At 37.6% G+C, this 72,089-nt stretch overlaps 3 protein-coding genes across 3 annotated transcripts; 2 read left to right on the top strand and 1 right to left on the bottom strand.

The window, feature by feature from the left end:
• Window positions 1–17,734: 17,734 nt before the first annotated feature.
• On the top strand, window positions 17,735–29,758 carry LOC103936578 (MADS-box protein AGL24). The gene is given in 9 exon segments (XM_048583138.1): window positions 17,735–17,919; window positions 18,226–18,418; window positions 27,254–27,332; window positions 27,955–28,016; window positions 28,116–28,215; window positions 29,221–29,262; window positions 29,434–29,475; window positions 29,601–29,634; window positions 29,637–29,758. Coding segments are annotated over 8 exon segments (654 nt in total). The 5' UTR covers window positions 17,735–17,919; window positions 18,226–18,245.
• A 20,634-nt stretch (window positions 29,759–50,392) lies between these two features.
• On the top strand, window positions 50,393–51,609 carry LOC103936581. Its single transcript, XM_009346427.3, has one exon. The coding sequence runs from the start codon at window positions 50,408–50,410 to the stop codon at window positions 51,353–51,355; it is 948 nt and encodes a 315-aa protein (XP_009344702.2). The 5' UTR covers window positions 50,393–50,407; the 3' UTR covers window positions 51,356–51,609.
• A 14,177-nt stretch (window positions 51,610–65,786) lies between these two features.
• Window positions 65,787–66,524, bottom strand: LOC103936589. Its single transcript, XM_009346431.2, has one exon. It carries the CDS (start codon window positions 66,522–66,524, stop codon window positions 65,787–65,789), a length of 738 nt encoding a protein of 245 aa, XP_009344706.2.
• Window positions 66,525–72,089: the final 5,565 nt, after the last annotated feature.

The following is a 72,089-nucleotide window of genomic DNA, read 5'->3' as shown; positions in this document are numbered from 1 at the left end:
GTATCTAAAGCTTTATATTAAATGCAGGCCTACTAATTCGGATTGTAGTTTAGTTTTGTGTTGGGTTCTACGTAATTGGAAGTAACCAATTATGTTTACGACGATCTAGAAATCGATCATTGGTTCAATTTGAGTTGGGCTGGGGATGACAACCCGAAGTTATGAAGCTTTCTAATTAGGTTTCATTGACCCTCAAGATTACAGCTTACTAACAACTTGGTCGAAAATTATTTTGATCTTCCTTTAATTTAACGACTCCAAACATATGGGAACATAATGCAAAATTCGGTATCTACAGGCTTAAATAATCATTTGTCCCCTAAAACAAACCTTGAGCTTCATTGTGCACCTAAAAAGTTGGTATTTAACCTCGAAAACTAACATTTGTGTTTCATTTTGCCTTTTACAATATATAGGTACATATGCGTCATTCTATAAGGAATATAATTATAAAAAATAGAAACTAAATTCCCATGATTACAAATCCTAATCCTACCTATTATAGGACTACAAGAATATTTACAATTAAGACTCAAATCAACTCCCCCTCAAGTTGGTGCATAGACATCATACATGCCCAACTTGATAATTGAATCTTGGAAAACTTTACTAGATACTGCATGAGTAAGAACATCAGCCAACTGCTCTTTTGTACTCACAAATGGTATAGACATAATGTCCTGTCAAGATTTTCCTTGACAAAATGTCGATCAACCTCTACATGCTTTGTTCAATAATGTTGCACTGGATCAGCAGCTATCCCCTCACAAATTTATTGTCACATTATACCTCCATAACCTTCTTTGGTTCAAAACCAAGACATCTCAAAAGTTTACGTAACCAAAGAAGTTCACATATTTTGTCTGTCATACCCTTATACTTAGCTTATGCAGATGACATTGACATAAATTTCTGCTTGTTACTAGCCACGTAACTAAATTACCTCCAACAAAAGTAAAATACTCAGATGTAGACCGTTTGTCAGTAACATTGCTAGCCCAATATGGATATGTAAACCCCTCAACTTTTAGATGCCCATGTTTTCCATAAAGTATTCTTTTACCAGGTGCACACTTCAGATATGTCAAAATTCGCATTATCGTCGCCATGTGATCTTCATTGGGTGAGTGCATAAACTAACTTACAACATTCACAGCATATGCAATGTTAGGGCGAATATGAGGTAAATAAAGTAATCTCCCTGCAAGTCTTTGATGTCTACCTCTATCAATAGGAACCTGATATAGATAAATACCCAAGTTATGCTTTTCTACCATAGGAGTATCCATAGGTTTACACCTCAACATATTAGTCTTTTTAAGCAAATCCAACACATATTTTCACTGCAATAAGAAAATACCTTTAGCTGAACGGGCGACCTCAACTCCAATGAAGTACTTCAATTCTCCCAAATCTTTCATCTCAAATCCAGGTGCAAGATTTAATTGTAACTTTTAAATTTCTTTTGAATCATCTGCTGTAATAATCATATCATCCACATAAATAATTAAAGCAATCAATTTGCCATGACTACACTTCAGAAACAGAGTGTGATCTGAATGACTCTGGTGATACCTATATTTCTTCATTGCTTGAGTAAAAATATCAAACCAAGCACAGGGTGATTGCTTGAGCCCATAAAGAGATTTACGCAACCTGCACACTCCTGCATTACCACTCGCACCATATCTTGGTGGAAATACCATATACATTTCCTATTCCAAGTTCCCATGAAGGAATGCATTATTCATATCAAACTATTTAAGAGGCCAATCTATATTTGCAGCTAAGGAAATCAAAACACGTATTGTATTCATCTTTGATAGGGTGAAAATGTTTCTTGGTAATCTGCACCATACGTCTGAGTTTACCCTTTAGCCGCTAATCTTGCTTTGTACCTTGAAGGAAGATTTGTGAAAAACATGTTCATTTAAGCAACATCAATATCATGCAATTAACAATTAAAGGCGGAATCATGCTTGTATGCACTTAAAACAAAACATTTACCCATGAAATTCAAAGCCTAGTAGATAGGTGAACCAAGACTCAACTCAAAACAAAGTGAGTTGAGAAATCAATACCTTTGTAGATTCCTCTTTGCATAAGCAAAGGCTAATCACCCAAAGAGAGGGCCTTCATTCCTTGCATCTTAGATCCATGGATTTGGATGGATGAAAAGGTTTCTCCAAGTTCCCAAAATTGAGAACCTCTAATGATTCATCACCAAGGCATAATGAAGAAGAAATGAGTGACCTTGGAGGAGTTTGATTGCTAGATGATCCCTCCAAGGTGGCCTAAATTTTAGAGAGAAAGGAGAGCTTGTGTTCTCATCCTTTCCCCAAAAATTACCATATGTAAATTTTAGGCTATAAAGTCCTTTATATAGTCCCTTCAAATAAGTGACCTAATGGACCAAAAGCCCTATTCTTCTAACATGGCAAGCCTATAGGGTTTATTGGGATTTCAAGCTCTTTGTTTATTCAAGTTGTCATACAACTTGAGTTAATGGGCTTGACATTCAAATCCCATTGGGCCTTGCGGCCCAAAACTAACCCGAGGTCTTTAACGAACTTATTCGTTTGATTAATTAACATATTAATTAATCCTAGCCTTAGATAAATAATTAAACCATTTAATTATTCTTACTCATCTCCGTTGTTTCTTCAAACTCTACCTTACTCGGTGAACAATCCATTAGGTTCCTTTTAGTGAGGCAGTGGGCGATTAAAACTCTTTCTAATCGATTGTGAATTGAAACTTACTTTCAATTCTCCCGTTAGTGATAATACACTTTTAGGGCTTCCACAAACCATGGTTGACGCCTAGCAACATGTCATGGTTACCCAAGCTAATCAGAAGAGGTGGAGAACCTATTCAGTTTTAGGATTACAAATGCAATACGGTCTTTCTCTAATACAATACTCTTGACCACATTGTTTGGTTTGATAGTTTATTCATGTCTACTATCCAATGTGAGTCTTGTGCTTATATGATTACCTTGAATGTGATTTGGAACACATTCCTAAATCTCATTCATACTTTGGCCAAAGATTCTTAATCATATCATAGAGTATTCTCCCTCAAACAGTTTGAAGGTTAGAGATCCCTTGTTGCGCATTCACTTGCCTCCATGGCTAAGTGGCTTAACCCCAACGATGCCATGGACACCCTCCTGATGGAGTGACTTTGACATAATCAAAGATTAAGGACCTAACCACAGGACAACTGTGATGCCTCAGGTCAAAAGACTAATTTGCATTATCTAACCATGAGTTCTCATGTGACATGAATATGAGAACTCTTCGTTGATCGTGTTCAGTGAACTCATTCTCTATTGAGCACCTACGTACTTGTCTTGATGTCACACACACCAATGACTCGAGACTAGTCACTCTCCCTGAGAGAAGACATAGCACGTACTGATCTTAACGGACTGTCAATGCCCAATTGACAATCCTATGATCAGGAACGTTTAGGATGTGTCAACGAAAGAATGGTCTCATGAATCTAACTTCTTTAGATCGCATTCTTCCAATCACATATTCCTTGGACTTATCGTTTAAGCATATAACATTTATATGAGACGACTCAAACAATAATCTTTGCCCTTTACATTTAAACTACATTAGTTTGAAATGTCCGTAAAGTATCATCATATGATTTGTTTTAGGGCACATTTCCAACAATCTCCCACTTGCACTAGAGCCAATCAGCTTGTTCATCAGTGATGATACCTCTTCTGTAATTCATTTCATAAATGGCTGAGTAGTAGGCCTAGACAATGGATATCTATATGTTATCCATAGAAGCAACCTTGAGAATAACGACGTCACCATTATACATGATTCTCAATCATGTGGTTCAGTCTCTCATTTGAGTTCGGACCTTGATGAGACCTTGATTCCCTGGCTTGAGCTATCGCCCCATTAGTGTCATACACTTTCTGGTTGGAACCGAATGAAGAGTTCATGAATGAACTTTCCCATCCAAACAACAATGTTGTAAGCTTCTATATGGCAATATATTTTGCATACATGATGGAACACATTAAAGTCATTTACTTTTAACGTTTCCACCCAAATATCTCTTTAGTCGTAATAAAGAGATATCTCATTATCACTTCATTCATAATGAAGAGATATTCTATGATGGATTAGATTCATAATCTAATACATTTACGCTTCCATTGCGTTACTCTAATTCTTCCTCATTCTTGAGGAATCCATCCTTAGTATTTCTTAAATACCTAAGGATTCACTTGACAGTTGCCATGGTTCTGATCCTGGGCTTGCACTGATATCATCTTGTACCGTTCTAGGTACAACTTATATCAATGTTTTCATACAATATGAAATACATAAATCACCTTTCTGCGTATGCATAAAGGATTCTATTTACGCATTATTTCTTTGGGAGTCAAAGGGTACATTCCCTTTGAGAAGAACAACTTCCTAGTCTCACTAGAATTGTCATTCTAATTGAATTTTATCATCATATGAGAAACTTCCTAGCATCTCTTGTCTATTTTAGGGATTGATATAATCCAATTATATCTTGAAATCTATCATTATAGATTTCCATCCCATGTATATAGACTATGTCTCCCATATACATTCTATCATTATAGAATGTTTAAAGTCATAACTTTAACGATGAAGAATTCCTTTCATTTTCAAAATTAATATATATCATGTATATATATTCAAATTTAGGAATATGATCAACTCCCACTAATCTTTTGTAAACCTAGTAAACAAAAGATTCATTTACATCTTTATGAGAAATCAAACAATTGATCTTTTCTCATAAGACGCTTATAGCTCCCACTAGCTTGCTAAGATCCATGATGGATGGATCTCTACAACTAACCTGTCTTGTGATTTATAGTTTTAGACATATATTATCAAGACTATCTTAATAATGGTTTCGGAAACCCATATTATGTCCAAACCATTCAATTGAGACGGTTTATAAATCCTTCTGGACTACCTTGGAGCTTGTGGTATAAGAACTAGGTTGTCTTAGAAGTATATATCATATATATATGGGTAATTGATAATGTCCAACGAACTAAATCTTATTCATGTTCATTCTTCTCCTAATGGAGAAATTCATTATCTTACGATGCTACTTTCCTTGATATTTTTCAAGGAAATTAATCTAAAGTGTTACTTTTTCCTTGGATCAAATCTAAGGAGGTAAATACTTTAGACGTCTTACTCAGCTACTTACATTTCTTGAATTCTTTGAAACCTTTTGCAAAGTATTCGGACTTGTGTTTATTCAAAATAAACTATAGTCCAACCGAGAGTGATCTTCAGTGAATGTCATACAACATGAGTAGTATTATGTTGTGGACAAGTGCCACTAACATCTAAGTGAATTAACCTCAACAACTTTGTGATTCTTTCTTCTTTCCAAAAGAATAAAGATTCGAACATTTCGCCTCTATACAATTTTAACAAGAAGGTATTGGATCCGGATCTAACGATCCAAAGCATCCATCTATGACCAACTCGTAACTTATGTTTTAGAGGTATCACAACTCAGTTGAGATTAGTCACTACCTTGCAACCTTTTGGGTTTTAAGCATCGTTATATTCTTAAACAGTTAACACTACCACATCATCTCTACTACAGAGACAATTAATTAGATTACCATAATCTAATCATTCATTAATAAAGAACAATGTTTTGTCAAACAAAACATTCATCCATCTCTACAACTGTGACGGAATTATGTTCCTTTAAAATTGGGACGTAAAGACAATCTTTGGTTTTTCTAATTTCTTTGGTAGTTCATATGAGGAAGTAAGTACAATCCGCTTTCGCAGAGATCTATATTCGATTCACGTTTGGAATGTGAAGTACTTTCTCTTCTCTCATTAATCTTCTACTTCTTATTAGCACACTTTTACAACAATTGTAAAACATAGTTACTAATACAGAATCAAGAATTCAAGTAGAAGAACCAACTGTTTTGAACTATTTCAAGAACATATTACAACACCTTCGAAATGTGTGTTCTTGACACTTGCAAGACATTTCTTGCAAATACCCCTTCCAATGTCCATCCTTTCATAAAGAAAGTTTGTTCCCTTGGAGTTATTTTGCCTTCTTCATTTGACTTCCCTTTTGACTACAATAGTCATGGTCCCTAAACTCCCACTATCTCTCTTGAAACTTATTTCAAATGTGTTATACACATCAAACGATTTGGAGAGCGTGCGGTTATTGTTCACTATATAGTTTACAATAAACTTAGTGAACCATTAGGATAGGGACACAAAGGTGAAGTCCTTGCCTAATTTCCGTCTCGTTAAGTGGTTTAACACTTCAACACTCAATGATTCAAAATCATCATAAGTCCATGTTGATGGACTATTTTTGTCAACCAACCATTATGTTCTAAACATAATTACAAACTTTCAAGAGTTGTTCAAGGCAACTCTCATTTCTTCATACAACAATTTGTAAGTGAAGAATCATGGCACATAAAGTGTCCATGCCCTTGTGCTTACTTCTCAAGTTCCTTGTTCGTGTAACAAAGAAACAAGCACTAAAGTTTGTGTTGATTAAGGGTTGTTCAAAGCAACTCTTATTTCTTCATACAACAATTTGTATTTGAAGAATTATGACATTAAAAGTGTTGTCCTTCTCATGTTAGACTTATCTAACATATTCTTCCAATGATACATTATCAATAGGAAGATTGTGAGGATGAGACTACTTAGTTACATCTACAAGCCATTAAAGACAATCTATGGGATTGTAGAACTAAGTCCGGAAATTAAAGCATTCGGCTTTTCTTTGTCAAGTTTTGGATAGCGTTTGCAAATATATTGGTAAACAAATACATAACGAATATAAATTGATTGATTTTAAGCCATTTGATTCGGGTCTTTAAATCAAAAATCAAATAGCACCACCCACTATTTTCGGCAAATTTCATATCCCTCATCGGAATTCGAGAGTTTTGGAGGAAACTCTTAGTAGGGTATGGGAGGCTCACTATTACCAAGCCCACCTCACGATGATACGATATCGGCTAGCATTAATAATAATGAGAGAGTACGCTTACTCATTTGCATCTCTTGCAAGTACCCATCTTATTTGGCCTCTAGAGAATGTTGCCTCACAATGATATGATATCGGCGCCATTGCACTTAGTTAAGTTATTCCCACCATGCTTAGTTCATGAAGGGGTTCAAGAATAGCCTCACAATGATATGATATTGCCCATCCTCGTTGCCTACACTTACCTCATCATATGCGTATAGACTCCTCCTGAGTGTAAGCATGCACTTTGTACTCCCCCATGATAGGGTGAAGCCGGTGTACAAGTCACAAACGATTGGAGCCTACCACGGTGGAAGGCCACGAAGAGATATTCAAAGCATCTCTCGCTTATCAACTTAATATTGATTTGGTTGAGGGTTTTTAGGTCTCATCACATATAAACATACATTTTAATCCAATTAAAACATTTTGGTCCTATTACAACTATTGGTCCATATGATTGATTTAGTAGTATATAATACTCCCACTATGCTTTTAAAACGGGTTTTAAAGCAAGACTATATGCTACTACTAACATAAGATTTGCATTCATTGATGGACTATATAGTTGCCTTAGGGCCTTAGGATGACTATGAACCTTTGATTCGATTCAACACGAGCCTAGTGTTGAATCTCGGTCTAGGGATGGTGATTGATTTTAGTTACGCGTTTAATCACATTAAGGCGTGTTGTCTTATTGGGCGTCGGACCCAACTACTCCAATTTCATGCATATCGAATAAAACAAGAAAGGAGTACTTCAAAGTAAATAAGAGCTTATGCTCTTTTACAACAATTGATCAAATCAAATTACTTTAAGGTAAAGAAGAGCTTATGCTCTTTTACAACAATTGATCATATCAAATTACAACCAAAATTTAATCTACACATTCCCATGGTTCAAACAAATTTGAAACGGCCTTTCACATAGCTCAATTATAGTAGGCTTAGGTTCATAATCACCCTTTCTTTAATTAATTAACGCTTTAACTAATTAAACTTGAATGCAACATTTTCATTTGGTTTTTGTATCCATAGAATTGATTTAAATGGAGTTAAATGAAATGAAAATCCAATTCTCATTTAAAGAGACAAAACAATTTTGTTCTCTACCTAATTTGGGCCAAAATGCTATGACCTCAACTTGTTTGGGCCATAGTGCAATTAACCTCAACTTTTGGGCTATTTTGCAAAAACTTAAACTTTTGGGGTCACTTTGTAAAAACACAAAAGTCCACTACTTCATGTAATTACAACTAGAACCCAAAAATTTCCACAAAAAATAAAACTTCATTAAAGGAGCAAAACAATTTGTCCTTTTAGTGATTTTGGACCTTTACGTAAAAACGTAAACTTTTGGGTCAAAATGCAAATACACAAAAGTATCAAAACTTTATATAATTGCACAAAAGCCCCACAAGGACCCTAATTGAGTAGGGTGGCCGGCCATTTGAAACAAAATGTATAAAAATTTTAAAGTTTTTGTAAGTGGGGTGTGTGTAATGGAATAAATCATTACACACCAACCCACTAAAATTTCTTTAATTTTTCAAAATAAATATCTAATATATTTAAACATAAGAAATATTTCAAAACAAAAACTTTATGAAATAAATCAAAACTTTGAATCAAAACACCAAACCTTTTGTTCTTGGCAAGAACATATCAAGAACAATGAAGAATATCCATGAAAACCCATAAGAGCTCCATGAACATTCTTCACCCAAAAACATACCAAAACCACTCAAACTTAAGGGAAATAACATACAACCATACTAGGGTACATAGGGGTTCCAAAAGTCACTTTAAAACACTTTTAACAAGTCAAACAAGAACCCAAAAATCCACCCTTTGGATTTGGCCGAATTTCCCCAAAAACATGGCACCAAATTTTAGCTCCAAAATTCATGCTCATATGAACTACATCTACAACATTTGAGATGGCAAATTTTCTAACAAAATTTACATTCAAAGAAGCAAGAATAAAGCTTGTAACAATTACAACATTCAAATCACAAACTATGAACTACAAAACCCAAAAGGATTCACCAACTACTAGACTTAGGCTCTTGATACCACTTGATGGAAGATTTGTGAAAAACATGTTCATTTAAGCAACATCAATAGCATGCAATTAACAATTAAAGGCGGAATCATGCTTGTATGCACTTAAAACAAAACATTTACCCATGAAATTCAAAGCCTAGTAGATAGGTGAACCAAGACTCAACTCAAAACAAAGTGAGTTGAGAAATCAATACCTTTGTAGATTCCTCTTTGCATAAGCAAAGGCTAATCACCCAAAGAGAGGGCCTTCATTCCTTGCATCTTAGATCCATGGATTTGGATGGATGAAAAGGTTTCTCCAAGTTCCCAAAATTGAGAACCTCTAATGATTCATCACCAAGGCATAATGAAGAAGAAATGAGTGACCTTGGAGGAGTTTGATTGCTAGATGATCCCTCCAAGGTGGCCTAAATTTTAGAGAGAAAGGAGAGCTTGTGTTCTCATCCTTTCCCCAAAAATTACCATATGTAAATTTTAGGCTATAAAGTCCTTTATATAGTCCCTTCAAATAAGTGACCTAATGGACCAAAAGCCCTATTCTTCTAACATGGCAAGCCTATAGGGTTTATTGGGCTTTCAAGCCCTTTGTTTATTCAAGTTGTCATACAACTTGAGTTAATGGGCTTGACATTCAAATCCCATTGGGCCTTGCGGCCCAAAACTAACCCGAGGTCTTTAACGAACTTATTCGTTTGATTAATTAACATATTAATTAATCCTAGCCTTAGATAAATAATTAAACCATTTAATTATTCTTACTCATCTCCGTTGTTTCTTCAAACTCTACCTTACTCGGTGAACGATCCATTAGGTTCCTTTTAGCGAGGCAGTGGGCGATTAAAACTCTTTCTAATCGATTGTGAATTGAAACTTACTTTCAATTCTCCCGTTAGTGATAATACACTTTTAGGGCTTCCACAAACCATGGTTGACGCCTAGCAGCATGTCATGGTTACCCAAGCTAATCAGAAGAGGTGGAGAACCTATTCAGTTTTAGGATTACAAATGCAATACGGTCTTTCTCTAATACAATACTCTTGACCACATTGTTTGGTTTGATAGTTTATTCATGTCTACTATCCAATGTGAGTCTTGTGCTTATATGATTACCTTGAATGTGATTTGGAACACATTCCTAAATCTCATTCATACTTTGGCCAAAGATTCTTAATCATATCATAGAGTATTCTCCCTCAAACAGTTTGAAGGTTAGAGATCCCTTGTTGCGCATTCACTTGCCTCCATGGCTAAGTGGCTTAACCCCAACGATGCCATGGACACCCTCCTGATGGAGTGACTTTGACATAATCAAAGATTAAGGACCTAACCACAGGACAACTGTGATGCCTCAGGTCAAAAGACTAATTTGCATTATCTAACCATGAGTTCTCATGTGACATGAATATGAGAACTCTTCGTTGATCGTGTTCAGTGAACTCATTCTCTATTGAGCACCTACGTACTTGTCTTGATGTCACACACACCAATGACTCGAGACTAGTCACTCTCCCTGAGAGAAGACATAGCACGTACTGATCTTAACGGACTGTCAATGCCCAATTGACAATCCTATGATCAGGAACGTTTAGGATGTGTCAACGAAAGAATGGTCTCATGAATCTAACTTCTTTAGATCGCATTCTTCCAATCACATATTCCTTGGACTTATCGTTTAAGCATATAACATTTATATGAGACGGCTCAAACAGTAATCTTTGCCCTTTACATTTAAACTACATTAGTTTGAAATGTCCGTAAAGATCATCATATGATTGGTTTTAGGGCACATTTCCAACATACCTATCCATTGATCCATCAGCCTTGTACTTGATTGTAAACACCCAACGACAACCAAAATGTTTCTTTTCTTTTGGTAACTGCATTGTCTCCCATTTTTTATTTTTCTGCAAAGTTGACTCTTCATCCATCGCTTGTTTCCACTTAGGGTCTTGTAAGTCTTCTTCTACCTAAGTTGGAATTTTGAGTGATTCCGTATGATTTACCAACGTCTTATGTTCTAGAGAACATCGCTAACATGATACATAGTTAGCAATTGGATATTTGACCTTTCATTCCAGAGAAAACCTGTTAGGTGGCACATCACAATTCTTTTTTGCTTGTAATTTATAAGTACTTATACCAATATCAGGATTAGTTGTATTATCATTTACAATACTTACCTCTTTGATATATTCAGAGGTGATGGAACGAGCATTATTGGAGAGAGGGGTTACTATAGACATACTGGGCAATTCGGCATGTTCATGCTGAACTGAGTTGTACTGTTCGCTAGGGCACTGCCCATCTATATGGTACTCTTTGGTAAGACTCTACCGACCTAGGCTGGGATCTTTGGTAAGGTGAATTGAGTTACTAGGTTGGGTAAGCCCCTGCAGAACAACTGGGCCTAGTTCAACAACTTCAATTTCTCTCTCTCCTCCACACCCCCACCCCCTCCCCCCGGCACCAACTTAGATCACCAATATCACTAATCTCCCCTTGGTGATCTAAATTGGATACTGATGAAGAATAAAAATATTCAAACTCCGAGAAGGTCACATCCATGGTTATAAATGTACGTTGACTAGCAGGATGATAACATTTCAATCTCTTTTGATATGGAGAAAATCCAAGAAAGGCACAACAGAGTGTACATGGATCAAGCTTACTACGATGAGCTTCTAATGTGAACATAGACCACACAACAAAAAATTTGAGGTGACAACGTATTTTTGTAGAAACCACTGGAACATGTTGAGTAAGCTCATGAAGTGGTGTTTGATAATTCAAGACTCAAGAAAGCATACGATTCATAACATAAATTGCATATACAACTACTTCAAGCTAGAAACGTTTGGGAGCAGATGCACCAATAAGTAAAGCATAAGCTGTCTCCAGGATATGACAATTCTTTCTTTTTACCACCTTATTTTGTTGTGGGGTAGGCAGATAGGTAGTTTCATGAACAATCCTGTGGTCTTGTAGAAATTGGGATAACTTAGAATTTTTGTAGTCTTCACCATTGTCAAAACACAAAACTTTAATATTAGAGGAATATTCAGTTTTAACCATCTGATGAAACAGACGAAATACATTACAAACCTCACTTTTATTTTTCAACACATACAACCACGTAATACGAGTGCAATCATCCAAGAAAGTAACAAACTACTTAATTCCCGAAGTAGTACTAACATGGGAAAGCCCTCACACATCATAGTGTACTAGTGCAAACGAAAAAGACCTTCTATTCATACTTGAAGGGAATAAAGCACAATGACTTTTGGCTAAAATACATACCTCACACTTCAATTATGAGTCTTTAATACCACTAAACAAATTAGGTAACACATGTTTCAAATAACTAAACGATGCATGCCCCAAACGACGATGCAACATAATACCTTCTGTAGACTACTATTATGCGATGCACGAACCAAATTAGCTCTTCCTGGAACCGCGTCATCCATACAATATAGCCCATCTCTTTTAGTGACACGCCAATGATCTCCTTTGTTTAAATATCTTGAAGCAAGTAAAATGAAGGATATATTACTACAACACAATCCAATTGTTCAGTGACTTATGGTATAGACAATAAGTGATAGGACAATGACAGAACCAATAAAGAATTATGTAAAGGGAAAAATGGTGTAAGTACATTGTTCTTGCTCTAACAACAGGAGCAGTAGTATCAGCGGCAGTTGCCACGCTCTTTCTATGAGGATGTTTCATAGATTAAAACAAGTAGAAATACATTAAAATTACTTTGTTACATTATTCATCTTCTAGGTTTACAATATATAGGTACATAGGTCTTATTCTATAAGGAATATAATCATAAAAATAAGGAAACTAAATCCCCAAGATTACAAATCCTAATCCTACCTAAAATAGAACTCCAAGAATATTTACAATTAATACTCAAATCAACAGTTTTCCTCAACATCTTTTTGGCCGCACATGAAATAGTGGGTCCATGTCATTCTTGTTGCGAATAGAATTATTCTAGGAATGTGAATGCATAAACCTAAAGTAGAATTCAATAGGATCGAGAAGTTCTTATCATATTATGACTTGTATCACTTGGGGTGAAGTGAAATTCTTCTTGTATTAATATGGATAAAGACACAAGGTCAAGGGAAAAATACGCATATCATAAACAGCCTAGGCCATTACTAGGTATATACCTTGTTAAGTCTATAACTTACTATAGGTTTGGCTTTCCTTGTACAAGCATGTAATCTTTATACTTCTATTATCACACCAAGCTCAACGTTAGGATTAAGTCATAAAGATGCAAGTGACGCTACAAAGAATATGAAGACAAAATTTTTGTCTAGTGTTTTTTCTGCCTAATCAAGCATGTGCTCATGCATGTTTAAAATCACACGTGATTAATAGGGACTTTACCACCTGCAAATGTTGATTTTATTACCTAAAATATTAAAAATGAATTTAATTAAAAACAATTAAAGAAAAACAATTAAAGAAACCAATTTGAAAGGGAACAATCTTAGAAAATAATGATAAAAGGACACTAGGGTTCCACCATCACCTTAACAATCTTATGTAATTTTGCCAATTACTTATGAATTACACATGCAACTTTGAAAGTTAGGTTTTCCTTATGCATATTCTACTTGTGGCATTCAAGCTAGAGCGTATATCAAACATGCAATCTGTTTGTGGTATTTAGATCAAATATAAACATGCATGACTCATTACGCTTTTTGATTGAAAAACCATGTAACCCCTAAGACATGGCATTCGCCCTAGGTGAAATTACAACTATCAATCACAAGAAGCAATACTCAATTCTCCCGATGGCATTCTAACCGAATTGCATTCGATTACTTATCTAAACATCCTAATGGTAGCTAAGCATTAAGATATAGAGACAATTTAAACACAGTGATTAATAATTCAAAGTATGCATGTATAATATCATAAGCAATTGAATAAAGACTACATATTCATGTTAAGGCTCAAGGCAATCGCCTTAGCAAACGTAAATTAGTTACAAACAGCCATAAAACAAAAGGAATTTTATTGAAATAGAAAAATGATAAAAAACACCTTGAAATACAAAACGTCAAAACCTAGCTAAGTTCTCCAAATTGATGCCTCCGTTCTCCTCCTAACCTAATGGCTAAAAAGCTTATTTATACTACTACAAAATAAAACCCTAAAATGTCTTAGAATAAAACTAGGAAACCTAATACATTGAAATAAAATAGGAAAAATAATCTTAAATTAACTTGGTAAATTCGCCAAAAAATCTGCACAACAATGTTTTGGACCCAAATTAGCTCCAAAACTGGCCCAAAATAGCTGGATTTAAAGCTTGGACTATTCTAAACACTTATCCAGAAGACCATGAACCCATTTGAGGTCATCTTGGACTCCAAAAACGCATTAAAGCCCAAAAACGTCACTTTCCAGCAACATGCACTACTTCTTTAATAAATAGCCAGAAAATAACCGCTTGGTAGAAAAATCTCAAATTTTGACACGAACACGCCAAGAGATACACGAACGTCCTCCAATTTGAATCACTCCAAAATTCGTCCGTTTGATCACGTTTTTTTTAGAGAAAGTCGAATGTCATACATTGAAAATATAAAATAAAGTATCAAATCAACCAAAATAATTACCAAATTATACTAAGAATAAGATAAAATATATAATATAATATTAACTCATCAATGATCACCACACATTATTTTATTCATGTCCTGTCACCTGTTGACATGTGCAATCACTATGAGATGGCTACAGCTAACTGACTTTCACCAAAATATCCACGCTCTGAGTTGAAATTTTTGTGTGGTCCTGATGAAGCTTTCATAAGACCCTAGGTCAGAGACACTTAACACATTTTCATGGTTTAGAGAAATTATCTGGGGATATCTCCGAAATCATACTCATATAACATTCGAGCAAGTTGATCCCATCTTTAGAACCTTAGGTATAGATTTATTCCAAACTCTCTTATTATGTTAATGTTCGATTAAGAGAGATTTGTGCTGCTATTGAATCTTCATTTGCATATCATTTAAGTTTCATTCATTCTTTCATTGGTGTCACTAGTGAAGAAGCTCAAACTTGAGCTTCCATTGCTGTGAAGACCTTGCATTGATTTCCTTGAAGAATCTTAAGTTGCACAAGAGCTACAAGCTACTCATTTTATGGTTTAGGAATTGAGCATTTCCTTTGTGTGATATTTTGATTACTTATATTTATATTGTCGTTGATACACCATCTATATTGTTGATTGAATTTACTAGCTTTTATATGCAAAAATAGATCCCATTCAGTTAACATTTGTCACTCAAACAAGAGCATGTTCATAATAACTGTTAGTCTAATTGTTGTTCTGCATTAGAGTCAGTCTGGGTGCTTCTGCATAGGAATAGAAACTATAGAGTCTATTATCATATATTATTACAGGAGATTTTGCCTAGTACCAATTTCATGCCTTCTCGGGTTGTAGACGTGTAAAATCTTTTTGGAACCAAATTCGCGCACTGCCGTTGAAGGTGGAGATGCACAAATCCAAGCATTTGTAAAAGAAAAAACAACCATAAGTAAGCCAAAGATTAGGGGTTGTGCTGGTCAAACTCTTTGATGGTCAAAGTCTCTTCAATTTACATTCTTTAACGAATTTAGAACAAAGCGAACTGAACATCGTACTGACTATGTCTACTCTCTCACGAATAATACTATAAGGTACTAGCAAATCTCGTACCCGAACCGAACAGCGAACTTAAACCATACTCCGTATCCGGCAACTATGCCTGCAACAAACAATCCCAAAGTAATAAACATATTGTATATACACATAAACTGATCATACATATAAGTGACTAACATAACATAATATTTTGCATATATAACAGACACTGATACGCATATTTCTTCAATGATTACTTGGTCATATTGCAATGAATACCATAACTCACTACATTTTTTGACATCTATTTCATTAAGAGTAACTAGCAAAGAGCACATATTTTGTGTGTGTGAACAACCGTCCACTTCCTTTCACATTCTCCTAAAGCTGCAACCGTAACTGCCCGCCTCCTCTCACGTTCTCCTCAAGTGCAACTGTTTCAGTTCACTCAAACTATCCAAAAAATATCATGATTTCACTTACCAGTATGAAAAAATGATGGTAGGACAATTTCTCTTAATAAGTGCATATTTTTATCTTATGTAAATATTTTGATGCAAAATTACTATTTTACCCTCTATATGTAAATATTATGTATCAAAAGTGAAGGTAAAATAGAAAAAAAAAAGGATATGATTGCTATTTTGTCAAAAAATACAAAATTACTATTTTATCCTCCTCATCTCAATATGTAGCATAGATAATGATTAGAGAGATTGGAGAATACATACACTCACCCACAGTACATAAACACACAGTACATACATACATACACACGCCCACAGTATACATACATACACCCAGAGTTCCCATGCCTCACAAACCAATTTCACACACGCACACGGACACAGATACACCCACAGTATACATACATACACCCAGAGTTCCCATGCCTCACAAACCAATTTCACACACGCACACAGACACAGATACACCCACAGTATACATACATACACCCAGAGTTCCCATGCCTCACAAACCAATTTCACACACGCACACACACACACACTCACATACACGCACAGGACACTTTGTTTGTCCGTCCGACATTCGAGAGTGAAAGGCTGAGAAAGAGATTGGGAAATTGGAAACCAATTTCACGCGCGCGCACACACACACACCCACAGTATACATACATACACCCAGAGTTCCCATGCCTCACAAACCAATTTCACACACACACACACACACACACACACACTCACATACACGCACAGGACACTTTGTTTGTCCGTCCGACATTCGAGAGTGAAAGACTGAGAAAGAGATTGGGAAATTGGAAATATGGGTGACTGGTTGCTGGTTGTAGGTTGATGGTTGATGGTTGATGGTGGAGGAACGACGATCGAGAGAGATTGGAGAGGAGATGGACGGCAGCGAGAGATCGAGTCTGAGAGAGATTGGAGAGGGTTTGACAGACCGAGAATAGTGAGTCTGAGAGAGATCGAGTAGTTGAAGAGAGGGGGGGTGGGGGGGGGCAGGTGGAAGTCAAATCCATCAGGTGCTGGCCGACTCCACGTGAACTCGGATAAACACCGTACCGTATACCTGGAAAACCGATTCGGTTTTGTACCGTACCAAAGTAAATTAAAAAAAAAAAAAAACCAAACCGATCAGTTATTTTCCGGTTCGATACAATATCTCCATTCCCTCCACCGCCCCATTTCCTTTCCTTCTATCAGCCACCTGTTACGTGTCAACTGCACAAGCATCGACTGAGGAAGAAGCAGCTTTAGCAACTAGCAAGTGATGCTAGCATCTCTCAAAAAAGTGGGACACGTGAAAAGAAATAGGCTAAACCGACAATAAACGGTGGGATAGCATTCATCACACCAACCGCATCGATCACCGTTGATTGTCGTTCCATGTTTCTTACCTTATTTGCCCAACAAAATATCCAAAATATCTAAAAATAGAAAAAGCAACAAACAGCGGATATTAATAAAAGATTTATCCAAGGTCTTCCATATATGGGAAAATTCATTTAGCGATCTTTCCTTTCTTGAACAGCCTGCAGCACCAACTCTCTCTCTCTCCTCAGTCTTCTCCTCTTTCCAATATTGCTCCGAAAATTTCCAGTTCAGACCTAAACTTCAGACCTAAGACCCCTCAACGAAGGTAACCAGAGGTGAACCCAGTACTTAGTTTATCTATGTTTTTCCTTCTTTTTTTTTTTTTTTTTCCTTCTATTAATGGTGAATACTAAAAACTCTAGGCTTGTCTGGCAGTTGATTGTGGTTGGTGGGTTGATCTGTGTTTTATTTTACTTATTTAGATCTGAGATATGTTAGGGTATGAGGTCAATAATCTTAAAATTATCAGAAACCCAGAAAATATACTGTAGTTTGTGAAACATTTATATATATATGTGGAAATTTAAAGTGATTGGTTTATTTTGTTTTATTTGAATTATTGTTTCTGAAGGGGGTAGGAAGAAAGAGAAGATGAAGATCAAGATCAGAAAGATCGACTACTTGCCGGCAAGGCAGGTGACCTTCTCAAAGAGGAGAAGGGGGATTTTCAAGAAAGCTGGAGAGCTGTCGATTCTGTGTGAATCTGAAGTTGCTGTTATAATATTTTCTCAAACTGGCAAGCTCTTTGATTTCTCAAGCTCCAGGTACCAATAAAACACCCCACCGCCTTATCAGTTCTTTCGAATTTCCTAACTTGAACAAATATATAACCAAGTACATATATAACTTGATTTGTCTCTCTTTTTCTGTGTGTGTGTGAGAGTGAGAGAGAGAGAGAGAGATTCAGTCATCTGGGTCAAAAAATTATATATATTTATTATTATATATATATGTGTGTGTGTGTGTGTGTAAGCCGTGCAAGTAATGATGCACGGAAAGATACGCTAGATGAGGTACAGAAGAAAGGCTAGAGAAACCAAAAGATTTCACAGAGAGAGAGGGAGAGGAAAAAGCAATGCTATCTAGAATATTCTAGTTCAGGAAACTGAGGTGTACTTTTGATTTTGACAACTTCTAATTAGGTGTCCAAGTTTGAGAAACAATTTATTAGTTTTACGTGCTTTCAATATGTGAATTACTTGGTGATGCTGACTGCTTTGCTTTTCATGCTAATAACAATTAATCGGGTCTGCCGTGCAGAACTCTGTAAACTTAAGAGTAACTTGTCTAGTGAATTATGTAATCTTATTACAATTTTACAGTTTCATAGTTTATCTAGTGAACTCTGTATATATAAGAGTCACCTATCACAAATTGGTTGTAGATAATAATATCTAAAATATTATTGGGCTTTATTAAAAGAAGGATATAGTCTTTTAATTGGATACACGGTGTATCTATGCCAACTTCAACACCTGATGTTGGGTTATGTTCCAATAGTTGTCCATTCTCCCCACCTAAATTAAAATACCTGTAAATGAATACGGTGAATTTGCGAAAGACTTAAACCACGAACATCAATTATATATGCTTTGGATTTTTCTTACTAGGAGTAAAGTGATATGGTGAAAACTTTGGGAATTCATCATATAGAAGCCTTGAAGATCCTTTCAGAAGGAATCTGTATGCATGCGTCAAGTAGGGAATGAGTGGTGCAGCTATGGCCATAACCTGTTTTTTCATATGCATGCATGAAATAATGGACGAACTTGACTATACTTGCAAAGATTAATATGTAGAAATGTAATTGTGGAATAAGAATTTAGATGAAGTTGTGCTTCGTTTTAATTAAAAAAGTAAAAGTCTCTACACATAATAAGTGATGATGTCATTTTTATTAATAAAACTAGAAATACCATTTTAAAGTGGCTCCTTTAACCTAGTTTGTGTTAAATAGGATTTAGTATATGAATATGTGAGCGTGCATAGAAAAGAGGTTCTTGTTGTAGGGAATCAGTGAGCGTGTAGAGAAAAGATGCTCTTATTGTAGGGTGGTGTCTATTAACTTGTCTATTGCGTTAGAAGAAAATTCTTCTGAAGCTAGCTTCTAAGCAGTTGATACATCTATTTGCTAGAGTGTGAATAAGTTTTTTGTCATCTAGATCTTCCTATTTTTACTACTTGGCATTCTTTACCTATAACTTTCCGAGTTGAATACATCAATAAGGAGTCGTCACGTATTAGGGCCAACATACTCCCACGTATAAAAGGGCCTTTTTACGCCACCAAAGGGTCCACCATCGGCAATTCGAGCTGACCTCATTGCCTTAGTTAACTGTGATGAACGATTGGAAAAGGGGACATCATCGAAAGTAATCAACTTGACTAGGCTGTGGTCATCACCACCTAAGAACCAAGATGAGTTAGCCTCATTCCCTTTTGTTGATAGCCATGCCATACGGAGTGATAGGCTGATCAACCACGTTAACTTGACTAAGATAGGGTCACCTGTTGGTAAACCTGAGCTGAGTTACTATTGTTCTCATTGTTGATTAGTTGTGTAATGGGACAAGCAAAGCTTTTGCTCCTCCCAACCCCTTTGATCTACAACCTTATGAGCTCTTGTCTTAGTTTTCTAAGTTTTTGTCTCAGTTGTTTTGAGCTGGTGTCTCAGATTTGGGTGCTATGCCCATTTTGTGGTTTGCTCTTGTTTCTGTTCTTCCTCCACTTCTTTCTTTCATCCTTGCAACACCCACTCCATCTTCTTCTCTAACCCGACCCCCTAACACCATATATTTTGTCTCTTTCTCTTTTTTCACCCCTCATCTGTAGATTTTTCAATTTATGCTTCCTCTTTGCCTCAGATTGTTGTTGGTGCTCATCCGCACCCTTACCACATTTGTGGACTTCATGCCTACTGGTGGTCTGTTGCGTGGATTAAAGGTCAATTTTAACTTTTTCTACGATCGAATGAGAAATGACACAGGTTGGCTGGAGTACAAAGCTTCGACCCCATCCTCTAAGATCTCTTGTCGAGGCTTGTTCGTTGCATGTTCCTTGTTTAACTTTAGGGGTATTAGGGTGCCCATTAGCCTCTTTTTTAAGGAATTGTATTCAACAATGTGATCTTGAAGTTCTCTATGTGCTTGGAGATCTTTTATGCTAAAAGGTTGTAAGAAGCCTAGTCTTCTTTGTGAAGAAGTGTTTGAGATCAATAAGGTAAGTGACTATGACATATCATTGTGACTAGGCAACTTTATTGTTAGTAGACAATTTTTTCATTTCTTCTTATTGTTACTTGATATGAATGATCTTAAATATCACAATTATTTCATTTCTCCTTATGATTGCTTGAATCTAATTAATATGAAGTTCCAAGTCATTGAGTAGATCTATGGAAGAGATTTAGTAAAAGATTGTATGTAGTATGATTAGAATTATTAGTAAAACTTATCAAATATAACTTGTAAGGATTGCAAAGTTATACCGGGAGAGAGCTTGGCTAATCAACATCGCTTGTTGGTGATGGATGTACATATCTAAAGAGAGAAAAAGAACAAGACCTTGAAGTGCCCAAGGACTAGATGGTGGAATCTAAAAGGAGAAAAACAAGCCATTTTCAAAGAGAAAGTAATCACCCAATACGTTTGGAATAGAGATGGGTAAGCTAGCCAAATGTGGGATTCCATGACTAGTAGTATCCGAAAAGTAACAAAAAGGGTATTAGGAGAGTCCAAGGGCTTTTCTCCACACCAAAAGGAATCTTGGTGGTGGAAGGAGGAGGTACAGGGAAAGGTTAAGGCTAAGAAGGAATGTTGTAAAACCTTATACAAGGATAGACTGAAGAAAATGGTGAAAGGTATAGAATAACGAAGAAGGAGGCGAACAAAGCTGTGAGAGAAGCTAAACTAGCGGCTTTTGACGATATGTATAAGCAACTAGATACCAAAGAAGGAGAGTTGGATATCTATAAACTAGCTAGAGTAAGGGAAAAGAAGACAAGGGACCTAAACCAAGTGAGGTGCATCAAGGATAAGAATGGAAAGGTTCTTGCTATAGAAAACACGGTCAAAGACAGATGGAGAGGTTGTTTTCATAGTCTTTTCAATGAAGGACATGAAAATACTACTTCTTTGGGGGAGTTGAGTAAATTAGAAGAATGTAGAAACTAGTCCTTTTACTGTCGAATTAAGAAGGAAGAAGTGGTTGTAGCTTTGAAAAAAGATGAAGCATAGAAAAGCAGTGGGCCCTGATGATATATTGATTGAAGTATGGAAAGTTTTGGGAAAGACAGGTATAACATGACTCACAGACCTTTTCAATAGGATTTTGAAAACGAAGAAGATGCCAAATAAGTGGCGAAATAGCACTTTAGTGCCTATCTACAAGAATAAGGGTGATGTACAAAGTTGCTTGAACTATAGGGGTATTAAGTTAATGAGTCACACAATGAAGTTCGAGACTAGTGAAATGAAACTTCTTGCCTTATTTGGTGTAAGAACTGCAACCAAAAGACAACTGTGGATAAAGTAAGCAATTGTTTGAAACTTATCTCACATTGATCATGCATGGGGTATTGTTTAAGTGGTTTTTTATGCTTGACTACTTGTTCATACTAAAACATAAAGATGAAGTTTTAAAGAAGAAAAAGTTTCTAAAGCTTTTAGTTTGATAAATAAGAACGTTTATATGACTAATACTTGTGACCTATAGCCTAAAATCCTCCCTAAATGTTGTTGGTTACTTGTCAACTCTCCACCATTTTTGTATCCACTCTTGTAACTCTTGTTATGTTAGAGCAAAATAAAAAAGTTATGAAACTACTATATACTCCAAATAAGAAGCACACTTGATAAAAAACAATAATAAGCGTAAATTTACTTCACTTGAAAAAAAAAAAAAGAAATACTAAGCGATTGAGGCTTGCATTCTTTTTCATTTAAATACAAAATATTACATTATAAGTGTAGGTTTTAAACATTGTTCAAGGTTCCTAACTTTTGATGTCAAATGTGTATCTTCGTTAATCTTTTCGTAACAATTTGCGAGCATAAAAGTATTTTGACAACTTTGGCTATTTTTCTCAATCTTTAAATTTAGTTATTTTTTAATATTAATTATTCTGTATATGTATAGGATATGTGAATGTTATATGTATTATTAAAAATATGTGTAGATAATGAGTACTAAATATTAAAAGTATGCACGGTAAGTGTATTGTATCTCAAAATTTTAAAAAATTCATGTGATTTAAGACATACAGAAAACAAAAGTATTTTTAAAAAGGGAATTTTTATTAACTCTAAAAATATTTCTATACTTCTCATAAGTTTATTTTTCTTTCTAATTATAGAACGTTTGGAGTGCCGAATGAGATTTTTGGAGTGCTAATAACAATTCTCATTAAAAAAAAAAGGTGTACATTTCATTGACAAATTCAAGATAGGTAAACTTCACCTCCAACAAAAAAAAAAGAATAAAAAAAAAAAAAGGATGGGTAATCAAGGCCATCTCCAACCGAAAGCTGGCCAGAAGGCTCGTTTTAGTCCTCTGGCTCTCCAAGAAATTAATATTTTAATGAATAATGCAAGGCAATATTTCTTATCATCTCCAACTAAGGGCCAAAGGGCCATAGTACTTGTTTTAACCCTGTCACAAAAAACTATTTTCAATTGAGGGCCAAAGAGTCATAGGTCCATATTATTTAAATTTAGAAACTACAACTTAAATTAAATGCACATTTACCATATCTAATAGGAAGCTTATATTTGGTGCACCCATTATATTTGTCCCACATCTAGAGAGAATTGAGCAAGCAAAAGCTTGCATATGTGGCACCCATTATATTTGTCCCACATCGGCTGTGGGTAAGGTTTGAGCAATCAAACATGCTTATAAAAGCAACATCCTCACATAGAACCAATCACATTTATGAGACTTAATTAAATATTCTTTTTAAATTTTTGGTCCCAAAAAAAAAAACAAAAAACAGTAAAAAAAAAGAAAAAAAATATCAGCTCGCCGTTGAGATTTAAATTTTTTAGCCCGGTCCGGGGCCATCCGGTTGGCCCTTTGACCCTTTTTTGTCTAGTAGGGCCCATGAGCCCTTTGGCCCAACTCTTGGTTAGAGATGATTTTAAGGCTATTTTCGACTCTCTAACCCTCTGGACCCTTCGGTTGAAGATGCCTAAGCAACCCACCAAAAAGTGGCCATAGCAAATATAATAATTAAAGCATATTTGCAATGATGTCCAAGTTGATGTTAGGTACTTTTAGTCTTTTTAGGCCAACTTTTTGTTTAACTTGATAGTCCAGAGGCAGATTGTTTGCTCTCTTGTTTAGGTGCCCTTCCCATCCTCTCTTATTTGTGCAGTCATGGTTAAGTCACTTCAACATTTTTTATTCCTATTTTTTTTGTCTTATTCTCTCTATAAAAAAATCAATATAAAATGTTGACGTGGTTTAACCGTGACCGCACAAAATAGGAGGGGATGAGAATGGTACCCAAACAGGAGGGCAGACAATCTGCCTCTATCCCCAACGGTGGTTTTGCCTTTTCATGATTTCATATATAATATTTCGATGTGACATTTTGATATGGGCATCTAGACCAAGCAAAAGGGCCTCCAAAAACTTTTAGTATAAGAGTTAGTCCACCCATTTTAAGAAGGCAACGGCCGAGGAAGGGCAATGAAATTACTTTAATTATCCACTATAAATAGTAATTGACTTTGCGTAATTTTGTATTTTTTTTTCTTTATGTTTTATTGGCCTTATCCTCTATACCTCATTATTTCTCAAATAAAGTTTAATTCCAATAATTTATTTCCAAGTTATTATACAAAATTGTCTCTGAGATTTGCATGATCAATAGAAATGGTCATTGAGGTTGAAAATCAATAGAAATGGTCCTTGAGATTGTTCATCATTCATGATTTTGGTCATTCCATTAAAAACGATTTTGGGCAATTTTCAAAGCTTTGTAACTCAATTGTTTCTTAACGAAATTCGACCCTTAATATATCAAAATGAAGATAGGAAAGTGTAGAATAAGATTATACCTATTTGGAAGCCCAATGGTTGCAGGAGATGGCCGGAAAATAGCCTGAAAGATGACTGGTCGCCAGAAAACTGGAAAACTCGCTGGAAATTGGGTAAACTTTAAACGTTCATAACTTCTTCAATACTCAACGAAATTGAGTGATTCAAAATCAAAAATAATACTTCTTGACGAGATGAAGAGAATGATACCTTTTTCAAAGGCTAACTCGCCGTGGTTTGGTCGGACAACGGCTCAAAAGTGGCTAACCATTATCGAGTTAGCCACTTTCGAGAAGTTTTTCGGCCAAACCACGGCGATTTAGCAGTAAAAAAGATACCATTCTCTTCGTCTCGTCGAGAAGTATGATTTTCGTTTTTGAATCACTCGATTTCGTTGAATATTGAAGAAGTTATGAACGTTTAAAATTTATCCTAGTTTCCGGCAAGTTTTCTAGTTTTCCACGGACCAGTCACTTTTCAGCTATTTTCCAGCCATCTCTGGCAATCATTGGGCTTCCAAATAGCTATAATCGTATTCTACACTTTCTTATCTTCATTTTGATATATTGTAGGTCGAATTTGGTTAAGAATTGATTGAGTTATAAAGCTTTGAAAATTGCCCAAAGAGTTTTTAACGGAAAGACCAAAATCATGGATAGTGGACAATCTCTGGGACCATTTCTATCGATTTTCAATCTCAGGGACCATTTTTATTGTTCATGCAAATCTTAGGGACCATTTTGTATAATAACCCTTTATTTCAAATACAAGGAAAAAGCATAGCATTTTAACAAACATAATTAATTTTAATCAGTGTTTTAAAAATGTGCCTCAGGAGCCTCAGGGGCAGGGCGGTAGCTATTTCGCCTCTCTTTTGTACGAGTTGGCAAAAAACATGCCCAAGCTTATTCAGGATGTGCTTTGGACAGTTCTAAGCAGTCTAACGAAGACAAGGTCTCAGTCTAATTGCCCTCCCCTTTGGGGACTCGTGGAATTGAATTTCTTGGGTTACGGCAATTCAACCCAAATGCCTAGGCGTCCCATGCCTTGTTGGACTTGCTCTAAGAGCAACTCCACCGTTGTTTATTACCTTGGGCATTGACAACCCAATCCCCTCTCCTTGCCTTCCCAAAACACTCCAGCCACTTATGCAATTGGACCCAAGGTGAGCCCGATGGAGAAGTCAAGCAATAATCACCTAGCCCAGTGCCATGCCTATGTGTCGTAAGGTTGACGTCAGCCATAATTTAAATTAGTAAAAAATTATAAAAATGATTGAAAATTGTAAAAAAACTATTTAAAAATATAAAAAATTATATATATATATGTATATATATATTTTATAAAATTACAATACACGTAACCATGTTCTTTCATTTTACACTACATTTCCATATTTTTGAATACATTCAACTAATTTTTTATAATTATTTGAAATTAACAATAAAGTTATTTGTATTATTTTATAAAATAAAAATACTAATATTTTAATACGAATTGTTTGGGCTATTTAATTTAGGAATGGAGATGCACTTTTGCAGTTGTGGTTCATTGCAGGTAGTTACTGTTAATTTAAGGGGATTGAGTTGTCAATTGCCCAGGGAGGCCTTCCTATACTGAAAGTGCGCTAATGTTTTGGGCCTTTTGGCTGGTTGGTTTGCAACAGACTAGAACCAAATATCTCCAAAGTGATAGTTGTTGAGGCTGGTTAATCTTGATACTCCTAATTTGGATTAATTGGTGAAGAAAGTTGAGGATTCACTATAAAATCAATCGGCTATATGAGAAGTAGCCTAACTTACTTATAAGTCCATGCAAGTTCTTCTTCCCATCAGTGTGAGACTCATCCTCAACACACTCCTCACATACGGTGAATTTTCAAGCCTAACATGTGGACAACACAATGGGGTGGCGTAGAGCGCGTGTGGCCGTTCGGCTTCACACATGGAACAACCTGCTTTGATATCATGAAGAAAGTTGAGGTTCCACCATTAAACCAATTGACTATATGGGAAGTAGCCCAACTTACTTATAAGCCTAAACAAGGTCCCCTCTCCTCCATTAATGTGGGACTCATTCTCAACAATTGGTTCTTCTGATTTTTTTTGTTTTCTGCGTGATAAATTAGTTCTGCATGTCACTGTGCATGATGTTTTGGCTATTTTATTTTACAAGTTATTTTTGCCGTATTTTATTTTAGAAGTTATTGTGTTTGCATGCATGTTCAAAGTGGTTGATTTCAGTATCAGTTTTTAAATTACTTTTGTTATTTGAAAAAAAAAAAAAAGAAAACCAGAAAAAAACAGAGTAAGTAACAATTTCGTACAAAGCCAAATATAGCATGCATGTACTAATTTATTGGGCTTATTGGAAACCAGAAAATATGGAAATTGTGTTGCATTTTTTTTTTCTTCTATTGTTATTTTATCTATGCTTAGTCACATGTATTAATTTATCTTTCTGTCTATTTTCTTTTGTTGAATTTAGTTTTCTGTGTCTAAAACTTTATAAATAATAATGAAACATGCTAATTATATTTATCCTTTTATGTTGTGAAGCACCAAGGATGTGATTGCAAGGTACAATTCACATGTCGGTGGGGAAAAATCGGATCAACCCACGCTTCATCAGCTACAGGTAATTGAGTTCAAATTGGTTTTCTTTTTCCCATCCTAATTGCTCTTTAATTTCCATTTTTAATCGTATAACAAGTAACTGTGTCAAGTGAATGTAAATTATGTAACATATTTTATCTGCACTTGGAGCTTCGGAATGTATTTTTACGACATCTGAAAGATATCATTGCTTTAACATAATAAAAATAAATAGGCGTTAGACTTGTATAGATGCATGCAGCAGGGTTGAGTAATGACTTCCAAGTTCTAAGCTGTGTTATTAGTTGGTATTAATTCGAATCATTGAGGTTTTCTCTACGGAAAAAAGTTTCATATATATATTGGCTGAAGAATCAATCGTCCCAAAATATGGTTGCCTGGTAATGACCTGGAGATTGCTACATATTGTAAATCCATGCTCTAGTATGTTTCAGTAATCCATCTTTTGCCCTTTTTTCTTTCTTTCCTCCACTTTGACATTCAGAAAATGTATGAAGGAAACATCTTTTGCCATAAGAAACCGGAAACATCCAATTTTTTCCTTTCTCTTGTTTATTTTTGGGCCTGATGTTTATAAGCTTTTCATGTGACAGATTAGATTATGTAATGACGGTTCGGTGTAAATATGTTTCCCATTTCATTAGTTGGAGAAAGAAAACAATATCAGGCTGAGTAAGGAACTCGAGGATAAGAGTTGCAAGCTTAGGTAATTATAATTTATTGATTTGCTTGTAAGATATATGGTGGTTAATTAAGCTGGTACGATCGTTTGATGAGAGTGCTGAAATGGTTTGGCATGCAACAGGCAGATGAAGGGTGTGGACCTTGAAGACTTGGATCTGGATGAACTCCAGAAGTTAGAAAAATTGGTGGAAGCAAGCCTTGGCCGTGTGATTCAAACTAAGGTATGTGCTAACTACAAATTTATTTTGTTACAAGTGAATACAGGTCATGGCTTCTAAAAACTAGGTATCCCTCAGATAGAGGAGCAAATTGCGAGGTTTAATGTGTATTATTATGCAATAATTCAGAAGATCTTTTTTTTTTAATTAGTCTTTGTTCAAATATGGTTGTTGCAATGAATTTAAGACAAATGTCTTAATTCTGTTTAAATAGGAAATTTGTTATTGGTACTCTATAAAAGTAACACTAGAGTTCTTCCTCTAAATTTAATTTATTTATTTATTTATTTTCACAACTGATGAGTGAGAACACCTGTTTTAAATAGATCAACACATTGTGCACGTAAGTATCTGTTTTAATCACTGTGTTTAATCAAAAGGTTAACAAATTTATAATCTGGCTATTCTTTTGCACACTATTCTTAAAATCTCCGCCTAGGCGCTAGCGGTTGGCCACTGCCTGATTAATTCTTAGGCGTCCCCCCTAAGCCCCCTGCTTAGCCCGCGTAGGTCGCAACTCTTACTTAGATAGAAAATTAATAAATTTCATATTGGATTTTTTTTTTTGTTTAATAAATTGTGAGGGAGTTGTTGAATATTTGGATAAATACTCATTATATGCTTGTTCTTTATATTTTCAATATGTTACAATATTTTCATCTATGTCTTTTTATTGTGCAATTTATAATTATGTGTTTTTATAAGTATAAATAGGTACTTATTTATACGATATATAATAAATATACTTAAATCTATCTAAACCTCGCCTAACCATCCCCCAACATAGCCTGACTAGCGCATTTTTTAGAACTTTACTTTTGCGTGCATATCTTTACTTTAGACTTTGGTCAATTTGAATAAAGACTTGACCTTTTCTCTTTTTTGGTTGTAAGGACTCAATGTAATTATTTTTCGTACTTTAATTAGGTTATTTTACTAGAGACATATTTTGGAATATATGTCTATCCAGAAACATCGATCTAATTCCAAATTTTCCATTCATTTCAGGAAGAAAAGATTACAAGTGATGTTATGGCACTTGAGAAAAAGGTTCGTAGTTAAATAGATGATTCTGGTCTGTGTCTATATATGGAATAATCACAAATATATACAATAGTCAAGAATTTCCAGAAAAGAAAATAATAAGCATATATTAAATTTAATTATTATCAATGAATTTTTGATTTGTTGTCCTCTTCCATGTACTGACTATATATGCAGGGAGCTGAGCTGATAGAAGCTAACAACCAGCTAAGCCAGAAGGTAAGCAACTACCACCAAGAAGTATATTTCTCCAATATATTTTTTTTATTTAACGAAAAACGATATCTTAATTAGTAAATTAAATCTGGGCTGATTGTTTTCTTTGTTGTTTTCGCATATGGCAGATGGTGATGTTACCCGGAGGAGATAGTGAACCGGACCGGATAATATTGGAGAAGAAAGCGTGACATCTGAATCAGCCACAAATGTCACCACCTTCTCCAACAGTTCTCTTTCCCTTGAAGATGACTGCTCCGATACCTTGTCTCTCAAACTGGGGTGAGGCCCTTTTACTTGCTAATATATATGCTATTTGATTTTGGCTTCTGCTTTGCTTTGGCTTTTGCGTTTTGCGTATTTGGTGATACGATTGCGAAGAATAAAGTTAGTAAAATACTAGTGTAGACATTATTTCGGTGAAATAAATACTCATAAACACATTAAGATTTCAACATGTCAGGGATTACATGACTTGCGCCATATGTGGCACAAATAGTACACATGATAAATGACTCATCAAAACCAAATGAGTCATCAAATGTGTCACGCATCGATCTTTGGCGGAGTGTGATTACAAAATTATCTTTATTAATTCTTTAATTAGTTTTAATTTAAATCAAACAAATTAATTGATTAATTTTTTTTAAAAAAAGGAAAAATACCAAATTAAGAATGTCCAAATTAAGGATGAAATGTGATTGATTTATATGATTTAAATCAAAAGACTATTTGATGAAGTCAAATCACGAATCAAGTCCGGATCAAGTCTCGGTCTTTCGTCAATTAATGAAGTTCAAAATCAACACCAAATCAAAGACTTGGAGAGCCTATAAATAAGGGGCTACAAGGCCAAAAAAAAGAAAAAAGAATAAAAAAAAAAAAAAAACCTTTCTCACACATACATTCTCGCACCTAGATTCTCAAATTCCCAAACACTCTACACATTTAGAAGATTTAGAAAGCTCTCTGTAGTCTTCGCCACACTTGTGAAGAATCATCAAACACTACCAGATGTGCCAGTTCTCCATCACTACAAGCTAAATTCTTATGACATTCTTAGTTTGAGATCAAGCCACTGCAACTCTCAGATCAACAACCTTACACTCACTTCTCTTGCACACGAGATGACTTCCCGAAGCGATGAACGGGGTTCTTCGATGTTGAAGAATTCAAGTGTGCGTTTGTTGTCAATGATTTCAGATGCGGACTCAAGCACGAGATCGTACTATGGATTGCCAAGCAACGATGATTGCTAGGAGACTTTGCTGACACCCTTGACACTGGCCTGAGAGTCTTTATACTTTGGCTATGCAAGTTATGATTACCGTCATCGCCTCTAGTGAAGAGTAGCTTGCACAGATGAACAAGGCGATTGCAAAACTGACAAGGACCATCGAGGAGAAGGATATGCAGATTGCTACGCTCATGAACAAGTTGGAGTTGCAGCATGATAAAGAAGTTGACCCTGACCCAAAGAAGAATCAACATGACCAGGAAGCGAGCGAGAATGAGTCATTACGTGATGACAAGGCTTCATCTATAGGATCTATTTTCATCCAACAATTTCAGGACATGATGGCAAACATCATCGGAGCACAATACGGAGGTGCTTCTTGCGATACACTAATATATTCCAAACCATACACCAAGCGAATTGATAGCTTGTGAATGCTGATATGCTACCAACCTCCTAAGTCTATGCAGTTTGACGAAAAGAAAAACTTGAAGCAATTCGTTGGTCATTTCGATGAAACTTGCAACAACGTTGGGATGGAAGGTGACTACCACATGAAACATGTGTTTGTTCCTTGAAGGGCAATGCATTCGACTGGTACAAAAACCTAAAGCTCGAACCATAAATAGTTAGGGTCAGATGATTGAATTGTTTTTACATCACTCTTCATTAGCATGATGGAGCTTACAAATATGAAGCAGTGGAATGAAGAGCCAGCTGTTGATTACATCATTTGATGGTGCTCACTAAGTCTCAATTGTAAGGACAAGCTTTTAGAGATACCTGCGATCAAGATGTGTGTACAAGGTTATGCATTGGGGATCACGCTACATTGTCCAAGGCATCAAGCCCAAGACGTTCAAGAGCTTCAAGAGCTAGCTTCCCGTGCCTATGACATGGAGTTAAGCATCGCTAATCATGGAAGGAAAGACTCAATCGTTGACTATAGTAAAGCCAAATTCTTTAGGCAGAAAATAGACAAATCTTGAAAGATGCCTACCAAAGAAGCAATGTCGGTCAACATAATTTCCTTCAAAATCTCTACTTGAGACAAGAAAAAAAGTAAAGCAGAGTAAAACTTTTCGTGACCAACAGAGACATAACCGCACTTTGAAGGAGTTGAAGGAAAAGACATACTTGTTCCCAGCTCTGGTCGGTCACCATGCTGGATGATCTGCTCGACAAAAAGGTGATTGAATTGCCTAAGCATAAACGACCAGAAGAAATGAATTGAGAGTGAATGACCCGAAGTACTTCAAGTACCATCACATCGTCAGTCATTTGGTGAACAAGTGCTTTATCCTTAAGGAATTAATCCTTGAAGCTCACCTAAGAAGAAAGGATTGAGCCAGACATTAAGGAAGCGGCAAAGGTAAACATTACAAGCATTGTGTTCGAGTTCTTTGATTATATGCTTTTCTACATATCGCTAAGCAAGCCCTAGCGGCAGTCGTCAAAGGTAAGTCTTAAAGTGGTCAATGCATGCAAAAAAGGCACCATGGACAAAGCAACTTATCTCAATGACATGGACCTCACCAAAGGTGAGGAAGGTGCATAAAACGCAACTACAAGTTGTTCAACCAAAGAAAGAATGGTGATAGGGAAGTTCTCACCGAAACACTGAGAAAACCTGCACTAGAGCAGCACCAAGGATAAGAAAACTAGCTTGTATAGAAGAGCCAAAGGTTTAGATGCCATGAACTCTCGTAGTCTTGGATGAATATTTTTCCAAAAGTTCTTTCAACAAAGCTCAACCACAACCATTCGTTACATGACCGAGGGAGAAAAATGTATTCAAATGGCATTCCACCAACAAGCAAGAGGAGATTTCTGCATAAATAGAAGACTTATCTTTGCACCTTAGTGTGGAAGAGGTGTTGTAGCTCCCTGAAGCAGAACGAAGGGAATTATTGGAAGTTTTGATGAATCTCGGCACTTATCTTTGAAGACATGCAAGGTTGGATATCTAGAGCTTCGATCTCATAAGTGCGGTATATGTTAAGCTATATGTGCTGCCATCAACTTCACCGATAAATATCTATTATTGGGGGTTGAGGCCACACAATTGTCCACTCTTCGTTTCAGGGTACGTAAGAGAACAAAACATAGGCTGCATGCTCATTGACAGAGGTTCATTTATCATCATCCTGCCAAAATTGACGATAACAAATCAGGGAATCACAATGGCCGAACTATCTTGAAGTTGCCTTCTAATCTAAGGTTTTAACCAAGGCGGGCAATAGGCATAATCAGGATTAAGATAGTAATAGGGTAACTAAAGTTGAATACGTTGTTTCACATGATCAATCTTTCATCTCCTCTTAAGGAAACCTTGGAATCATGAGAATGAAGTTGTACCGTCGACCCTGCACCAATGTTTAAAGTTCAATAGAAGTGGAGCGACAAAGGTACATGCTTATAGTAAGTCATTCATCGAAGCAGTCACATTTTATCGATGCCAAGGTTTACATGGATGGGGAAATAGTATATGAGGCTATCCCCATGAAGATTCAATCAACAGGCAAAGCTATGCCTGGGTAGGAAGAATAAGCAATGTCTCATCTCAAGAAAACTAGCAACAGGCAGCCAGAGCACTCAATGTCTGAGAAGAGTTGATGATTCTCAATGGGATCAAATGCACCAATCCTTAGATAAATTCTAATGCCACGAAGAAGGAATGGGCAATCCTCATCTGAGAAAGAGATAAACAAGGAAGTTTGAGAAAGCTGCAAAAAGAAGACGTAAAGATCTTGAAAGCAGATGCAGTCCTACATGTACCTAAGCTAGACAACTCAAGTGTTTCAAGGCCATAGTTACATAATTTTGTCTGACCAATGCAAAACATTATGGATCACAATTTCTTCCAATCAAGAACCGAGGAAGGATTTGACCCCAACGCTTATAAACTCATCCAAGGGCTAAATATGACTTTGCCTCGTCTTCGACACTTGGAAAGAATAGCACGAGTATCACTAGAGAAAGGAAACACGACCTTAACGAAGCCCAGAAGAAGTTGAAAAGGCATCATTACGGAGTCAAGCCCACAAAAGCAAGTCTTGGCTTCACACTCGTCACACCTGTCAAAATCTCAATTAAATAAAAAGAAAAGAAGGCCAATGCCCAACACATTAATGTGGAAGTGATAGAAGAAAATAAAGAGTTGAAGTCCGTTGCACAAACTTTGGTATTTGATCGCTTGATCGGTCCAAAGGCTCGAGCTTTTGTGTTGGACCCCACCAAGCTTATGTGCTTAACAGGTTGACTAGCCGTCATTGATATGAAAGTGTGGTTAGTTATCCTCCACGGAGGTCAGCCTTGGATAGACTTGAAGTCGTAAAATAACCTTATAGGAAAGAGCAGCCAGAGACGATGAAATTCGTAGTGCAATCCCTTCACGCATGAAACGTCATTTGACATTATATTTGAGTTTAGATGGTGAACTGAAGGTGAAATGATGCACAATCACATACTGGTCCATCTTCGAACCAACGAGTCGAAAGGGATGACGAAGAAGAAGTGGTATAGGATGTCTACCATGTCACGGTCGAAGACGTTGACAAGGAAGAAGTATCCGAAGAAGACATTAAAGAAGCTCCATCACAATTCAAGGATGAGGGGCAAACAACTTTTGATGACTTGAAGGAACTCATCAAAACTGAACGAGTCACCAAAGGTGTCACGCGTCGACATTTGGCAGAGTGTAATTAAGGAATTATCTTTATTAATTCTTTAATGAATTTTAATTTAAATCAAACAAATTAACTGATTTATATTTAGATCAACTGAAAATGCCAAATTGAGGATGAATTGTGATTGATTTATTGATCAAATCAAAGATTATTTGATGAAGTCAAATCACGAACCAAACCCAAATCAAGTCTGGATTCTTTTGCCAACTAATCAAGTCCACAATCAAGACCAGATCAAGACTTGGAGAGCCTATAAATACGAGGCTCTAGGATAGAAAAAGTCTCTCTCACACATGCATCCTCACACTTAGATGCTCAAACTCTCACAAACTCTACACACTTATAGAAGATTCAGAAAGCTCCCTGCAGTCTTCGCCACACTTGTGAAGAACTATCAAGCAACACTACATGTGTCAGTTTGTCCATCACCACAAGGCAACTCCTTATGACATTCGTGGATTCGAGATTAATTCTCTACGATCCTCGGATCAACAACCCTACACATATAATTTGCATTTGGGAGATCGAATTAGAGGATCAAAATTTTGTATCAAAGATTGTAACCTAAACTTACATTAATACAAATTATTACTTTGTATATTTTTTTTTTCATTTATTGCAAGAAATTCGTGTTTACATCTAGGAAGAGATATATATATATATATATATATATTTTTTGCTGTCCTAGTGCGAAGGGTTTGTTAACTTATCATGGTTTGTTCTCTTAAGCTTGATTCATTTCACAGCATGATCGGGCCGAATTTTATACATTACCAATTTTAAGCTTTATTTCCTTTTCTTTTAAGAAAAAAAAAAAAAAGCCATTTAGGGAAGGTCTTAATAAATGTTGAATCGAGCACAGTCCATCTCCTTTGTGGCGGAAGCTTGTGTTCATATATACTAATGGTATTGCGATGCCTTTTTTTTTTTTCTTTTGAACAAGTGATATTATCTACACTAAGGGGATAGGAGAGTAGGTTTTTTTTTTTTTTTTGAACAAGCGATGTTATCTACACTAAGGGGATAGGAGAGTAGGTTAATCTTCATAAGGGGCGAGCCATGATAATATGATTTAAATTCTCCATTGGCTAGAATCGAACCTAAAACCTCTCACTTACAAGTGAAGATGAATACTTATAGACCGTAATAGATTTGATATTGTAGATTTTTTGTTTTGTTTTAGCCCGTGATTACTTAATAATCGAAAATTAATATTTGGGAAGATTGACTAGTTTGTACCAAAATAAATAAAAACCGACTAGTTGCAAACTGATAATTGAATTCCAATTTTTTCTATATATTATATTTTTACATGAATATGTTTTTTTACCACGTCAGTAACAAAGCCCTTACCAAATTAAGAATAGTTTCAATATATTTCAGTAATATAGGTGTAAGGTAAAAATTAGTCTAATATAACAGAGTCCTGGTCCTCGGGAAAATCCTTTTTCTTAATATCCCTTACTGTCCTTTCATCCGGAGCTGCTGTAACTCGGGGTTCATCATGCTATAATCCCGTTGAAGGAAAAATGAGCACAGTTTTTTTGGTGTGTAAGTACATAGATTAGCTCTATTGCTCATCTGGGCTTTTGCTGTTATTTCCTTTTTTTCTGCACCTCATGTTTCTTTGGTGCGTTTGGCTCCTTACCTCGCCCAAAAGCAAAAAAATTTGGAGAAAACCCAGGGGAAATGGTAGGGGATAGCACAGATTATGTGGTATTACCATCGATACTAAAATTGTTTATTTTTCTGAAAGTATTATTATCTGAATCGTCCAACCTACTGCGTTAATGATGGTCTAAAAATTCATCATATTGTAAAAGATTATACAACTAATTCTTCATCACTTGCAAATATTTATTTTATCTTATGTAAATCATCTGCATGATTTCATGTCAACTAGTAGTCTAATAGGTTGTTAAAGAGTGACGATCACCGTTATTCAATCAAAAATATGCGATAAAATTCATTCCATATTCTCGAGTTCTCAAGCATATGGCATAAAATCACTTGCATGATTTCGTACGAGATCACAAATTCATGATGTTCGTAAGTATTATTGTACAGCTAGTATGCTTTTATTCTTCAACATCTTCAATCAAATTGCTAATCAGTTTCGTATTCTGTATTTTCAGGCTTCCGTAGTTTCCCTGGTTAAAAAGTGGAGACAGATGGAAAGTTGTACTTCCTTATAACTACTAAATAAAGTCGAGTTATTGTAAGATTTGACTGACTTGCGTGTTTTAACTCGAAAACAAATCGGAAGGCATTTCTGTGTGAGTGTGACTGTGTGTTTTATGTAAAACTATATTTGTATATTCCATGCAGCCAGATATTGCTGTATATTAAGTTGTATTGTATCTAAATCTGTGTGTTAAATGCATGCCTACTAATTCAGACTAGTCCAGTTTTGGGTTGGGGATGACAAGCTAAATTATGAATCTTTCTAGTTAGGCGTAAATAATCATTTGTCCCCTAAAACAAAACTCGAGCCTCAGTTGTGCACCTGAATAGTTGATATTTAACCTCCGAAACTTACGTTTGTGTTTCATTTTGCCTTGTTTTCTTCAACATCATTATGGCCGCACATGAAATAATGAGTACAAGTCATCCATTTTGCGAATAGAATTATTTTAGGAATGTGATTTTATAAACAATTGAATTTTCTAGATTACACATCCATGCCTTTTAGTAATTTCATTAAACTTTTTTTTTTTGGTCATAATTTTGGTGCTATATGCACATTATATTGTAACAAATTTCCTTTGATCTAACCTTTTGATTACACTCTCCTCTGTTAGAGATAATTGTAAAAAAAAAAAAAAATGTTGGTTAGATTCAATTTATTTTCACAATAATGCTACAATTTAGTAATAATTATCTACGATTTAAGATATTTACTTTTCAAAATAGTTTAAAATATTTTTAAATCTCCCAAAATCAAACGTACTGAAATAAGTTTTTCTTTTAGTACGTTAAAAGAAAATAGGATTGAGAATAGTATAAACGTACCAATACACAATATGTACAAAATAAAATGTACCAAAATAAAAATAATGTACCAATATTAACAATATGTATCAAATCAAACGTACTAAAATTACAAATAAACGTACCAATTAATGATTTTTGTAAATTCAAGCGTAATAATATATATGTAATGTATTGTACCTAATAATAATTCGTCAACAACTCTACTTCAAAAAACAGCAAAAAAAAAAAAAAAAATCACAAAAAAATTGAAAAATTTACACGGAACTTTTATGTTGATCACCAACTATTTGAAAAAGAAAAAACCATTTGGAAAAAGAAATAATATTAAATGTTTACACAACAAAAAAAAAAAAAAAAAATCTATGATTGAAAAAACTTATTTGGTAGAAGAGAAAATATAGTTTAATTACCAATATCTCCATTAAATAAAAAAAAGTACATCATGCAGATAAAATGATAAATTTAAAAATTATTTTAATTTTAAAAAATATAGATGACTATTGGTCAAAACACTTTAATCAAATTTAAAAAAAACACAGATGCTTAATTTAAATGATATAGAAAAACTGTAGGGGATTTTAATTTTCCTTTTATATATAAACTTAAAGTAGAGTTGAGTAAAAACTTGTATGTATATAAATAAGGACACAAAGCCAAAGAAAAAATACACAGCCCATTACCAGGTATATGCCTTTTTTTGGCTTGCAGACGTGCGCAAAATCTTTGTTGCTCTTCCATTAGACGTTTGATCAAGGTTTCAAATGATTGCAATTTCTTGATTCTCCAAAATAGCATGTTTACTCGTATTGTATGTATAGAGAAACCACAGTGAGTAAACATGGATGCTGTTTTCTTCACATTATTTGTTCTTTTTAAATTAAAAAATATATAATTAAGTGTTGTAGTCATATTTCGAATATGAATGTGATTATGTAAATCCTAGGGCATCTGGGAATGTATCTTATATTCGTATTAAGAGTAGATTACTTATTAAACTATAAATAAAGACACAATAGGATGAATCAAACACACCTCACAATTAAATGACTCTCTCTTCTCTCTAATTGTGGCCGGCCCCCCCTCTCTCTAAACCCTAGATCGTTCAATCAAATAGGCCTACAACACGTTATCAACACGCTATTGCCAGAAACTGAGGAATGGGCGCATCGTAGGAGGATGCTATCATCCACAAAATTCAAAGGCTTATTTTTGTTTTCTACTAATCATATACACTTAAAATAAAAGAAGATATTTGAAACGTCCACGAAGCATGAAAACCTTCTCCATGATGCATGAACCCCTCTATGTTCAAATAGGCCTATAACACGTTATCAGCACGCTTTTGCCATAAGTTGAGAAATTGGCGCATCGTAGGAGGAGGCTATCATCCACAAAATTCAAGGGCTTATTTTTGTTTTCTGCTAATCAGGTGCGATTAAAATAAAAGAAGATATTTGAAAGGTCCACGAAGCATGAAAACATTTTCCATGATACATGAACCTCTTTATGTCTAAATTTTCCTTACGATATACATATTGTATATGTTCATATATTTGTCACAATATATATATATATATATTTGTTTCATGCATTGCACAATTAAACTGTTATGTGGGATATGTGAGTCAATGTATAACAAAATAAATTAGAAGCATATTTAGGGTTTCCTAAACCCTAGGGGATTTTGAAAATAAAAAAAGAGAAAAAAAGGGAAATTAGACATGGTGCAGCACACCCACCGTACCACAACTATGCATTACAGTTGGCAAGGTTGCTGGCCTAAAGCCCAGCTAACCTTCACAGCAACCAGACCTCAGCCTGGGGTCTATCTCAACAAGGCCTGTAGCCCTGAGCCCACCACACTATCATGGCCCAACTATCATCGAGCCTTTTGTGCTTGCTGGGTATTATTGTTGCCCTGGCCCGCAGCCTTTATCTCACCAGCCAGTTGGCTGGGGGGGGTTTTTTTTTTTTTTTTCTTGCCCCGACCCACATCATATACAGCCAGCCCTTTGCGACTGGGCTTCCTATGCTAACCCACAAGCCAGCAAACATGCTAAGCTTGAATCCGTGCCCCCTCCCCTTCGGCCCAAAATTGAAACCCAACTGCGGCTAGGGTTTCTCCCATAACCCCGTGGCATGCTGTCTACTCCCGCGGCCATTTAGGGCCCTACCTTTTACTCAAGGCACCCAACCCGAGCCTAATTATTTTTGGGGCAATATTTTCAACCCAAATGCTATTATTTTTGCTTCTACAATCGACCCGTATGACCCGATTTATTGAATTAATTAAAAATGATATGTAGTCCATTAATCTGATAATGAATCCAAGATTATTGACATGAAGATCACTTTTGGTCATTAATGATTCAATAATTTATTTTTATACTTTGAACCATTGACATACTTTCATAGTAACGAAGCTCTCACAATTGAGTTCCTGAAGAACCTCAAATCTACTATATTTAAAATCAGTATATTGCATTATGTGTTTCTTGTAGGAACCTCTCCTTATGAACTAATTGTTCATAAAACTAAATTGAACTTGTAGCTTCAAATTTTGTGCCTTTGAAACCCGAAGTTTTCATTCAAAACATACCACATGAAACCTGTAGTTTTTAAGCATAAATTATACATGCCTATAGAACCTGTATGTTCTACGATATATGTCTATGGCTTACCATATGACTAATCACGTTTTTCCCTCTGTTTTAGGGACATGTCAAACTTGAACAAGCTTGATTTCTCTGCTCTAGAAGTCTCTGGAAGAAACTATCGGAAGTGGGTTTAAGACGTGAAGCTCTATTTGACTGCAAAGGGTATTAGAGCCACCATTAAGACACCTATCGTCGACCAAGCTCAGAAGGCTACTTCAATGATCTTCATTCGAAGACACAGCCATGATGCACTGCAAACTGAGTATCTCATTGAGGAGGACCCACGCACCATTTGGCTTGCTCTGGCTTACTGTTTTGATCACCAGAATGACATATACTTGCCTAAAGCAAGACACAACTGGCAGCATCTTCGCTTCCAGGACTTTAAGTGCATTAATGAATACAACTCTGAAGTTTGTAGAATTTTTCATTGTTGAAATTCTGCAAAGTTGGAACTAACCAAATCAAATTTCTTGGAGAAGACCTATTCGACCTTTCATGCCACCAATATTGTCCTGCAGCAACAATATAAGACACAGAAATTCACCAAGTTTTCGGATTTGATGAAGAATCATTAATCTTGACCCACTGGCTTTTGATGAAGAATCATCAATCACGCTGAAAAGCAGAACTAACTTTTGATGAAGAATCATCAATCTCGACCTATTAGCTTGAACGTCGTGCCTGAAGCATATGCGACCAATTCTAGTAGCCATAAACGACGAAAGAATCATCATGGCCGTGGCAATGGGCAACAAGCCCCACCATGGGACCAAGGTCAACAAAGTGTCGCACCAAAGGAAGAAATGTGACCCAGCAATGTCCATCACTCGCCCTTAAGGCCCCAAACTTCAAGAACAAGGGCAGAGCTCCTGTTCGGCCTGCTTATACTAAACTGGACATGTGCTATCGCTGTGGATCAAGGGATCACTGGTCATGCATATGCCGAGCTTCCCCTAAGGCTATTGCTAAGTATCATTCATGTAGCGAGTCTAAATTTGCACACGTGGAACATCCAAAAGATGCAACTACATCAACGGAGATATCGAATTTTCAGGAGGCATTATCTCTTATGGATGAATAAATTAGACATGTATTTAGGGTGTTTACCCTTAGTGGCCGAACCTACTAGGAGTGGCCTACCCTACCCCCTTATTTTTCTAAGTTTATGGTTTAAGTTTGAACAATTTTTCTAAGTATTTGGAATAATTTGTTTGGTTTTGGTTTGTTTTGAATTATGGATTCTTATTTGAATGGATATTATTTTCTCGAATTGCTTAATTGAATGGAAGGACTTATATTTATGCATGTGACCAATTCAATCAATTTATTTACATGTATGTCTAGTGGGGAAGTTAGTTGTCTGGCAGATAGTGCAACCATGCACACCTTCTTGCATGAACGACGCTATTTTACTAACTTAATACCCAAGAAAGTTCATTTGACAACTCTCTTAGGCCCATCTAACCTGATTGAAGGACACAGAAAAGCACGTATCATGTTGTCCAACGGTACTATCTTAACCATTAAGGAGGCACTTTATTCTCCACGTTCCGGAAAAACGTTGCTGAGTTTTAGAGATATTTGGGATAATCAATATCATATTGAAACCACTGAAGATAATGGTTCTAGATTTTTTTATATCACTTCGTACGAATATGGCCAGAAGTGTATTCACAAGAAGTTGGAACGTTTGCCGAGTGGGTAGTACATGACAACCATTCGCGGCATAGATGCCCACAGTATGGCCGACCCTATGCCTGAGTTCCAGGACACTTTGTTGCTTTGGCATGATCGTTTGGGACATCCTGGACGTGACATTATGCGCCATATCCTCAAATCTTCACATGGGCATAAGTTACATCCCTATGTTAGAGTTCTGTCATGCAAAGTGTGTTCTTTAGGGAAGTTGAATACTTAATCCTTATATACAAAGATTATTCATGACCCCCCTCAATTTCTTCAGAGGATTCAAGGGGACATTTGTGGACCTATCCAACCAACCTGTAGACCATTTAAATACTTTATGGTGTTGGTTGATGCATCGACATGATGGTCACATGTTTTCTTGTTGTTTATACACAACGTTGCATTTGCTAAACTCTTAGCTCAAATCATTAAGCTAAGGGCTCACCACCCTAATTATTCGATTAAGTCGATTCAATTGGATAACACTAGAGAGTTTACGTCACAGACTTTTGATGATTATTGCATATTATTAGGGATTAATGTGGAACATCCTGTACCCCATGTTCACACGTAAAACGGCCTGGCAGAAGCTTTCATAAAGTGCCTTCAATTGATAACTCGAACTTTGGTTATGAGAACTAAACTGTTGGTATCTACCTGTGGCTATGAAATATTGCACGCTGCTATGTTGGTTTGCCTGAGCCCCATCGCTACCCAACCACATTCACCGTTACAATTACTTACTGGATACGAGCCTGACGTCTCACAGTTGTGGGTGTTTGGGTGCGTCATTTATGTGCAAAAAGTAACCCCATTACGAACCAAAATGGGTCGTTAGAAAATGGTAATCTATGTCAGTTATGATTTGCCATCAATTGTTAGCTATTTACAACCCTTGATAGGAGATCTCTTTATCACATGTTTTATGGATTGTCACTTTGATGAGACAGTCTTCCCGTCATTTGGGGGAGAAAAGCATGCTAACGTTCCCATAGAATGCAGTGAATAGTCGTCGTATGCTCCCACTATGTCTCATTTAAATCCTCGCATTGCCTAGTCTGAAATTGAGGTACGTCGAATTATAGATCTTCAGAGCATTGCTTAAAGCATGCCGAATGCTTTGAATGATCTAGCAAAGATAACAAGATCACATATACCCGCTTCAAACACACTTGTAAGGATAGATGTACTTTGTATACGTCAACAACTCGCCTGGGAAGGTTGGACCATTCCCGAAGGTGGGGATGCCGCACCCTCCACGTGGTAAGGTACATTGGTGGCTAGCCAATCACTTACTTTGACTCTGAAGCGTGGCAGACCCCTTGGTTCAAAGGATCCACAACCCTGGAAGAGGAAAATACCACCAACTAGTGACCCTAGTTTGAATCCGACCATCACTCAATCATTTATTCTAACACATGAGGTTATTCTAGATTATGATGATGCTTCAGACGAAACATGTCGGCGTCCGAGAATTGCGAGATTTCGGTCCACTATGTAGTATTGGATGAGGTTTGGAGTAGGAATGAGATAATCATCGACGCTACCTTCGCGTACTCAGTAGCTACTGACATCATGCTTAGTGATGACATTGAACCCCGTTTTATCGATGAATGCTTACGTAGAACCGATTGGTCAAACTGGAAACAAGTAATCCAGGTCAAACTCAATTTTCTCGCAAAACATAAAGTGTTTGGACTTATCATTCCTACACCACTATGCGTGAAGCCTGTTGGCTACAAATGGGTTTTCGTGAGGAAGCGTAATGAGAAAAATGAAATAGTGCGATACAAAGCATGCCTCATAGCGCAATGCTTCTCTCAGTGCCCTGGGATTGATTACGAGGAGACGTATTCCCCGTAATGGACGTTATAATGTTCTGCTACCTAATCAGTTTGGTAGTTTCTGAAAAACTAAATATGCAGCTTATGGATGTGGTAACCGCGCATCTCTATAGGGATCTAGATATGGAAATTTACACGAAAGTTCCAAAAGGACTTCCATTGACTGGATCAAATAGTTCTAGACCACGAAATACTTTCTCAATTAGGTTGAGGAGGTCACTCTATGAATTAAAACAATCCAGGTGGATGTGGTATAACCATCAGAGTGAATATTTGACAAGTCAGGGTTATGTGAACAACGAATTATGGCCATGCGTATTCATAAAGAAGTCAGATTCTAGATTTGCAATCATTGCAGTTTATGTCGATGACATGAACCTTATTGGAACTCTCACAAAGCTTGAGGAAATTGCAGTACACTTGAAATCAAAATTTGAGATGAAGGATTTTGGGAAAACTCAATACTGTCTTGATTTGGAGATCGAGAATTGTTCGAATGAAATCCTAGTACATTAATCGAACTACACCCAAAAGGTGTTGCATCGTTTTAATGAGGATAAAGCGAAGCCTTCGAGTACACCTATGGTCGTTTGGACTCTAGATGCTAAATGAGATCCCTTCCGTTTGAAGAAGGATGAGTAAGAGATTTTGGAACCTGAAGTTCCTTACTTAAGTGTAATTGGGGCTTTATTGTACTTGGCTCAATGCACTAGACCCAACATCTCATTTGTTGTTAATCTTTTGGCAAGATATAGCAATACGCCCATATACAGGCACTGAAATGGTGTTAAAGACATTTTCTGCTACCTCAAGGGTATTATGGATTTGCGCTTGTTTTATAACCGTGAATTTTTGAGTGTTTCCACCTCTTATGGTACTCTGATTGATTCTCGCCTTGTTGGTTATGCAGATGCTGGATATCTGTCTAACTTGAATAGGGCATATTCTTAAACGACTTATGTCTTTATCGTTAGAGACACCACTATAACTTGGAAGTTTACTAAGCAAACACTAGTTGTGACTTTGTCGAACCATGCTGAGATTCTCACCCTGCATGAAGCATCGTGTAAGTGCTTTTGGCAAAGAGAAGTCATGGAACATATTCGAAGCATTAGTGGTCCTATGACGATCTTTGAAGACAATATAGCATGTATCGAGCAATTAAATAAAGGATACATCAAGGGAGACAACACCAGGCACATAGCGCCAAAGTTCTTTTACTCACAGCAGCAGCAACATCATAACATTGAAGTCAAGCAAATTTGCTCCTAAGATAACCTGGCCAATCTCTTCACCAAGTCATTGCCCAAGTCTACATTTCAGAAGCTCGTCCAAGGAATCGATATGTGTAAATTATCTAAGTTGAATCACTTGTAGTTCTCTTATTCAGAAGTTATGTCTAACTTAAGGAGAATATCTAGAAGCATACTCACATGATCTTAATGTATTCTTTTTCCTATGATTAGGAGCATTTTTCCCACTAGGTTTTTGCTACCTAACAAGGTTTTAACAAGACACCCATCTTGGGATAATCATACTCCGTTAAGTTCATTACTTTCATCCTGTTTGACATTTATTTTAGACATTATGCATACTTCTCACTTTTCTCCTTAGTCTATGGGTTCTCCCCATGCCTTGGGTTTTACCATAGCGAGGTTTTGTGAGTTTTACTACAAATGCATACTTCCTTAAATTTGAGACTCGTGATCACCCATTATGCTGATGACTTCATCAACTATTCAACATTATCTGTTGAAGATCTGATGTGATGGTTTGTTGAGTATTTACACACTCAAGGGGGAGTGTTGTAGTCGTATTTAGAATAGGAATGTGATTATGTAAATCCTAGGGAATCTAGTAATGTATCTTATATTCCTCTTAGGAGTAGATTACTTATTAAATGTTGTAATCCTAAAGGGTAAGGTTTTACCAATCCTATTACTATAAATAAAGGCACAATGGGGTGAATCAAACACACCTCACAACTAAATCACTCTCTCTTCTCTCTAATTGTGGATGGCCCCCCTCTCTCTCTAAACCCTAGATCGTTCAATCAAATAGGCCTACAACATTAAGTACCTAAAACTCCCAACTTTTTGGTGTGATTTCAAATGGGCGACTTTGATCAGGTTCAAAAATTTGACCTGTTATTGGATTTAGCACATTTTTCCTATTTTTATATTTTATTAAAATTTTAAATTAAATTTCTTGATTTATGCATCTGTGCTTGTATTTTTAACTTGCATATTTAAATATGAAATATAGCCACTTCCATGGATAATAATTAAGAAAGTTTATGTCATTCTACATGATACCTATGTCACAACAACGGCAACAACAAAGCTTTTTCCCATTAAGTTGGGTCGGCTATATGAATCATAGAACACCATTGTGCTTGGTGTCGGCTATATGAATCCTAGAACACCATTATGCTTGGTTTTGTATCATGTCTTCCGTTAGATCCAAGTACTCTAAGTCTTTTCTTAGAGTCTCTTCCAAAGTCTTCCTAGGTCTTCCTTTACCCATTCAGCCCTAGACTTCTGTCCCGTAGTCGCCTCTTCTAACCAGAGCGTCAGTAGGCCTTCGTTGCGTATGATACCTATGTCACAGGCTGATAAAATACATTGTTTATGTGATAAAAGTATATACGAAAATAAATAAAACTTATTCTATCTAACTATCATCCATGAAAATAGTTCGGAGAAATTTCATCTTCCATACATTCATAAATCCTTAGTGAAATATATATGTTGATGTATATAGTACTTACAACCAGTGTTTTAAAAATCAGCCTTGACAGTGACCAGTCATTACGATTAAGCTAAAATAAGAAGAAACATCTACAAAGGGATTAGGCGGCTGCTTGGGAGGCCTAGGCAGCTCGTTAATCTTGATTTTGAAGACAGCTCTCGGATCACGTCGAACTCAACTGCCTCAAGCTCTTGGTATTAGATATTGGGTTGTGTTTTTGTGTTGAAGATTTGAATCATAAATTTGTCCTAAGAACTTTCTGATGGATTTTTGCAATATGTCATTGATTTATAGTGTGACTTGTCAAGCTCATATTCGCAGAACCTGGTCTTGCAAAGCCACCTTGTAAAGGAGAAGAATGTGAAAAATTGAAACCGTATCTTTTTACGGTCAAAACCTAATCGTTTTAGAGAACTACCTCTTAGTTTGGTTTACTATTTATACGTGGCATAGTGCCATACATTTTGGCAAAAAACAAAACCTAGATTACATATTTTATAGAATCCTAATAGCATTCAATATTCACTAATAGTATTAAATGTTAGGTGATGCTAAATGGACCATCTTCTTAAATCATATTTTGTAAACCACGTGGTACAGTGGTTAATGGCTGGAATCCACTAGGACTATGCTACAGAACTTTCAATCCACTGCGACTCAACCTTAAGTGGAATTTCAAGTGAAAGAATTTTTAATCTACTACAACTCAACCCTAATTGTTAACTAGGTCAAGGGAGACTATGTCGCCCACAATTGTGGGACCATGTTTTTATGGGCCCATGACACATAGCACCTTGGGTGGCAAGAAAAACCAGAATGCCCATAGCTCATGAAGTTCAAACAGTCGAACTAGTCAGGTTTTCTAGTCAGAATCAAAGTAAGCTATTCCAATGGGCTGATTAGTCAAAGGCATAGTCAGACAACCATTCCGCAATATGCATTTCTTGTCTCTCAAGTAAGGAAACCTTACTTTAAGTCAAAGTAGGATATCTTGGAGATTAGGAAATGTAATCGTAATCCTAGGAGAATTTGATATTTTATCCTAGAATCTCTCATAGACAGGCTCCGAATTTCATTGAGATAACTCTCCTTACAAGGACCCAAAGATCTATATAAATACCTTAGCTTGGTCATTTATCGAGGGAGATCAATTAATCAATCAATCATAACTGAAGGGACTTTCTCTAGATTCATCGTCTCCTCTAAAAGACTACTGCGCATATGTTCTCTCTATACCTAACATGAACTCATCTTAAATCCATGCCACCATCTACATGTAAACACGCCCATGGAAAACTCATCTAATTACCGCATGCCATAGGCTATTCGTCGAGGATGGTTCACGATGTATTACACATCACACTATTCTTTCTCAAAACTACACATATAGTTTGATTCTCTCTCTTAAAGATAAGTAGGCAATCTAATATGTTTTCAACCATACCCTTACCCTAATCAACCATATTCTCTCATTTTCTGAGATCATAAGCAAATCCGAATGGATCTCGTCTCCATCTGCGGATCTGAGCAAATTTTGTTCTAACAGTAACCTTGGTCAATCAGCCTTTCAATGTGATCCTGGAGCATAAGACTAGTATGTCAGGTGCTTTAGTGAAAGGAGAAATAACCATTTGGACTCCTATTCGCCAAGTAATTAAGAAAAGGTTTTGGCTTTTTAGGTTAAGCTTATCCTTGATGGTATGAAGGCTATTGTTAATTAAAGTTTCCAAAGTAGTATATTGCTTAGGTTTGGACAAAGTTGGCTTATATTTCCGTCTTCTCTTGTCATTCTGACAGAGAGGAAGAGGTGGCAGAGTATCACGCATATTTTTGTGTCGTTCAGACTTCTTGTCCTGGTCAAACTGGATCCTTATTTTGGGCCTCAACGTCCCTGCTTGTCTCATCGTCAAACTCCTCGAGCATTGCATAGTTGTACTTCTTCTTAAGCTTCTGGCACAAGTGAGAGTAGACATAAAGTCCTCGCTCGAAAGCCATGACAGCAAGTTCTCACCGGGCCTTTCTACTTCAGCCAAATTTGCTCAAAATCATTCAAGCTAGTTTCTTACACTTTCGTGTTTAGATTGGGGCTTCATGCTAAACACAGCCTCGTAGCATTCTTCAATAATGGAAGGAAAAATCTTGCATATCCACACAATGTTGCTATACATAGCGATCCGATAATGCATGATGTGATTGTCCATATCAGAATTTCTGGGATAACTCATGAATTAGGGCAAAGTAAAATTTTTTCGGAGGAAGAATGGCCTTTATGGCGGAGGAAATATGACTTTTGACCTTTGCAAAAACCCTGCTAGAGACTTGGTTTTGAGCATCTCTCAGAGCGTCCCTAACGTTATTGCGATTTAGAGGTCTGCGAGCTCGTGGTCCTTAGAGGACTCCAGTTCATCAAAGTTAGGGTGTCTGTGCTCTACAAGATAAGCTATTGTAGTGCCTGAAGGTCCGAGGTACTGTTGAATACAAACCCTGTCCTTAGTCGTGTGAGTGACAATTCGATCTTTATGCTGCTCTGGGCACTAATCAAGAGCATGATTTTTCGTTAAGACTGGAGAAGAAGTTTCAAGCGGGTGTCCTTCTAGAGTTGATGTACTCAGAACCTGAATTCCGAGATTGAAATTTAGATCTATGGGTTAGTTCCGAAGGCATTATCCAAGGCCATCGTATATCTCTCTATGTCGATGAAGTCGGTGCGACTTTCTGCCTAACTTGCTTTGGAGGTCTTCTGAGGTTTTCAACAACTTGCTTAACTTGGTTAAAATCGCCATGGGCTGCTCTAGAGTCGAAAGAGCGTCTTTGACCAAATCAGAAATGCTTCGTGTAAGAAATAGAAAGAAACCGTGAATTCATTAGGCACTGGTGAGTTACCATCCAAAGGTTCTTCAACGGTTAAGTTAGGGTAAAGGTTTTAAAACTTAAGAAGTAGGCAATAGAGCGAATATGAAAGCAAAATATGTGTTACCATGTTGATACATTTGAGGGTATATTTATACTAGTCGAGAGAGACCTTTTAGGATAGTGAATCCCCATAAATCTGGAAGAATCCTAGCAGATATCTAGTAATAAATATTTATTTCTTTGTAGGATTGTGATTACTTGAGTCTTAAGTCAAACCCTAGACTGTAAGATCATCCAAAATTACAAGAAACTAGTCAATTGAAATAGATCTTGTATATCACCGTTTTTGTATAGCCCAGCCCAATCGAAACCAGGTAGCCCATGACCAGAGTTAGTATGCACTCGTATTCCGATCGGTCTTACTCTGACTTAGGAAAATTCATGTTCCCCAAGTCATCCATTGTAAGCATGATCAAGCTACATCCTTTTAAGCCCAACCTAGATGAGAGTTGATTTAAACTAGTTCTAAACTATGTCCCTTAAGAAGTGCGGTGTTGTTACGTCCCCAGTTTCTTGATCCGAAGAAAGTAGTATTAATTAGAGTAATGATACTGGGTCATGGTATTTTAAAATAGGCTAATGATAAGAAGGCCAAATTGTTATACCAAATTTACAAACCAGATGATATGTCACCAATAGAAAATATACATGTTAATCAATGCTTAAGTAATAATCTAATCATCAACATCTACATCATTTGATTTACAAAATTTGATTTAAAAATTTAATCTCCCTAACATTATTCTTCAAAATATAAATTTGCATGATTTATTTATTTTTGAATTTTTATAATCACAATGTCAGAATAAATAGAAGCGTATGAAATAGAAAAAATACCGTGAAACCACATGAACTAGACAACTCTCACGCTTCCGTGCGCGCTTTGTTTTACGCCACCACCATTTCCATGCTCCCGATTCCGATTCGAAAACAGTGCGTCAGCGAAGGGAGAGACGATCATGCCATATTTTATTATTTATTAAATGACGAAAACAGCCCGTACAAAAAGCGAGTCGAGCTCTAAAATTCCCTGCCATTGAAAGCAAAATCTAGACCCAATCAATACCACTCTGCAAGTGGAAGTAGAAACACCTCCGTTTCCAATTTCCCCATTTCGGTATTTGGCATTTGCTTTCCCAGAATTCCGAAGCCAGGGAATCCATGGATCCAAACAGGGCAGAAGCCGAGCGATTGCTCGGAATCGCCGAGAAGCTTCTACACAGCCGGGATCTGAGCAGCTGCCGCGACTTCGCAATTCTAGCTCAGGAGACCGAGCCGCTGCTGGAGGGCTCGGATCAGATCTTGGCCGTCGCCGATGTGCTCTTAGCCGCCGACAAACGCGTCAACAACCACCCCGACTGGTACGCCGTTCTCCTGTCCGATCGCCGATCCGACGACCTCGATCACATCAAGAAATCTTACCGACGGCTGGCGTTACTCCTCCACCCGGACAAGAACAAGTACGCCTACGCCGAGCACGCGTTCAAGCTCGTAGCCGATGCATGGGCGGTTCTGTCCGATCCGGCCAAGAAGCAGATTTACGACAACGAGCTGGGGCCGTTCAGCCGGATCGATCTCGGCTCTTCGATTTCGAACAAATTGCCGGTGCGGCGGGACAGCCGGCCCCGAACCGACGCCGGGGTGGGAAACGACAGCCAGCAGCAGCCGAGGTCGAGATTGTCGACTTTCTGGACGACTTGCCCGTACTGTTACGTGCTGTACGAGTACCCTAGGGTTTACGAGAGCTGCTGTTTGAGGTGTCAGAATTGTAAGAGAGGTTTTGAGGCGGTGGTTGTGCCGAATTTGCCGCCAATGGTGCAGGGACAGGAGGCTTACTACTGCTGTTGGGGGTTTTTTCCGATGGGATTTGTTGGCGGGAGCGGGGCGAAGGGTAAGTCCACCGCCGCAGCCACTGCGGCCTTTCCCAATTGGATGCCACCTGTCTTTACAACCCCGCAGAGTAAAACTTCGGTGACTGCAGCGTCAGTGCCCCCGGCGGTGCCCGTGGTGCCGAATTCAGGTGGAGTGGTGGATGTTTCGGATGGGACCCGGGAATTGAGGACTAATCCGGTTCAGAAGAAGAGAGGACGACCCAAGAAGTATGCATAAGCAGAAGAAGACTCGTTGTAATGGAATGCTTTAGGACTGGCAGAGAGAAATTTTTAGGTTGGTTTTTTGAAGCTGCTGAGTTTCGAAAACTCGGAAGGTAACTCTTTACAGTCTTTACTTTTGCTGTTGTTGATTTTTCTTTAGAATGTAATTGTTGGCTGTAGATGTTCGGATGTTCTCTTCTTAAGTTATGAAACTGACTGCATTTGTAGATTTTGTAGTTGATGTGTAATCAGTAATATCCTTATTCTGTATTTAGCCCAATGTCGTTTCATTAAGCGTTTTCAACCTGTCTATTGAGCCTCTTGTTCTTGTTGTCGTGTTCGGATATATATTGTTGGCATGTTCGGTGGTATTGAATGAATGCACATGTACATTCTGTTGGGACATGTCTGATCAAGTTAGCTGATTAGCTGAACCATCTTAGGTGTTTTAGTTTGTACGAGTTTCTCGGTTCACTTCTACCAACAGAACTGAGGCCTTGTTTTTTTAACACTTTGAGTTGTATGATTTTCTGTTGACGATAATGTTTGTAATTGTTCTTTTGCCAATGTAGAAGTTGACAGACAAACAAGAAGACTTAAATTAAATAGGGTAAAACACAATTTTGGTCACATTGTTATGACTGGGAATCATGCTTGATCATTGTCATTTTGTTGTTACCAATTTTGTCATGGTAATTGACTCCGGTAGCAATTTAAGTCCACCATTGAACTTATGTCACTTATGTCAATTGAATTGAACCTAGAATATGAATTTACCAAATTAAAACATTCGATTAGAAAGGAAAGAAAGTTAGAATTATAACTTTTAATCGAAGATACGGATAGAGAATTTCCAAGTGTTGCTTCGCATCAGATCATATGTCAATGAGTATTCAACCCATTAGGTAAAATGATATCTAATCCCCTAAATTGTTTATTCAATTAATGGAAGTTACAAATTGGACGTAATTGCTAACTGAGAACCCCCTTGACCGATACTGGAAAACTAAAACAATGACAGTTGTGATTTTGTATCAAAACGCAGTCACCAAAATTGTGTCTACCCAAATAAATGAATAGAGGCTAAAGTGCGTAGCGTAGAGCTGTTGAATTGCAAGTACTGCTTAAATTCCCTTTCAGTGAGGCTTACAATTCTAACCAGTCCAACCAGTCAATAACCGAGTGATTATTTATCCATTTCCATTTCCACATCTTCCGTGTTGATGTACTTCTATGAATAATCTTCATTTCATACTTTGTATAATTACTTCTATAGTTGCAGCGGCTGCGTGATAGCAGCTACTGCATCCTCTGTTATGAATGAGTTGAGTGACTGATTTTGCTGCAGCTGCTGAAGTATGCTAGTTAGCTATGCTTCATACTGGTATGTGGTAATATTGTGTAAAGTGATTTTGTAAGTTCAGTTTGATTTTGAACATCTAATAGGTTTAACCGGAAACCCGTAGGCTATAAAGGGTTGACCGCTACAAATCCTACTGAATGTGGAAGACATATTAGTTGGTTACAGACTCTAGAGAGAGGTGTAAGGTTAAAGGAATAATATCTACTTGGTACATGTAAGACTACAAGCCATTGCGGTGATTCGTAACTCATACAGTTGCATAAACTTTACTGGTTTCGCCTTTCCTAGATTGAGACAGTATTTTGATAGTAACATCATTGTCGTTATTTCTTTGCCATTCTGAGCGTTGTGCATATCCGTATTAATTCTCTTCTTATCAGATCAATTCCTGTGATTTTATAAAGTAGAACATTGCCAAAGGTACGCACATATGGTTTGATAAGATTTCTATATGCATAGTACGGAAAACATCGAACGTTTTGCTAGAATAAGTGTGTGACTTGTCTTCTTCTTTTCGGTTTCTTCTTCTTTTTTGGGGTCTGGATTTGTTGGCCCTTTTGTAATGTCACTGGGTAAGCAGGAAGGTGTGAGGTTCCAGCAACTGCTAATTGAGACACCTCTAAGCCAAGGTGGCTATATCTCAAACCTATCAGGCACCGCCACCCATATGCTTTAACTTGCTTGCATGACATTGCATGATTGGTTGAGAATATTGTCACCTTAGCATCGCAGTTGCATGTAATAGTTATTACCAAGTACATACATACACTCCTCGAACTCGGTTCTTCCATCACGACTCGTTCCAGCCTTGAGCCTTTGTAAGGCAGAAGAAATATGCATAGTAAAATCGTAGACGGAGCGGCCACTGGTTAGTCAAGCTCAAGAATTTGAATTTAGTTACTCTTATCCAATTCCAGATAAAAATCCAGGTTTCCAATTTCAACCGGATTCTTTCATCTCATTTCGAATGTGATCTGAATGATGAATCATATACGCACATGGGAATGTTGTTTTTTTTATTTTTTAGTTTTTGGGAACTCACATGGGAATATTTGGAAGAGAGAAATGATTTATCAAACTTCCTATAAAATTAGTCATATATGATATATCCAAGTCTCCATAATGAATTTTAGCCCCGTTTTAAGAATTTTACAAATTTAACCAAACTAGAGGTTAAAAATCTTAAATGCCTTTAGAGAAAGAGGTAAATGGAATGAATTCACCGTTATCGTACCTTCTCATTCTAATAAAATTGTTTTTATTTTATAGATCGAGATGGTATATGGTAGTGAATCTGTTCAATGTAAATTGCTCTCTCGTCTCTGATTCAGAATATAAGAAATGATAAACGTGCACTTTTCTCTTTCTCCTGCACACCCTTTTTTTTTTTTTAATTTTTTATTTTTTTTGTTGTTGTTTACGTTTAATTTCAATGGTAAAGAAGGGTGTGAGAGATAAAAAATAGTGTGTGAAAATAAACTCCTGAAAATTATCCGTATTCAACTCCCCTTATTGAATTTTTACCCCATTTTTAGAATCTTACAAATTGAACCAAACTAGAGGTTTAAAAGGCTTAAGTGTATATCTCTAAATGAGTTCCTAATTACAATTGAAAGAGGATTTAAAATATTCGACTTCAATTATGCTCCCTATCCACATCCTAAGATAGGGATCCATCAAGGAACCCCTAAATCCTAACATGGGGAGGGAGAAAGGAGCCCTAGCGGCTCTCTATAATTAATGCAAACAGTTTAAAAATTGTTTTAAATAAATAATTAATTCTTATTGACTCATATTCATTACAACTCTCTAAAATAAAGAGTATGATCGGAGTACAATTCTTTTAGAGAGCTTTTAAAATAATTTTTTAATTATTTTAACTAAAATTTTGCTATATAGCAGAGAGCTTGATTGAAGATGCTCTAAATGCCTTTGAAAAAACATCAAAATATATGGAAAAGCTCTCTATTGTTTATTACAAATTGAGACTCTTATACCGGTCAAAATGTTTATGGTGTCGGGCAGAAAATGTAGCAGTTGATCCTAGGCGTAACTCTAGTTGTAATCACTCAAGGAAAAATCAGCAAACAGATTCTTCAAACTTGTAGGTTCTACAAGTGGCCCTTTATCATAATGGTCAGGGCCCGCCTTGAGGGGGTGTGAGGAGTGCGACTGCACATAGCCCCCTTTTTTCGAGGCCCCTAAATTTAATAACCTTTGTAATATACTACATATATACTATAAACGCGACCTTGTTAAACAAAGTTGCCGTAGCTTATTTGGCAAGCACTGCTTTTGCTATCTACCTGTGCACGAGTTTGAGTCTGTGCATGCCTATATTTTTAATTATGAATTTTTTCAGCTGTGTTTATTTCATAATGGCCATTTTCTGGGGATTTTTTTTTCTTTCTCTAAAGCTAGATTAGTATTATTAAATACGATTGGATATATTTATTTTTAATTATGAATTTTTTTCAATTGTGTTTATTTCATATTGGGCATGTTTTGAGGAATTTTTTCAGTTGTGTTTATTTCATATGGGGCATTTTTGGGGGTTTTTTTTTTCTTCTCCAAAGCTAGATAAGTATTATTAAATACGAACGGATACATTTATTTTTAATTATGAATTTTTTTCAACTGTGTTTATGTCATATTGGGCATGTTTTGAAGTTTTTTTTCTTTTTTTTTTTCCTCCAAGGGTAGATAGATAATATTAGATACAAATAGATACATTTACATCCTCAGTAAGAGTATTAAACAAGAATTGAGGACCAATACAGGCCCAAATATACTTCCCTCCATTTTTGAATGCAAAAGACGCCACAGAGTGTGCCACACGATTATCTTCCTTGGGCTTTTTTAGCTACACTATTGTTTGCTTGTTTTAAATATATGTAGTTATTTTCTTTCATTATAAAAGTTAACTTTTGCTAATAAATCTATAATTAGGAATATAATAATAAATTAAAATTTTAAAAATTTGAAGATATAATCTTTAGAAGCCTCATTTTCTTTTCTTATATGATATCATTTAACCATTTATTTTCTACTCACTATTTGATGGTCATCTAATTTTCATTTTATTTGAAAATCATTTTGTCATCTATATATCAATGATTTGTTTAACACATAAATTTTTCTTGAGATGAACTATGGATGATAATAAAGAGCAAGAATGATTCTAATTATAATATTTGAACGGTGATATGATAAGTACATATCCACCATACGATGCTTTTTCTATTAAAAAGCAAAGAGTTTCGAACCCAAAAACATAAGGGATGCAGATAGATACACAAACCCAACACACAATGTTTCATTTTTATTAGTTTCTTGTGCGTTATATCAATTTGTACACATAAAAAATGAAAAGTATAAAAGAAAATGTCACATCCCAGACCAGCTCTGCCGTAGCACGATATTATCCACTTTGGGCCCCGGCCACGCCCTTGCAGTTTTGTTTTTGGGAACTCAGATGAGAACTTCCCAGTGGGTCACCTATCCAAGGATTGCTCTTGCCCGAACTTGCTTAACTTCAAAGTTTTGATGGAATCCGAAGTTAGTGAGTTCCCAAAAGGCCTCATGCTATAGGGAGGTGGACATGTACATATAAGGCACATCACCCCCTCTCCGTCGGTCGATGTGGGATGTTACAATCCACCTCCCTTAGGGGCCCGACATCGTCGTCGGCACACTCACACCACACAGCAGAGTGGCTCTGATACCATTCCCAGACCGGCTCCGCCGTAGCACGATATTGTCCGCTTTGGGCCTTGGCCACGCCCTCATGATTTTGTTTCTGGGAACTCAGACGAGAACTTCCTAATGGGTCACCCATCCTAGGATTACTCTCACCCGAACTTGCTTAACTTCGAAGTTCCAATGAATTCGAAGCCAGTGAGTTCCCAAAAGGTCTCGTGCTATAGGAAGGTGGCCATGTACATATAAGGCACATCACCCCTTCTTCGTCGGTCAATGTGGGATGTTACAGAAAATATAGCAACCAAAATTTTAGACCATGTAAGGGCTCCCGTTTAGGTCTTGCATAGGGCCTCTAAAATCTCAAGACCGGCCTTGACAGTGGTGGGAAGGTGTTGAGCCTTTGTAAGACGGCGCGAGTTCAAACCCCGTTGGTTGTAGAATGCCGATGCTCAGAGAACGGAATTTTCTGTGAGTTTCTTTAGCTGGTCTATGGTTACATATTTATCTTCAGATACTGCATTGTCATAATTCTTGGCATTATCCATATAAATCTGCTGTTAGGTAAGGGTTTCTCCAAGAAAGCGAAATGTCATGATACTACAAAAGTATGGTGGAGCAGAAGAATCTAGTTGCACGAAGGGTTGAAAATGCAAATGGGAAAGCTTCCAAGCGAGGTGGGGCAGAAGTGTTATCAATGTCCAAAGAAGTGAGTGCTCGGAGATTGAGAGTGATGCAACAGCTTGGCCTTATTGCTCCTTTGGGATCTTCATTCCACAAAAATGGACTAATTTGAGTCTTTTGTTTGAGGTATTACGTTTTTGCTTGTCATGGTGTCCATTATCTGTTAAAAATGCTAAGATTTTTTTCTTGGTCCTTTGCAGCTGTATGATAATATTGTACCATAAAGAGACTTCAAATTCGGAACATGAATCATTCGGACTCAACCTGTTTTTCCCGTTGGGGGCAGATAGATGCTAGCTGCTAGCTTTTGATGTAAGAATTCCATTGTTGATGCATAGGCTTCTGCTACAAGGCCGCCTGACAAAGTAAGCCCAATTGCTCTTGGCTAATTGGTTTTTTGATCTCTTTTTGTTTTTGGGGGGTTTTGTGGGGTGGTTGCAAAAATCTAGTGGATTGTGCTCAAGTTTCTTTTTTGTACATACCAAGTTTGAACCCAGTGTGTGAAATTGAAGCGCTAAGAGTTTATTTCATCCTTTGCATCAAGTCCCGAGTGTGATTGCCACATTGTTAATATAAAAAATTTCAACCACTTGTGTTATGACACTTGCAAAAGCACATTGCCCTTGCCTTGATAACAAACCCAACACTAAAAAGGACCTCCCCGCTCCTGCATGTCTGCTAATAATAGCATGTTGACATCGAAGTTTGTACCAAACGAAACTAAGATTGCAACAATCAGATTCGCTTCTTTTTATGTATGCAGGGTCAATTTGCCATAAAAGAGTTACTTTTCTCTCTTGAAGGAGTTTTATGTACAAAATAAAATGGGTTAACTACATTTCAGACTCTCAAGGTTTGAGATGATTTTTAAAATACAAAGGAAAAAGGGTTAACTACATTTTAGACCCTCAAGGTTTGAGGTTATTTTTAAAATAGACCATGAGGTTTCAATTTTCTTACATTGCCTCCTAAGGTTTTGAAATTGTATCAATTTACCTTTTGGATATTTGAATGTCTAAATATCAATTAAGTTGATGAGTTTTTTTAGTCAATGTAGTGCAAGTGTGGCTTATATATCATCACAATAGTAGGTTTCAAGCGCACCAAATTATCATTTAATGAAAATTCAAATAATTCTTAGACAAAAGGTGCAAATTGATACAATTTCAAAACCTTAGTAATGTCAAAAAATTGAAACCTCGTGGTCCATTTTGAAAAAGGATAATGTTAGGGAGACCAAATTTGTAAACCAAAAGATGTGGTAGGTAATAAGCATGTTAATCAAGACTTACGCAATAATGTAATCATCTACATCTACATCATTTGGTCTACAAAATTTGGTTTAGAAATTTGATCTCTCTAGCATTACCCTTTTGAAAATCACCCCAAATATTGGAGAGCGTACAATGTAGTTAACCTGAAAAATATTATACTTTCTCATATGCGTAACGTTAATAAATAATTAACCAAAAGGAGTTGTTATGACAATCCTAGTTATCATGAACTTCTTTACTATAAAAACATAAAAAACAATTTGCAAGTGAGTATCACACGTATTTTTAAAGTGTCAGTAATAATTTCTTTAAGCAAAGACGCAACAAATCAAGCATTTTTCTTCTCCTGAGTGGTTGGGGGAGGATTTCAGTGATGAACTAGTTAGATAGGTTTATAGAACACTAATTGTTAAATTGATCATTTTGGGGTATTTCCCTTTTATATTTGGGTGAGGGTCATTTTAATATTAATAATTAAAAAGGTGATTAGAGGCAAAAATGAGATGTAAAAGGAATCACCCATCATAGAATAGTACTAATTAATTGGTAATTTTGATCCATTGATGAACCATCAAAGTGGCGGTGACAGTCGGGTTTTGTTCTTTGGGTAAGAAAGGGCCTTGACAAAACAAAATAATTGCAGAGGTGCTTTAGACCAATTTGGTTAAGGCAATATTCTAAAATAGGGTAAAAGTTAGTGGGGAGGTCGATTGAGGCTTCGCACCTAGACATTTAGATAAGGAGTTTAAGCGGACTAGACGGATTTTTAATTTTGATATAGTATATAAATATAAATGTTTATTTATACTTTAAGAAATACATAATTATATCAAGATACATAAATTGTAAAATAAAATGACACATAGATTATAAAGTAATAGAAATTTTGAAAACATAGGAAATAAACATATAATGAGTGTCAATCCAACTACTTAACGAGTCTTTTACAATTTATTAAAAAAAAACAAAATGCAAAATGAAAGTTATCTATTTTCTGTCTAAGTGTGAGTCAGGACCAAGGCGGAGTGCCCAGATGGCTCTAGGTAGGTGAGGTGGGCGCCTAGGCAGATTTAGGCGCCAATTCTTAATTTTCAAACGCAATCAAAATGGTGGCAGAGTGCCTAAGTAAAGCCTAGGCGGTGCTAGACGAAGATTTTTAGAACAATGGTTTAAGCGGGGGATTAAATATATTTGGAGAACAATCATCATTCTAACAAGGAAGAGAAGCCAGAGGAAAATTTTCTTCCCCCTCCCCTAGCTTTCTTCTTCTCTTGCCCTTGCAAAGAGTCATCTCTAGTTGTTGTTCTTCTTCTTCGTGCCACACCAAGGTAAGAAAAAAAATTAAATTTTCTTCTTATTGAATTTTTTGGTAGTTTTGGGACTTGAAAAATTGGCTCGACTGGGGTCGAGGATGTGGGTGACACATGGCAAGGGAGCCACATGGCTACTGTGCACTGTAGGTAGCAAAAGTGACGAATATCCTCCACCTTTATCCCATCAAGGTGGCTTTTTCGGCAAGGTGGGCTACTTCAAGGTTGCGCATGTCAACGTCAATTTCGATGAGTTGTTTTAGGATTTTCTTGAAGCGTACAAGCACGTGATTTCGTCAAGGGTTCGCTTCAAGCGGGTGAAAGATGATAATGGCCATGAGCCTTGTGATGAGGGTGCCACTACTAGAAAGAGAGCTATCAAATTCCATTCGTACTACTTTGTGATGGATTTACTTTTCCTATGCCGAGTCTTTTCTAGGAGGTGATCTACTTCATGAAATGCGCGCCTGCTCAATGTTCCCCAAATGTAGTTTGTGCGATTGTGGGATTCTTAAACTTGAGCAGGTTCTTTGATCTTTAACAGATATGAAGAAAATGCACATCGCCTTGGGTATTTCTACTGAGTACCATAAGTGGCACTGGCTGCTCAGTCTTGTTCATCCGGAGAAAGACGGGTTGTTTCCGAAGGAAGAGATAAAGCAGATAAAGGATGAGGCACTTGCTCGTCTAATTGCTATTGTAGAGCCTGCTACCAACAAGGGTGGAAAGAAGAGATCTTCATCATCTTCTTGTGAGCCTTCGATCGAGAAAAAGCCAATGACTTTTTTCTGGTGCTTGCGGGGGCTCGTTAGCTGCTGAGAATCTCGTCATTGGCTTAACTTTTCCAAAGGGAAAGAAAAAGTTCATTGAGTCGGAGCCTGTAAAACCTGCTGCTCCGAAGGTGACCAAATCCATTGCTGAGAGACTTGCCCAGTGAAAAGGTTCGGTGGTGCCCCCGATGTCCGAGTTTGTATTGAAGTGTCTGTCGGGAACTAAGTCTAGTTTGGCTTCTAAGATGTTCGCCGCTATGAAAAGCGGAAACGGTGGATTCTGCCGCTAAAGTGCCGCCTGGGCCTGTTCCTCCTTCTGCCGTGACTGACTCGTTTGCTGAGAAGGGGAATTTTGCTCGCACGGGCAGTTGTGAGAGGTCAACCGAGTCTGAGGGTCATAAGTTTCTCGAGATTTGTGCACTGCTGAAGGCTGACCTACTTGAGGATGCTGATGCATATGCCAAGTTCGTTAACAGTGTTAGGAAAGTTGTCATCCGCTCAGACTCTTTTGTGAAGCGTCCTGTCTACTCGATGAGGTCCTCCCTGATTGCTATAATGCATAAGACCTTGATCCTAGCAGCTGAGTCTATGCACGTTGATCAGGATGTTGGCAAGTGTGTTAAGGAGGCTGAAGTGGCATTGGTGGTTCAACTTCGCTCGACTGCTGAAAAGATCGAGAAACTCAAATTTGAACTGGCCGTTTAGAAAGAGTCTGGTGTCTCTGCCCCCACTTCTATGCAACTGGAGATCGTTCATCAAGAGGTTGCCCATTTGAAGACTAAGCTTAGTACAACTCAGGCGATGTTGGAGGCCATAGAGAAGGAAGTCAGTTGTGTTTCTTCGGTGGTCGAGGACCTTGAGCATGTCAATTCAGAGCTACGATCTGTGCTAAGGACGAGGAGATTGTCTTCATGCATGCTGAAGTGTCTCGTCTCAAAAAGGTTGTTAGTAAGCTTAAGTCCAAGGAAGTAGTTCTACAAGGTACGTTGTCTATTAACGAAAACCTAAGAAAGGAACTGGATAAACTGCAAGGTGCTCACACTGGGCTTGTTGAGGAGAATGTGTAGCTGAAGAATGAGAAAGTCGATCACGAACTGTTGCTTTTTATCGGATCGATTTCTACAAGCTTGGCTATGTAGACCATTTTTAGGGTAAGCCGTCGGATTATGAGTTTTCTGATCAGAACTTTGAGACTTTTTCCATTTTTCTAGTTGATCTGCTTGATTTCTCGTTTAAGGCTGCCTTTGATGGAGTAGCTAAGGGTCAGGCAGTCCAGCCAAGGGCAGCTAAGGATGAGCTGATGGAAGCTTTGGTTGTTAAGAGCGATGTGGCTGCTGAAGGCATGATAATCGAGGAACCAATGGTTGCGCAGGCTGCCGATGAGTAGTCTTTTGCTTAGACTTAGGAATTTTTTTCTTTTCCTTTTTGTTCTACTTTATTTGAACTTTGCTGGCATTCGAGCTGGTTTATCAATTTGCTAGAAATTTAAAAAATAGTTTTCTTTGTTTCACTTTATCCTTCTCTTTAGCCATGTTTTTTACAAAATTTTATCCTAGGACGGTCGGCTGGGTGAGCTACCTCAATGAAGCAGTTGATCTCACATCGTCACTTAGGGTTTAGTTTCATCTTCTGGGCTTCAAGAACTTTACCTACAAGAGGAAAAAATGTGAGATTTCAACTTACAGAGTCGGCGGCCGAACTCGTTGCCTCCATAGGAAGCAGGCAAGTTCGCATAGCTACTATTGTTATGAATCTCGGCTTCGAATGGCTTCACGAGCTTTAGCCCTCCCGGGGCGTATTGGAAATTTTTAACCTATAGAGCCAGCAGTCAGACACGTGCTTCTTGTAGAAAGCAGAGGAGTCCATGTAGTTACTATGGTTGTATTTCATCTTTGAATGGCTTCTTGAACTTTTGTGGCTTCTTAAGCTTTGGCTATCCCAAGGTGTGTTGCGAAGATTTTAACTTATAGAGCTGTTAGCCAAACTCATACTTCTTATAGAAAGTAGAGGAGGTCTGCATAGCTGCTATAGTTGTACCTCATCTTTGTCCATGCAAAACTTAAATCGTAGATTGTCGACCAAAAATGTTGCTTAGTCTCGGCTTATGGATTACCTTAGGCTACCAGTCATTGAGTCGTGAGTTGGGCGTCTTACTTACAAAAACAGACAATTCGCGTGACCACTTCAGGCGTCGTCCTTGGCTCTTGAAGGCGTTTTAGGCTTGAGGTGTAGGCAGAATCGCGCCTTAGAGGTCATATTCTTCTGAGTTATAACTTGATTCCATAGGTTGCTTAACTAGTATTGCAACACTTTAAAACCAAGCTATGTTCATGAAGATTTGCACGTCGAGGACAGATCATCTTATCACACGAACTCTTTCATGGGCAGGTATCCTACATTTAGCGTCTTTTCTGGTTAGAAACCCAGGATCCTGCAGAATTAAATCTTTCAGTCGGCTAAGTCTATTCCAAGGGAATGACTATCTTGGCCAATTATAGGAGTCATCCAGCTCAGGTAGTCGCTGCATTTAGGGGAAACTGAGTAGTCGTACCACCCATCCACATTTGGACATTCTGGTGTGATATGCTTATAAAACATCGGATAGCTCGTCTGGCCACTTGGCCTTCTTGTCTGAAAGAGACTTTTTCAGGCAGTTAAGAATGGTTTTATTGGACACCTCGGCTTGCCCATTGCCCTACAGATACTTGGGCGTGGACATGTGCTACTTGATGCAATATTTTTTGAATAACTCCGCTAAGTCTTTGCCCACGAACTGCAGACCATTGTCAATGACGATGAAGTGCGCAATGCTTAAGCAACAAATGATGTTCTTCCATATGAAGCACTTTATGTTCGTCTGGGTAGTTGTAATCATGGGTTCAGCTTCGACCCATTTTGTAAAGTAGTCAGTTGTTACGGTCATTATGCCTCCGACCTTAATGGTAGACGACATTGGTTCTACCAAGTCAATCGCCCATTGCATGAATGGCCAAGGGCTTATTTGTGGGTGGAGTGTGCTAACAGGTAGTGCGGGAATGGGCTTGAAGCGCTGGCAGCTATCGCACCTTTGTACATACTTCTTAACGTCTTTATACATGGTTGGCCAATAGTAGCCAGCATTAAGAGCTTTTTTTTGCGCTAGGGAACAACCTCGAGAATGGTTTCCACAAACGCCTTCGTGGATGGAGCTAAGAATCTTCAGGTCGTCGGGAGATGATATGCAGTAGAGATGTGGTCTTGAAAATGATCTTCGAATAAGCATGCCGTTCCACATGTAGTAATGTACTGCTTTCATCTGTAGCTTTCTGGACTCAAGTTTATTTGTGGGGAGTGTTCCGTTGACTATGTAGTCGTTTGATGGGATCTTGCCAACTCAGAGTTATGTTGATTTGCATCACCTCGACTACTGTTTCCTCATCTATACTCAGCTTTTCCAAATATTCGACTGGGATGGAGCGCTTGAGCTAATGGTCTAAAACAGAGCCTAAGCCTGCTAATGCATTTATGTGGAACCTGAGTAAGTGTGTATGCCTGGAACGTCGCTAGCTGCTATTGTACCTTTTTGAGGTTTGGTTACTTTGTTGCGTACTCCCCTAAGGTTTAGTTGGTGATTAGCTGGAAATTGGAATAAATTGCGAGCTTTTTCACCGCTAGGTCTTTTGCCAATCAAAAACCTGCTAGTAAGGCTTCATACTGTCATTGTTTGACACCATGAAGCTTTAGCGTGATTGCCTGCTTAAGCATCGAACCTTCCGGGATAGTGAGAATTAAGCATGCTCTTATCCTTGGTAGTTGGATGATACGTCGACGTGCAAGCATCGAAAATCTCCTACAAGTGGGGCTGGTGGGCTACGGTGTGCTCGGTTGCCTTTAGGGTATTTTGGGCTGTGTTGCTACACTTATTAGAACATCCCCTAGTTTGCGCACCTTTAACGTTGTGCGTCTGGGTTGTGAGGAATATCACATCATAACGATGACTACATATGTTTGAAGGTATGGCTTGAGCTTCTGAGTTGCAACAACTTACCACAATCAAAGCTTTGATTTTCAAGTATCTGGTTTTTACATCGAGAAGAGCATTGGTTTATGCGTTGAGGAGATTTTTTGAACTGTGGAATACAGGTTGTCAGGCCCCTAGCTCTTATCGTACGAAGGTAGAGCTTATTACTGCTTCAGATAGCATCATATAAATGCATAGGTCTTTCACTATTTCCAGCTTGGATAGTAAGGGATGTGATGTCAGGTACTTCTTCAAGTCCTGTAATGCTTTCTTGCACTTTGTTGTTCAATTTGTCTTGCTATAAGCTGATCCTCTTAAAAAAACTTGTATCGGTCGGTAGGTTGGGATAAGAATCGATTGAGTGCAGCTAGTCGTCATGTTAGACCTAGGATCTCCTTTAGAGTGGCAGGTGACTTCGTATCCAAGATAGCTATGATCTTTTTTGGATGCACATTCTGCGTGGTCTGACCGCTGCTTAGGGTCAAGGGAGATGTGCTCAATGTCCCCTTCAGGTTTCCATCTTGATTCATCTACCAGGGCATTGTCGACCTTGACGCCATCTTCCCAACATGCCTGCTGTAATTGTTATTTGGTGGAGGTAGAATCATTTTTTTGCACTTCAGCTGCTACTGTTGGGGTGAAAGACTTCTTCTTCGTCTCCTTAAGAACTTGTACAGTGTATCTCCGAGACATGGCCTGGTCGCCTTTGATCTCTCTGACTGCTCCTCCCAAAATGCGAAATCAGATCTTCTGGTACTCGATCAAGGTCACAGCTCCAATCTTCATTAGCCAGGGTCGGCCTAATATCCCATTATGAGGAGATGGATCGTTGATGATCATGAAGGTCTACAATGAGACAATCGGTGGGCTGGTTACGTCGAGTGTGATAATGCCAATGGTAATTAAGGTGAGTTCGTTGAATCTGGTCAAAACCTCTAATTTACTTTAGACCATGTTTTCCAAGCCCATCTTTTGGATGACTAACAGTTGTAGGATGTTGACCGGGGTACCGTTGTCCACCATAATTCTGTTAATGATGGCGTGGGCCAGTTGAACAGAATTCACCAAGGCGTCTTCATGGGGAAAGTCTACTCCCTCAACGTCATCCTCGGTGAAGCCGACGATTGGTCTAGGTACAACATCTATGGCTTGAACCTGAAAGACCAATCTCGCCTGCTGGAACTTTCTCTTCTTAGAGTTGTTGGTGGCCCCTAGATGCTTGGATTCAGCGAAGATTCTGTTGATTCGAATTGTCTTGGTTAGGGGTTCAACATCGGCGTCTACTTCTCACCTTGGCCGAGTAGCTGGCCTATCGATATACTGGTGGCACTTGCCTTCCTTCACGAGTTACTCAAGGTACCTCTTCCACATGGTGCAATCATTGGTTGTGTGTCTGAGGCCTTTATGGAATGAGCAGTACTTGGTCTGGTCTATCTTAAAGGGGTCCCTCTTTATAGGTGGCGGTAGCTTGAACCATGGCTTGTCCTTGAGGTCGCGAAAGATCTGGTTGATCAGGACCAAGAACTTGGTGTATGTCTTGGGCGCCGAGCCTCCCTTCGTCGAGGATCGATCCGTACGTCTGCTCCCTGTCTTGTTTTTGTCGTTGAGCAGTTTATCGCTCGTCTTCTTCTGAGTCCGCTCTGTGTCTTTGTACGGTTGCTTTAGCAACTTTTGAGAGCACTTTTCCTCATTCCAGATAGAGTGTTTTTCTGCCAAAGCATAAGAGTTTGACAGGGTCAAGTTCTCACCTATGATTAATTCTCTAAAAAATGAGTGATCTGCAGGGAGCCCTTTCCATAAAGCTGAGCATGTGATGCTGTCATCGTATCCGATGATCTTTGCCTTGAACCACTTGACATATATATGGAGTGACTCATTCAGGTCATTCTTCATATTGAAAAGGTGGTCAGACTTCTTCTTAATCCACCGATAGGACGAATATTCCTTCGTGAAAACCAAGAAAAGTTTGCTGAAGTTCCAGATTGAGTGTGGCGGTAAGGTGTAGAACCCGTCTTGCGCTTCGCCTTGGAGCATCGTGGTAAAGATTTTGCACATAAGAGCGTCGTTATTGGCGTATAGGGTCATGGCGCTTTGATAATGTATCAGGTGCTTGTTCGGATTTTCATCTCATTTGAACAAGGTGAAATATGGGGGCTGAACTTCTGTGGTGTCTCCATCTACTCGATCTCATTTGTAAAAGGTGACCTGCTCAGGATGGCCACGTTTTTACAAATGACATTGTCTATAGTGTCAATACGCTGGAATTCGCGTAGCTTTGTACTTCTTCTTGGATTTGCTCATGTTGGAGCAACAGAAGCTCGAGTTGCCCCTGGTGTTAACCTGCTGGTCTATGTTGCTCTTCGACATGTCCTGCTCATCTGTGCCACGGTCGCGATGCACGTGGTTCATCTTGTGCTACTCACTGTCGCGCTTGGAGAGGGCTGCCAATGGAACTTAAGCTGGACTGTTCTCATGCTTTGCTTTGTTCGTCATGCGGCTGCCTACTCTGGTGCCTTGTAAAAGAATCTTCTTGTGGGCCTAGCCACGTGTGGACACTTCTCCTAGAATATCCTAAGTGCTCATCGAAGTACGCACCTAACCTCGAATGCACACTGACTTGTGAGTCTAGTCGGGAATGAACACTTCTCAGTGCATCTAGATGGGAGAAGACTTTTTCCTGAGGGCCCAAATAAAAGTGCACACTACCCGAATGCATGGTTCGTGGCGGGCTGAATGGCTTTTTATCGGGACGTCGTTGGAATGAGTCACGTTCTTCCGCCCTTATATTGCTTCGGGACACTTCTTCTGGGGCGCGCTGCATCTTGATGTGCTCGAGTAGCTGGTTCACCAAGGTGGTCTGCTGTGCGAGGGTACTTGTCAAATTGGCGACTTGTTGAGGTAGGTAGTGTTCACCATTTGAATTGGAAAAGTTTGGATAATGTGCGTCTCCATGTGTGGTTGAAGTATAGTGGACTGTAGGTACAAAACTTGAGCCCAATGCGAGCATTCCTGCATAAAAGTAGGGTGAAAATAACTGTGAATTAATCGCTGGACCTGTGGTCATAATTTGGTCGAGCCTTGCATTGCGCATTGGGTCGACGCTTGTTCGCCTTGGGCCTGCATGGGATTAGGCTCTCATGACCGTTGGGCTACCATCGTGACCTGCTAGCAGGATAGCTTGGGTTGGGCCCATTGCACTGCATGGCTGGCAATAGTTGCCGTGGTCTAGGCTTGGGTCTAGGTTTTTTGTGTAATAAGGCCTACTGCTGCGGTGGGCTGGGCCTTTTGTCCTGGGCTTTCTGTGGCAATTGGCGTGGGATGGGCTTCGTGCACATAACTTGCTGATGCCCTAAAAGCGTGGTGGGCCGTTGCAGCACGCGTTTGGGCCTCATCTTGCGTAAAAACATAAAAACACAATATAAAACACTATTTAATGCTCGAAGAAAACAAAATTAAAAATAAGAAAGATTAAGACTAAGACTTCAACGAAATAGGGGAATTGGATTTGAATTTAAACTAAAATGGATACTTGGAAGCAAAACGAATTGTAAATATGGATTTGTCGGAAATGAATGGATGGGAAGCTAGCTAAGGGTTCTTTCTCCACACATGATATTTATGCATATGAATTAATTTCCAGTTATTCCTTCATTGAATTATGAACGACAATGCCCCAAATTAACCGTGACATCACTAGTTAACCCTTAGATTTTCCTTATATTATTGGATTGGATGGCATCATTCGACAACCCAAAACATTCTCAAAAGTTCCCTACATGTCATCATAATAGAGATACAATCGAAGATCATTAAGAATAATGAAAACCATAAGCATTGACAAAGCATTTGCAACTATGACATCATGTTACTCATGCTAAGAATTAAACTTAACGCGATCGTGACAAGCGACCTTCACTACTTTCAAGTATAAGTTAGTAACGATTATGTGAAACCTTCTTAAACTTTAGCCACATACTCATGCATGCTAATTAAGTGTCGACCCTCAATCAACAAACACAAATAAGTTAATCATCAAATAGTTAAGCCAATTGCATTCACGAATCAAGAGTTCATAACTGGAATTCATCAATTCATATTACATAAACAATCATGGTATTGAAATCACCCCTAGCTAAGGGGGGTTTAGTTCCTCATAACTTTGAAATCAAAGAAACACCTAAACATTCCAACAACTCAAACTCGAATTGTATGAACGTTTAGGCACTCTTCTCTTCCATTCCTCATATTACAAAACAAAGAGAATTGAATTTACAACATTGAAATCAAAGAAACGCGTAAACATTCCAACAACTCAAACATGAATTGTATGAACGTTTAGGCCCTCTTATCTTCCTCTTTATTGTGGCACAAGGACTAAGGGATGTTGTTGGTGTGTTGAATGGATTGGGGGATTATGGAAATGGAAGAAATGGAGGAGAGATGGAAGGGAAACTCACGGCCAAAAGGGGGAAGAATGGATGATTTTGAAGAGTGTTGTGTTGTGAATGAGATGAGATGATGAATGAATGAATGAATGCAAGGGTATTTATAGGAGTAGTGGAGGGAACATATAGGGAGAGAATGGATGGGAGAGCATGTGAATGATAGCTAGGAGAATGATTAAAGGGGTGTGAATGGTTGGAAATGCATGTGGGTGAATTGGTGGTGCAATGATGAAAGAATAAGTGCATGTGTGTGTTTTGTGTTGGAATGAATGTGGATGCATGATGAAAAGTTAATAAATAATGCTTGTAGGGTTAGGAAATAAAATCATAATTTAAAGGGGGGATGATTAAAGGATGTGGCTAGGTTGGAAAGGTGTGGAAGATGGATGGAATTAGGGGGAATGCATGGCAATGATGGGGAGTTCTTTGGTGATGAATGCAATGATGAAGAGTGAATAAATAATGCATGTGGGAGTGGTTGGTTGTTGGGCATTGAGTTAAAGGGAGATGGTATTCTGAAGGTTGTGAATGCATTTGTGCATGTTATGGTCGGTTTGGTGTGATGAATCGATTGCCTGTGCTAGCTTGTTGATGATTGCATGGCCAAAGGATTGTTGATTGGGCTAGGGCCTAGGATTGACAAGTGCTACAAGGCTTTCAAATTCGGGCCAACACTGGGCTCCAATATGTATCCATTCCAGCCTTTGCTAGCTCCAAAATCTTTTTGCTTCTGGCCTATGACTAAAACACACGAAACTGGTTCTTACAAACTTGCAACGGGATGCACGAAAACAAGCTAAGTGTGGGCCCTGCAGCACGCGTTTAGGCCTCAGCTTGGGCTCCTATTGTTGCGGTGGCCCTTGCCATAGGTTGCAAGGTGGTGGCCATGGTGGTGGCGTGGCTACACAATGGTGGGGCTCATCCTGCCATCACTATGAGCCTCAATGATTTCCATCGTGGGGCTATGTCCTCATCTCCACTATCTGGTCCAAATCCTTGCATGTACAGGGTTCCGTTTGTCATGGTTTCCGAATTTCCTATCATTGCATCCTTTCCCCAAGGATTGATCAAAAAAAATTTCTAAGAAAAATTAATTGATACGATGTGTGGGAAATTCAGCATAACAAAAAAATTCAAGAAATCAATGCAAGAGGCTTTTTCGAGTATTTAAATCAACTCTCAATGAAAGCACCAATTTGTCGATGCAAATTTCTGTCGTCTTCAGTCTTGACGAAAATGCACCCGCAAAACAATTAACACCTTTGATCAATGACCTAAGCCTCACGTGCCAACGAGGTGAATAAAGTGTTTAGGGCTTTTTTAGGGTAGCAAAACCTTCTGAAATTTGGTAGAATATGAGGTATTTATAAGGATAAGGCCGACCATAGTGTTAAGGTTTTACCCTACACGTGGTGGCATCTATTGGCCAAGTGTTTTATGGAAAAATATTCTCTAAATATTCTCCCAAGATATTAAATAGGAAATAATATCTTGAGATAATGGAGTAATTATCCTTAATTTATTTAAATTGGGATTACTTACTTGATTGGAGTCAATCTTCAATTGGGAATGTATTAAAGATAAGATTTGAGTAATTAATCCTTATCTTTAATGCTTTCACTTTTACTTGCAAAGGGCAAGTGAGCTGTGGGTAGTCGTATTCAGCTGCTACGACCTTCAAGGGTGTGAGCTGCACGTGGGAGTATCTAAGAAGCCTGCTCATTTATTGAGGGAAATCTTGTCTTTCTAATGCAAAAGTCCACATGTCGCCTCTAGAATTTATGAGATTATTTTAGGCTACACAAACATCATGTTTATGTTAAGGGTTATTATACAAAATGGTCCCTGAGATTTGCATGATTAATAGAAATGGTCCCTGAGATTGTCCACCATCCATGATTTTGGTTTTTCCGTTAAAACCGATTTTGGGCAATTTTTAAAGCTTTGTAACTCAATTGTTTCTTAATCAAATTTGACCCATAATATATCAAAATGACGATAGGTAAGTGTAGAATAATATTATACCTATTTGGAAGCCCAATGGTTGCCCGAGATGGCCAAAAAATAGCCTGAAAGGTGATTAGTCCGCAGGAAAACTGGAAAAGTCATCGGAAACTGGGTAAACTTTAAACGTTCATAACTTCTTCAATACTCAACAAAATCGAGTGAGTCGAAAACAAAAATAATACTTCTTGATGATACGAAGAGAATGGTACCTTTTTCGAAGGCTAACTCCCTGTGGTTTGGTTGGACAACGGCTCGAAAGTGGCTAACCATTTTCGAGTTAGCCACTTTCGAGCAGTTTTCCGGTCAAACCACGGAAATTTAGTGGTTAAGAAAGATACCATTCTCTTCATCTCATTTAGAAGTATGATTTTCGTTTTTGAATTACTCGATGTCATTGAGTATTGAAGAAGTTATGAATGTTTAAAGTTTACCGAGTTTCCGGCGAGTTTTCCAGTTTTCCCGCTGACCAGTCACCTTTCAGGCTATTTTCCAGTCATCTCTGGCAATCATTGGGCTTCCAAATAGGTATAATCTTATTCTACACTTTCATATCTTCAATTTGATATATTATGGGTCGAATTTGATTAAGAATCGATTGAGTTACGAAGCTTTGAAAATTGCCCAAAGAATTTTTAACGGAAGGACCAAAATCATGGATGGTGGACAATCTCAAGGACCATTTCTATTGATCATGCAAATCTCAAGGTCCATTTTGTATAATAACCCTTATGTTAATCAAACCATTCTACCCGGCTGACTAGAAGCGGCCATCACCAAAAGCAGTTGCAGGGCAAAGCCAAAACTTGTGGCTAGGTTCTGGCTTTTGTCATCAGTGCCTATACAAATACAATACAGTGTGGTCCAAAGCGGAAGCCAGAAGCAGAAGCAGTGGCATGGCATGCTCTGAAAATGTTGGAAAGAACCAGACCAATGGAAAAAATAGAATGCAGACATTAAGCAAATATTTATATGATGAGTAGCTAATTTAATTGAAATATGGACCGACCATCCATGCTAGCTAGGCATGAGGCAGCATCAGTAATAATAATGTAGAAACATGCCAATTGCAGCATGGAGACGTTATCGTCCATGCAACTGTTGAAATTCGTATATAGCCAATAAGGAACATTAACTGCAAACTCTGCATATCATTTTGACTTCTCAACACTCAGCTCTTGTTGGTCGGCTGCTCTATTCA

This window comes from the organism of the source record quoted next, unplaced genomic scaffold (genome assembly GCF_019419815.1).
Source record: "Pyrus x bretschneideri cultivar Hongxiangsu unplaced genomic scaffold, Pyrus_bretschneideri_v1 Contig2, whole genome shotgun sequence".
Lineage (NCBI taxonomy): Eukaryota > Viridiplantae > Streptophyta > Magnoliopsida > Rosales > Rosaceae > Pyrus > Pyrus x bretschneideri.
Note: the sequence above shows the minus strand (reverse complement) of the source record. Positions and strands in the feature narration are given on the sequence as shown.

Excerpts from the sequence above, each read along its gene's own strand:
- LOC103936589 (XM_009346431.2), bottom strand. The coding sequence starts at position 66,524 with ATGACCCTATACGCCAATAACGACGCTCTTATGTGCAAAATCTTTACC.
- LOC103936581 (XM_009346427.3), top strand. The coding sequence starts at position 50,408 with ATGGATCCAAACAGGGCAGAAGCCGAGCGATTGCTCGGAATCGCCGAG.